Here is a 72,089-nt window from a genome sequence, read left to right on the forward strand (position 1 = left end):
CTATTTTTTAAAAGATTTTTAGGACACCACCTTGACCGTGCCAGCGACTTGCACCGTGAAGTTATCCTCTAGCTCGCTTACATTCTGGGTGCACAAGAGTTGAAGGCAAACATATTAAAGCAATGTGGGGAACCCCCACAGCAGAGCCCTGACCTCTCCTGAATCAGAGGACCCAGAAAGGTCAGAGGTAGGAATAGAGGTAGTCATTAGAGGTGTTTTGGAGGTCATTATTATGTGTGCTGTATGATCATTGCATGTTGACCCGTTTAGAGTTATTAAATGCGCCAGTTCTCTCACATGCTTCTGGTCTTACATGTGATTGGGGACTCGTCTGTCACTGCTTGAGAAGAGGCGCAGAATAGAACATGGACGCTGTAGCTTAGCCCCAGTGATACATTAGGAAAGCTTGGTGGGTCTTTGTGGGCCTTCCCGCTCTCCTCTTCCTCTTCATATTTTCCTGTCCTATACCTGCTGGTATTTTACTTCATATTAACCCCAGAGAACAGGTGTTTGGCCTCCACACACAGCCTGAAGAAACCCAAACTTTGGAAGAACACCCTGACTTCAGAGCCCATGAACCTGAGAACAAGAGGTTTGTAAAAGGAAGATGGGGTTGGTGGGTGCTCCCCAGGAAAGATCGCCTGCGATAAGATAACACCTCGAACGTCGTTAAACCACCATGCCCTGTGATGGGTGACTATGTCCCTGTTGGAAGATGATGGCATCTCCTTGGATGGTGGGTGGGATTCCCTGCTAGACCTGGAGAGAGCAAGACAAGGGAAGGCACAAAGATGAGTCTTTCTCTGGCCAGCAGGGGGCATCCACTCCCTTCAAGAAGGTGGGCAAAGCCCTGATGAGTGACTTTCCACCAACATTGGGGTACCTCCTTTAGGAGTGTGGTGGTAGCCCCCTTGAACTAGCAACTCGAGTCTAGGTATTGGAAATCCTAGACCTGTTTGCTGCAGCAGGAAAACCCCTTTGTAGAAGGAGAGTGGAACTGTGGAAAGTAGACCGAATGTAGACCACTCTTGGTCTAGCCCCATGAGTCTTGATTCTCCAGCTGCCTAATCCCAAGATCCACTTCAGGAGCTAGTACTGAATCCACACAGTACTAAGCCAACTATGAGACCACATGGCACATGCTAAAGGGGCACGGAGCAATGTCCTTATTATACTGAATCAGGTATTGTAGGAATGCTTTGTCGAATGTTTGTATGGCATGGTGTGGCTTCTGGGCTGTACTGGGACATGGCTTGAGTTACTGTTATATGACCCTGACAGTCATGGAATATTCAAGCAAAATGGGTGGTCGCTGTTAAGCCTCCATGAAGTATATGGCCCTACTGTGATCTGTCAGCAAACCCTCATGCTTTGCTGATTGTGTATTTGCCTGCAGTGGATGGTTTGATATTTCATTAGGAATTCGCTCTACGGATGGTGCATGAATGGAGTACTAGGATGTCTGTGTGTGACCTTATGAATGGTGCACTAGGACGTCTATCTGTGACCTTATGACTGGTGCACTAGGATGTCTGTGACCTTATGAATGGTGCACTAGGACGTCGTCTGTGACCTTATGGATGGTGCAATAGGATGTCTGTCTGTGACCTTATGGATGGTGCAATAGGATGTCTGTCTGTGACCTTATGAACGGTGCACTGGGCTGTCTGTCTGTGACCTTATGAATGGGGCACAAGGATGTCTGTGACCTTATGAATGGTGCACTAGGACGTCTGTCTGTGACCTTATGAATGGTGCACTGGGATGTCTGTCTGTGACCTTATGAATGGGGCACTAGGATGTCTGTGACCTTAAGATTGGTGCACTAGGACGTCTGTCTATGACCTTATGGATGGTGCACTAGGATGTCTGTCTGTGACCTTATGGTTGGTGCACTAGGACGTCTGTCTGTGACCTTATGAATGGTGCACTGGGATGTCTGTCTGTGACCTTATGAATGGTGCATTAGGACGTCTGTCTGTGACCTTATGGATGGTGCACTGGGATGTCTGTCTGTGACCTTATGAATAGTGCACTAGGACGTCTGTCTGTGACCTTATGAATGGTGCACTAGGATGTCTGTCTGTGACCTTATGGATGGTGCACTGGGACGTCTGTCTGTGACCTTATGAATGGTGCACTAGGATGTATGTCTGTGACCTTATGAATGGTGCACTGGGATGTCTGTCTGTGACCCAGGGAGCTTGAAAACCTTGACTTGTATCACATGTCTCCAGGCCTGCTTAGGCAGACATATATGACTACCTTTCCCACAATGCATCTTCAGCGCTCTCCTTCTCCTACAGTCATTCTTAGACACTCTTCTAGTTTGACTACAATTACCAGAATTTACATTAAGTAGATGTAGAGTGAACTTGCAGCCTTACTGCCATCAAAGGACCAGAATGGGGGGTTCATGCCTTGCACTGGGCACGAGTACATTGGATTTTGACATCATTTCACCACCATTTGCACGTGCACTTTATAATGATTCCAGGATGAGCACCTTGAGGGCGTCCGAGTTCACAGAAAGCTGGAGTGGCCATAACTCCGCCCCCTGCCCGGTCTGCAGGACTAGTGGTGAGGCAGTAATGCATTCTATGCTTTTTTGTGTTGCCCTAAAATGTTGAGGGTAAAATATGTGTTAACATTACTTAAAGCTGCTCACATTCACTGCACTGAGGAAGCCATGGCTTATTGCAAATCTACCAGCAATTTCAATGTTGTTCATTCTGTAGCCAAGTATATACACAGTGCATGGATTAGGAGGACCACCTGCCTGCTAATGTGGGCGCCGTCCCTATGCTCTAAGCAAATAAGTGCGGTCCATATGAAGTGCATGCTTTGATGTTGTAAATGAGCACAATGGCACTTTTGATATCTTCTAGGAGTGGTCTGAAGGTGGCCAATACGTGATGGTGTCCAGTGCAAGTTATTAGCACTTTTATTTTGGAGCGGAGTAAAGAGGGTGGGACCTGGGTGGATGATCGTGCACAGGGTGTTTTAGTGAATGCAGATATTGTCATCGTGCAATCATGTGTGTAGATCGATTCATTGACAGTTTGTGAAAGAATGACTTCAAGCCTATGGAGAAGTGATGGCTAATCGTGTTATCTTATACATTCCTATGTCATTTCTTGATGTTTTTATTTGTGCTGAAGACTTAAGTGGAATAAAGGCGAATGAAACGAATCGCCAGAATTCTGTATCTGATCTTTGCTTCTCTCGCAGTCTTTTTGGGGTGCATAGGTTATTGATATGGTACCTCATTGGACGGCTGCGTCATGTGACTTGGATGAGACCCAGGGGAGTTGATATGTGGCTGTGCCTTGCTGCCATCTTTGTGGTCTCCCATGAGCCTCCTGCTGGCCCTAAGGAGCACCCACCATCCATGTCCCCAAACCATCCCAGTATATCCTGGGCCCCCAATACACAGAGGTGTTGACACAGCCTGATTGGACGCCTGCATCACGTGACCAGGCCTCGCCCCTGAATGATTGTGTTCTACAGAGTGGAGCTAGTGTAAGGATAACACCTGTTGGCCTAGCTCACACTTCTGACCCCTAATCAACATGTCTTCTATCTCTTGGCTGGTTCTGGATTCCCCCATTCTCTCCTACCACCACCTGGTCTGGTTTGGGTTCCCACTCCCCCTGTCCTCCTTTCCTCCCATGGGCTGGATTTGTGTCCTTACTTCACACATCCTCACATGATGTTTTCCTCGGCTTTCATACTTTAGTCTAATATCCAGGCAAGTTTACCTCCACCTCACTCCCATAACCACACTTAACATGATTAAGCCCTCAGCAATGTTTTTCCTATTATCATGTTTTGTCAAATGTATTTTTGTCCAAAAATACAAACTATATTGTCTATATTTTCCAACATTTAGCATCAGGTGCATCTTGTGTACTCGTACCTCCAGGAGTCCTCGGCCACTTGGCCCAGTCTTCCTGCATCCTCTGGCTGCCTCTTGGGTTTGCTCATAGACTTCCATTGCCGGTGGCTTCTCGGGACACATGGATCATCTTTCCAGCTCTCACAGGCCCTCTAATGCATCTCGTGGTGGCGTCACCAGTGCGCGTTGCTCCTCCTGGAATCTTTGCCGTCTTCCTGCTCTGACCTCCAGGAAAAACAGGTCAACGTCCCTTTTCCGCCTTCAGATATGTCCCATTGGGAATTCCTGCTAGCATAGGACATGATGTTTCCGGAAGCGTCTCCCCAATTTGACTCCTAACTCCACAGAGCTGGCCTTACACAGTCACTAGAGGGCACGCGGTGGGGTCAAATTAGGCTATGGAGTTGGTGCTTTCAGTCAGTCGTCTTACTGAAGCAAAGGCATCTTGGCATGAGTTTGAATGTACATAATTATGGCCTAGAAAGGTCAAGTGATGAAGGAGACCAATGGATGCAAAATCCAGAATCATTGAGAAATTTAATTCCCAAGAACAAGTCCAAGTGCGACCGCTTGGTTTGCAGATGTCGACTTTCAGACCCACATTTTATCGGGATTGCATTGAATGCTATCATTGAAAGAATTAATTCCATTTTTTGAATACTTGCCTGTTTTTGTATCTTATTTATGCAAACTAATGTCTTCTCTTTATATCTTTGATATTGACATCGGGAATTCAGACACCAAGCATTCTCTTCAGCGTGGGGGTCTTTAATTCGCTTCATAATTCAGGGGCCGGGGAGAGCAATGTAAGAAGTAGATGAGAGAGATTTGGAAGATGTGGACTGGCTGCGAAAGGGTGCCACTAGTTATGTCCTGCTCACTGGCTGTCATCTCCCGTCTTTAAACATTGCTGGAATTACCAAAAACCTTCAGGATCCAAAATGGATACATTTTGTAAGTTGATCAGAGAAGAAGAAGATTCAGTTGATCCTTTTGCAAGAAACCTGGGCCATAGAGATGGTTGCCATGCAGCGATATCAAGTTTTACAGGTCCTGGCCAGATAATGGCCCCAGGGACAGACCAAGTGGGGTCTCCTCGGTCTACTGGAGACTGCACTAGATTGGAAGGGGATTGTCTGACCAACTGTTTGTACTGGTGAAGACCATTCAATCCTTTTATTTAATCTTTAAAACAGACCATCTGAAGCTAATGGGTTGGTCATTGTAGAAAAGACACAAGGGCCCTCATTAGGACCCAGGCGTTAAGGGGTTTACGGCGGCGTAATTAGCGCCTTTCCCCATTCCCATTATGCCCTATGGGGCAAAAATGGGAATAGGGAAGGGTAAAATGGGAAATGGGGATTTACCGCCCCACTCACCTTGGAATGGGGCGGTAAATCCGCCAACCACCATGGCGTAAACATAGTTTACGCCATGGTGGTAAGGGTACGACCCAGGCAGTAACTTACCGCCTGGGTCGTAATGAGGGCCAAGAACTGATAAACTCATGGAGGGGATCCAATCATATGAATGCCTATAAAACTGAGACAAGCGACTCAAATCTGCAAACGGAAACCATAAGGGAATTGGAGGGATTGTGGGAAGAGCAGAATAGTGCCAGGGATATCCCCGCCCTGGTAGAAGCACCCCCAAAGTGCTATTGATACAGCCTGTACTTTATATAACCTGGAACTCACGGCCAGTAATGGCAGGTTTGTAGAAGATCAACCCGCTAAGGTAACCTTTACTGGGCACAATGGTAGCACACTCGTTGAGTATATCATGGTTTTGGCAAAGGATTGGGGGAGCGAGGGTAAGCAAGTTTAGGATCCATGAAAGAACCGAACATGATCAGAAACCCCCAAGTGTTTTCTTTAGTCCTAATAGGGCCACCCATTTATCAGCACAAGCATAAATAATGCTGGCAATTATAGCTCTTTAAGGTCCTGCCCGTAAATTGGTGAAATGGATTACAGGGTTGAACCGGGCACGGAACCAGTTATATATGAAGCAATTCTGGAACATCTTGCAGCGATCTGTTCAGACATGATCTCCAATATAGAGCTAACGGTTGAATTTGACAAGTTGATGGAGAAGCTAGTGCCTCGTTTGACCTGGCAGGGTCCAGAGCCAAAAGGTACACGATGAATAAACCTGGCTGGTATGATAGTGCCTGCGGGGAGGCAAAAGGTAAAATGGTGCAATGTCTGGCTTTAGCTGGGGCCGTGGACAAGACACGGCTCTGATTATATAGATCTGGTTATAAGTGCTTAATTGCAAGGAAAAAGAAAGACTTTACTGAAGACACATGAAGAAGGGGATTAAGCCTCTTATTTTGGTAATTCGTAGCAGGCGAGAATTCGAATGGGGATTTAACCCTCCAATGTTGAATCTCGGCAGACACTTGGTGGCAGCACTTCATTGTGGGAAAAAACCAGAATGTTTTGCTGGAGTTATGCTCAGAACGAAATGTTGGGGAAGAGTCGCCCCCTTGTTTAACACAGAGGAAGTGCGGGGGGGCTATTGGGACACAAAAGTGCGGAAAAGCATCCTTTCCAGATAGGATCCCCTTTAACCTTCACAAAGATGAGTCAAAGGTCTGTGTCAATTCTTTAACGCAGTGACTAGACTGGGGATTGTGACTGCCTCCTGGCTAAATGCAATTGTACCTATATACAAAAAGGGGGCAGGGACACCCCAATACATTATCAGCCCATTTTGCTTTTAGATAGTGTGGGGAAAACCTTTGCGAAAACCATCTTGTTTCATTTACAGACCTGGGTTGATGAATTTGATATTATTAACAACCTCCAGGCAGGGTTTCAAAAACAAAAGAGCACCATCGATCAAAGATTTCGGCTATTCCTGTTGCTCCAGAAGCACAGCGTGCTGTTCAAGATGAAGTTCTGAGCTGTGTTTGTAGATCCTAGGATAGCCTTTGACAGTGTCTCACAGGAATCCCTGTGACGGGTTTTGAGGGATAGGGGAGTTCCTTAATTTCTGCCATACAGTGGCTGTAGACTGAGAAGAGGGCAGTTGTGCTATTTGGCTTAGCTGGAGAGCTAGCCGCTCCTTTTGATGTGGTTAAGGGCTAAGGCAAGGATGCATTCTTGACCCCTTACTTTTTAATATATTCATCAAAGTAATAATTAAGGCAGAGGAGTAGGGATTCCTCCAAGATGGCTGAGGATAACTATCCCTCTTTATTTCACGCTGATGATTCTGTGCTTTTATCTACTACCCCTCAAGGCTTAAAGCCAGTTCTCAATGTGTTTGTAAAGAACTGCAATTAACCACAGAAAAAACAAAGACTCTGCTCTTTAGGCCACAGTTCTCGAAGTATAGTCCATTTAACATCTACCTGGATAAATGCAAATTAAAACAGACTTTATGTTATGACTATTTAGGAATTAGATTCCATGAGAACTGCACATGGTCCTCACAGGAGGGGAAACACATTCCCTTGTCAAATAATATGGGAGAGGTGCACTCTCTCCAGTAGTTGAATTATACCAGAAGCAGGCAATACCAGCCTCTGTTTTTGGTGCAGGTTACAGTAGTTCACAGTTGTAAAGACTGGAGGGGGGTGTCTGTACTTCCGCTCTCTATATGGTAGAGGAGAGGCACAGAAGACCCCAGCCAAGATTCTCTAGTACGGTAGCAATGGACGAGCAATCAAGGCCTAGCTTCTCAGGAGGTGATGCAGGCTGGTTCTTAAGTACAGTGCAGTCCCCAAGCCCCCACAAAGGAATGTCCACACACTGCATTGGTTAAAACACAGTCTTTATATAATTAATAGTCAAAGGTATGTACACTATCCCAATAACACACTTTGTACTCAGAAATCAACAATGGTAAATATATACAATTCTAAAGTGGTACCAGCAATATTATCAGATCTCATTAAAGTGCATAAACTATACTGTTAGAATGTCACACAGATCAATAACAAGGAAACCAGCAATAGAGATAGGAAGGAAAGCAAGATGGTTGACACAATTGGCAGAATACTGGCCCCCGTACCACTAGACACAGTTCTGTGTGGAGATCCCCCCATCTGGGCAACCTGTAAAATAAATATATAGCACAAGCCCTGTCCATATATTGCTCAATAGTCTTGTTCTCTCCTATAATGTTTTTACTCCCCCAATGTACCTGGTGGAGTAGAGTTCTTCGAAGATGCGTCGACGGATCCTTCTTGAGTGACTCCCTTTCAAGCAGTAGTCATGGATCGTCGAGAGGCATCGAAGAAAGTGAACTTGGCGTCGACGGTGCCGATGAGAAGTTCGAGGGTGCCGAAACCAAGGTATCGATCCAGGCGGTGCTCGTCGGTGACGTCCTGTGAGGATGAGGTGTGCGGGGCACCTTGGCGTTTGATAGTTCTGGACCGCAAAGAGTTTCAGAAGAACTGTGGCCCAGCAAGGGCGTCGAGTCGTCGAAGTCTTTGTGCCCTTCAGGTGGCGGGAAGCCCACCGGTGGATTCTCCTCGGCGAGTCGGCGGCCTTGACTCTCTCCGGCAGGATCAAGCGGTCGTCGGTGCGGACAGGGAGTCCTTCGAATCAAATGTTCTTAGGCAAAGGAGCAGGTGGCTCCAGTCGTCGGCAGCACGGCATCGAGTGGTCCCCTCTTCTGGGGCAACACAACTTCGACGTGCCTCCAGCGGTTACACAAACCTGCGAATCCTGGTCGACAGCAATGGACTTCGTCAGCGGCGAAGTCCGGGTGCTTCACTTCGTTCTCCTCATCGGTCCCCGTCTCCGGTCGGCAGCCTTTCAAGGGTCTGACTCCCAGGGAGCTTTGGCGAAGGTCAGCGGTGCTCGATGGTCCCTCGGAGCACGGGAAGAGGGCGCCTTACCAGGTCCTCTCTCGGATCAGTCTTCGACGAATTCGGAAGCTTTCAGATCCGGTCAAAGCAAATGCAACAGCAAGTCTTCTTCTTCCAGCTGGGCGTCGAGGATCAGCAGTTCCAGTTACTCTTCAAGTGTAGACACAGCTTCTGAACAATTTCCAGTAGTGAGAGGTCCAAAGATGTACTATCCTGTCTCTCATCCACACTGCTGGGTCACACTCAGCAGCCAATCATACAGAAGGGCATTCATGCAGTCAGTCAGCCAATCAGGCATACAGTGCATTCAGGCCATCCTCCTCCCTCTCAGACACTCACAACAAGGAATGTGGATTGGGACAAGTACCCAGCCATTCAACCCTACACACTGCATTCAGGCCAGTTTCGGGCAGGGCTGTCTCAGTCTGTGTCTCTCATACCAGAAACCAGGCAGCCACAACAAGATGTGCATATTGGTCACACACTCCATTCACCCAGGTCCCACCCACAGGGTGTACCCACAACATACAGTCACTGGGAAGGCTCCAGCCAGTCTGGACTGGACTTCACAACAACACCATATATGGAACTTCCACCCAACGGTCAATCAGGGGGAAGGGCCAGAGTCAGGGCTTCCCAGGACTTTAGGAAAACAAGGTAACAGGCAATAGAAAGCAAGAGTCCACAGGGGCCATCTTGTTTTCTATCAGGAATCAACTGATTTCAATGGCAGGGCCGGGGTATCCCAAAATGGAGGATACTCAGGGCACCCGTCGAATTCAGCATGGAGCTGCCACCAGCCCATACCCTGGTCTGTGGGCCACCCACCAGTGTCCAAAAACATACACTAGAGGCACAGGGTTGCACCCCCACCCATGGGTGCCATAAGGGTATCCCATGGGTCTGTACGCCAAACCAAAAGCAGTAAGAGCTGCACTGCCAGGAGTCCCACATGGACTCCTCGGCAGAAAACAATAAAGAACACAATGAAAAAGGACTACAGGACAAGGACAGGGAGGCCCTGTCCCTCCAATGCATTTCCAGCATCACAACAGTCTCTTCGCAAAATTAAAAATATGTTTTTTTTTAAATGTGCTAATGTTACCTCAAAGTTCACCTGCTGCATTATTACATTAGGAATATGATATCAGCTCGGTAGGTGACTTAGTTGCTTTAAAGACAGTTTTTTCACTGGCTTAGACTGTGGAGTACGGACAGCCCTGATAAATATCGAGATGCATTAAAACAGTTATTAAGCCTGGAGGGGGGAAAGGCATACCCTGTGTTGCACATGTTAAGGGGCAACTCATTGGGCTCAAAGAGCCTGCGTTATGGGAAACCCCTGACAAGACTACCCTATCTGCCTTATCCAGGGTCAAGTAAGCAGCAATTGTAGGGAAAATAGAAAAGACGATGGAGACTGCTATACGCCTTATTTTGGGCCCAGGCTATCTTGGGGGTAAGATAGATTGTGGTTTTGAATGTTACCTTGATTATATACACCTGCCATTTGAGAGATCTTTGTATTCCCAGTTTAGGATGGGGACACCACCTTTGGCTTGTTTTACGAAACCTTGGGGCCAGAGGGGGGGGGGGTAGGGTCAGGCATATGCCCTCTTTGCGATTTGGACTCAGAAACTGTCACTCATTTCTTGTTTATCTGTGTAAAATTGAAAGACTTGAGAAACCAATACCATACCCGCAACTGACTCCGACGTAATGACCTTTGAAATCTGAGACTATGTGCCTCTCCACTCTCACTTGCATAATGTACATAACGTATTTAATGTAGTTACTGTTTATAATATGTGACCATCTATCCTTACATATAAAGAATGTATATAATGTAATTACTGTATATAACACATGTCAACCTGTAATCTGTAACCTGTAACCAAGCGCTAAGTATTCTTGCTATTCTGTGCGCCCAGCTACCTAAGGGTTTTCTGGCGCCCTATAAATAAACAAACAAACAAGCAAACAATACCTAAGACTGTTACTTAGGGAGGCTGGTCTACAATCTACCACTGAAGCATTGACATTTTGTAGAGATTCAACTGGGCAGCATATGGTACTTGCAGCAGCGCGTTATGCCCATAGGGCCTGGGTACTTAGAAAGAAAATATTGGTGAAGATGAAGGAGGTTGGAAGTAAACCAGACCCTTTATAGTAAGTTGCTTGAGCAGTGTGCTGGTGGTTTTTTTTGTTCTATTTTTTTAGGCTTTCTTTTTATTTGTATGTCTTGAGAATGGACATGATTTTGTATGGGTATTTTAATGTATTTGTTACTTTATGGTTTTATACTGAATAAAGATTTAAACGAAAAAAACAATACTGAATCATGTTGTTATTCAATACTTTGTACTTTGATGCATAATATTCAGAATAAAGTTCTTTGACTGACGAGAAAAAAAGTACGAGTAGGATTGTGAAGTGGGATTAGTTGAATTTCCACTTTTCTCCTGGTTTATGGTGAGCTGTGATGCTCGATAGACCACCAGACGCCCCTCAAAGTATTACGAGGTGCAGCTTGATTGATTCAAAGCTCTAAAATGGCATCGCTTAAGGTCAAGCTATTTGGAATGTATTTGTATTTGGCTTTTTTATGAGCGCACAATAACCAAAGACGTCTCAGTCCCATGTTCCCGCCCTGGTGCCCTCTGGGCGCGTGGAAACACAGTTTACTTGATGTATAAACGCCTTTCAAATGCACAATAAATAAATGCAAGTTAAGGTTTTAACTAGAATTCTCTTATTGGCTGGGAGCCAGTGTAAGGACTTAGGCCCAGGCACGCGGCAGCTGCAGGGTGTGGGACATGTTGCAAACGTGGCATAGGATGAAAAAATACTGTAACCACAGTCCAGCCTGGATAAGACCACTGCAGTAATGACCAGGATTCAGCGAGTAGCCGAAAATAGGGTGCAAGATATTTCAGTCTTGATAGGAGGTAGGAAGCAGGCTTTTACCACTTTGTACATCTGAGTTTGAGTGGAAGAGTCTAAACCTGACTCAAATCAGATTCCCAGATTCCTTGTGGACTTGGAAGAAATGGGACAGTCCTGCATATGCTCTAGCATGGATAGTTCTCATTTCTGTTTTTAGTATTTATCTTTACTGTGCCTAATTATCCTGCAAACTTCAGCTTGAAAACTACACCTGGTGGCGATATGCCAAAACCCAAACTTTGGTGTTGGTAGAGCCCCAGTGTGGTATTATATTGTGATCCCCAATCCACTTCTGTTGGCTGCCCTGGCAGATATCCAATGTGGAAAAAGGGGTAGCCCCACATAACAGAGAGATTATGTCAGATCTCTCCACGGATTGCTGTACTGGACCAGCACATATCAACACATATGCACATTTGGCCATCCAAATGTTTTTTGTCACAAGATAAACAGTTGTGCACCATGGTGTTGAACCACTCGTTATCTGTTGTGGATTCATTTCTCACCATTCAGGTCAGACCTACCCAATCATGTGAAGGTGGGGAGATCACACACATTAAAGAAGACTTTGAATTTGCAGGCAGGTAGAATGTCCAAAGGTCCTTGGGTTTCACATTCCTCACGGCATGTGATGAATTTGGCAGAGAGTAATCTGGGACACCGCCTTTGCTGGTTACTGAGAACAGTGAGAAAGACCTGCAGTTGGCTAGTATGAGATCAGTGGAGGTGAGATACACCGGCCATCCTTTTGGATATGCGGTAGACCCTGCAGGCATCAACCAGATGTGAGTAGGACCTTCTTCCTGAAATCTTTGGGTAATTTGGGGAGTGATGTCGATTATGTCTTCTATAGTGGCAGGCGACAGATGAACTTGTACCAAAGCATCTTGCAGCTCATGCCAGTGATTTGGGTCTCTTCAGACTAATGTTCAATGGGGGCCTGTTTCTGAAAATGATCGATGCACTTGACCAAATCCTGCTTAGCCAGTTTCAGTGTCAGCATCTGCAGCCCTCTGGACTGGCTAGTATAATAACGCTTGAACCTCTTCCTAAGGCAGAGCTAAACTCTGCTCAATTGCAAAGGACTCGACTACCCGACTTTAAGGAAGGAGTACCCCATGTTATTCCGTCTGCTGACCAAATGTTTGTGTGATAAAGATGGCCTTGCATTGGACACTCAAGAAGTGTATGGACTTCCCAAGAAATGCAATAAACATTGGGCTTGGAAATTAGTATATTGACTCTGGGTATCAAGGAACTGCTCAGTTGGAGTGGTATTATAGGCTGGGTTTGGGGTGACAGGATGAGGGGTACTATCCAGAGCAGGGGTAGTTTGTGCAGCTGCAGCACCACCTGTGACAAGGCTGGGTAACTACTCTTGTCACACAGAGTAGTGTGGTTCAAAGGATGGCTTTATTCGGTATTTGATCAAGGAAGAAATTGGACCAAACACCTAAATATCATAAGGAACCATATACAAATAAGAAAGAGATTCCCAAAGCAAGCAGTGTCAGGAAGAGGACAGCACAAAGTGGTTCCTTTCTCCAAAAGTCTTTCACAACTCTAGGAGGTGCCTCCAAATATAATCTATGCTTAATGAGTCCTTGACCCTTCAGGGACACCATAGTACACAAATGAATGCCCGACAAAGTGGCCGACAGAAGGGTTTAAATCCTAATCTTAACAAGTCCTCAGCCACTTTTCTATCTCAAAGCTAAGGCACAAATGTTCCAAACCTTGACAAACAAAAGGGTTCACGTATCCTATTTTAAAATATCCAGCCCTAGTGTAAAACAACCAAAACAGAAAGGGTCTCTTGGAAATGTTCTTTTCATGTGACTCACATTCAGGACCATTTTTTGTTCTTCCTGATTTCTTGATGCAGGTTCAAGAACTCGCCATAGTTGTCAGGCACACATCTCAGGCTTTGCTCCATCCTCCATCTTATAGCATTAGTCTTAGGTTTTTCCTAGAATTTCGTTTTGCTCACCATTCACACGAGGTCTCGTGCAGAACCTGAGTTTGTCACCATTCACTTTAGGACTATCACACAACTTGAGCGTACCAGGATTCCCTTCAGGTTTCTCTCAGACCTTGGATTTATCAGGGTTCATTTCAGGTCTCTCACAGACCTTAGTTTATCTTGATTCACTGAGGGTTTCTCTCAGACCTTGGATTGATCAGGAATCACACCAGGTCTCTCCCAGACTTTTGTTGACCAGGATTCACTTCAGGTCTCAACCAGACCATGGATTTACCAGGATTCACTTCAGGTTTCTCCCAGACCTTGGATTTATCAGGATTCACATCAGGTCTCCCCAGACTTTGGTTAACCTGGATTCACACCAGGTCTCTCTCAGACCTTGGATTTGTCAGGATTCAAATCAGGTCTCCCCCAGACCTTGGATTGATCAGGAATCACACAAGGTCTCTCTCAGACTTTGGTTAACCTGGATTCACTTCAGGTCTCCCTCAGACATTGGTTTATCAGGATTCACATCAGGTCTCCCTCAGACTTTGGTTGACTTGGATTCACACCAGGTCTCTCCCAGACCTTGGATTTATCAGGATTCACACCAGGACCCTCCCAGACCTTGGATTTATCGGGATTCACACCAGGTCTCCCCCAGACTTTAGTTGACCAGGATTCACATTGGTGGCAACAGGTATGTCTCCCCCTTCATTCAGGGTCTTTTTTAGACAGCTGATATTATTTTCTGCGTTGAGTTTTTAGGTGTCCGAAGGCATACAGGCTTCCCTATGATTTCTTTGGTTGAGAACCCTCATCCCAGGTCATCCTTTCATTCAGGTTCCCCTTGTGTTAGTATGATATTATATATGATATTATAAGTCATTTATAACACCTCTATATAAGCGTTTCTAGGTGTAACAAGACAATACAAGGTAGGGAAGAGAGAGGGAGGACAAGACAAACGACCTTACTAAGCCTTGTGTAATGCAGATTTTCCAAGTCTGACAGCGCAAAGTGCTGGGGAAGGGAGAGGGGAAGTGCCAGGGAGAGGAAAGGGGAAGTGCAACCAGGGCAGCGCGGCAGTTGGTAAGTGCAAGGAGTTAGGGGACTGTAGAGGTTACAGTTACAACCCCTAAATGCGCAGTAGGCCCAGAGGCAGTACAGGGAGGACTGATCATGGAGGAGCCAGGTACCCAGTGAGACTTTGAGGGTAGCCAAGCAAACAGCACAGCTTACAGGTAGGTCAGCAGGGGAGGGAGAGAGAGAAAAGGAAGGTCTTGAGCTGCTTCCATAACTTCTGGTGGTCTGGCTCAAGTTTGAAAGGGGTAAAGTAGGTTCTCAGAACTACTTATTTCCAGAACAGCTGATGTGAGGTCCTCAACCATGCACTACCTCGTCCCAGGTGGTGGTATTCCAGTGAATCCAGGGATCCACTGTAATCTCACTGGCTTCCCCTCAGTCTTCCACCTCTCCCCCCTTTATCTCAACTCATTGTATTGTCACTAATGTACAGTCCTTCAGGCCTGTTAGCCTCTGTTTCCGCCAGTAGGGCTTGTCTTGGGAAGGTTGCCCAGAGCAAAGCCAGTGGCTAAGATTAATCCATTACCTTCCACGGACCACAATTTATGGTTATAGTTTGACTGAAAGGGGAGCTTGCCAGGAGGTGTGAAAAGACAGTGACCTAATGCAGTCAGAACAAGAGTGACATGAACCCCAGGAGTGGGTGCAGGAAGATGGAGTAGTGCACAACAAAAAGATGAATTGAGGAATAACGGGACTAAGAGGCGGCCAGGCAGAAGGGCTTGCTGCAGGGAAGAAGGGCAGCAGGAGAGGAGTGGGCAGGATCACCACATGGCAGAATGGGGAGATGAAACCAGCAGAGTAGAGTAGATGGCGGCCAAGAGGATGGGTCGTGGGGACAGACCTAAGCTAGGATGCCAATCTGCAAGGACTGGAGGAGCAGACAACAAGCCCTTGAGTAGGAATGTGAGGGAACCTGGCTTACATCGATGATGGGAATAAACTCACCAGAACTGCAGCGTTGGGCAACCCCTTGCCCGCTGGGGTCTGTAAAGGGAATGCTGGAGCCTCACAGGCCCTCCAGAAAATGTTAGACCACAGGAATTTCTAAGGTTGTGTTCCCTTTTACACTGATGGATGTTTTGTTCCCATTGGGTTGTTGAATCATGTGTTCCCTTCTTTGTTAGAAGACATTTTGTTTAATTTGTTTTGCTAGAAGATGTTTAGTTCTCTGTTCTGCTAGCAGATGTGTTGTTTTTTATTTTGGTTAGAAGATATTACATTTCCTGTCAATGTTTTGTTCATTTTTTGCTGCATGGTATGTTGTTCCCTTTTTTCTTAACATATTGTTTCCTTTCTTTATTACATGATGTGTTGCTCTCTTTTATGCTACCAAAGAGTCATTCTTGTTTTGGTGTGAAGATCCTAAGTTTCCTTCTCTACTAGTGAGGAATTAATTATTTATTTTTGCCAGACAGTGATATGTTCTTATTTTTGCTGGAGGATGTTTTGTTTCCTTTCTTTGCTAGATGATTTGTGCTCTCTTTCCTGCTGGCAGATGTGTTGTTCCCATTTTGGTTACATCATAGGTTTGATTTTTCTGCTAAAGATTACTTTATTTTTTTGATAGATTATGTTTTTTCTTATTTTTTCCCGAGCTTGTTTCGTTTCAAGTATTTCCTAAAAGATATTAGGCCTCATTAGGAGTTTGGAGTTAGCCATGCTGTTTTTAGCAGCATGGCTACCCCCAAACCGGTTACCAGGTCCCAAAAAGAGGGAATTACCGGGCCATGCCAACTTTAGCGGGTCTGGTAATTCCCATTCTCAGGACCCGGACCCGGTACATCCCCATTCCCATTTGAGCCCTCATAGGGCTCGATGGGAATGAGGAGGATGCTAACAACGGGCCCGTTAATGACAGGCCCGTTGTAAGAATCCTGGACTGCTAGCGGGTCCCGCTCTGCACGTCTGGTCTGGCCAGCCATCCAGAGCAGGACCCGCTGCAGACCTTGGAATGTGGCGGCCCGGAATGAACGTGCCGATGCCTTACCGGCACCGTTCATTCAGCAGCCGCCAGCCTCGTAATGAGACCCATTGTGTTTGGTTTCCGGCTACTGAATGTGTTGTTCCTATTTTGATTAGAAGACGTTAAGTGTGATTTTCTGCCAGGGAAGATACTGTGCCTCATTACGAGTCCGCTTTGCTGGAATGCAGTGATTCCGTGTCGACGGCGGCTCCGCTTCCGCGACCGCAAGGTTGCGGAAAGAAGGGCCGATTACGGCAGGTGGGTCGCACGCAACACACCGAGGCGGAAACGTAGTCACCGCCGTAACGTAAACACCTACGCGTGCGGATTTAGCGCCACAGAAAACGGTACTAGAACCGTGTCCGCCCCCGCTGAGATGGAAACACTGGAAGTGGAAACACCATGACTGCGGGGAAAAAAACAGAAACAGAGAGGCGGCCATTTTATAAAGCACAATCCACTGCCATCCTCAGACACCACAGGTCAGATCATCTCCCTGAGACTGACAAACCATCCAACACCATCATGGCATCCAGGATACCAGCACGCAGAGAGAGAAAGCAGCGCTTCAGTGAGGCTGAGCTCACAGTACTGGTGGAGCACATTGTTGAGCATGCTGAAATGCTCTTTAGTGCAGATCAGCGGCGCGCTACTCAGCAACGCCGCAAGGAGGTGTGGGCAGAGGCAGCACACAAGTGCACAGTGGTTGGTATGACCACACACTCAGTGAAGGAGTGCCACAAGAGGTGGGATGACCTCAGGCTACGGGGTGCGCAACCTCATCACAGCACACCGCCAGCACTGGTACTGGTGGAGGCCCTGCATCCCCTCTGAAGCTGCAATCGTGGGAGGAGCGCTGCAGCAGTGTCATGCACCTCAAAGGCATCCACGGCATAGGAGAGGCAGAGGCAGGAGTGAGCCCACCAGCAGATCCTGGTAAGTGCACAGAGTACAAAGCCATACGTGTGATTGGGAGTGACCCAATGGACCCACTTCCAATGCTGCCCCCCCAAACAGAGCAGGAGTGACCCAATGGACCCACTCCCAATGCTGCCCCCCAAACAGGGCAGGAGTGACCCAATGGACCCACTTCCAATGCTGTCCCCCCAAACAGGACAGCAGTGACCCAATGGACCCACTCCCAATGCTGCCCCCCCAAACAGGGCAGGAGTGACCCAATGGACCCAATCCCAATGCTGCCCCCCCTCAAACAGGGCAGGAGTGACCCAATGGACCCAATCCCAATGCTGCCCCCCTCAAACAGGGCAAGAGTGACCCAATGGACCCACTTCCAATGCTGCCCCCCCAAACAGGGCAGGAGTGGCCCAATGGACCCACTGACTGGCCAAACGACGAGTATCACATCCCCAAAGCACAATCCCTCGAAATTCACACAGTGCGTGCCTGACTGGAAGCAGAGACAAACACCTGTGTGTATCAATAGTCAAAAGTGTTGAATTGCAAGTGGACGTGGATTGTGATGTTTGATGCATGTGATGGACACATTACGTAACACCACACAACTAACCGCATGCCCTCTGTATCCCCACAGTCGTGACAAGTGACAGCGACGACGGACAAGAGGCTACACAGCGGCCACCTGCAGGCACACAAAGCAGCACTCATGTCCAGGAGGATGATGCAAGCTGCTCTGGCACAGAGGCACCAGCTGCAGCAGGCACGCCGGCAACATCAGGCACACCAGCTGCAGCAGGCACACCGGCAACATCAGGCACACCGGCTGCAGCAGGCACACCAGCAGACAACACCATCCCCATGCAGCCACCCACCCTGGCCCCGGATGATGATTCGCAACCCATCTGCACAGCTGAGGAGGCTGCATCAAGTGATGGGAGTGCCCCGGCCATGCAGGCCGAAGCAGTACAACAGGGTGAGGGGGACAACATGGATGGCCTGTGACCCATCCATGGCCTACAGTTCAGCCCCCCAGAACTGCACAGCCCCATGCGCTCCCCAACTCCATCCATGGGTGAGCTCTGTACACGATTGCAGCACATCGAGCAACAACAGGCCACCCTGACACAGCTGGTGGAAAGACAGCTGGAGGAGGACAGACTGCAGCGTGAGGAGGCCATGCAACAGCAGGAGGAGGCCAGGCTGCAGCAGGAGGAGGCCAGGCTGCAGCGGGAGGAGGCCAGGCTGCAGCGGGAGAGCAATGCCACGTCGGTGCGTCAGCTCACCAGGTCGATTGGACGATTTGCGGCCACAATTCTCACCCTGGCACGCCTTGTCAGGGAAGGGAACAGTGTGCAGTCCAGCATTGCAGAGTTAATGTTGGTAGCCCAGCAGGCGTTTCATGGACGCTTGCCCATAGTTACACCGACAGTCACCTCAGCCAGCACCACCCCATCCAGCTCTGCCACTGGCAGCCCACGGAGGCGTTCAAGTCGGTTGACTGGATCCACCAGCAAGGACACACCTGCGCACAAGCACCCCCACAAATAGTGGCATGTGGGGATGCCAGTCAACATGACATTTGGTGACACCATGGGTGTTGGAGGGGTGGGAACTTTTGGGTGGTGGGGGTGGTGGGGGTTGCCCATTAGGTGGTTAGTTGTTAGGGGCCTGGTTGGGGGTGGAAATGTTTGGGTGGTTTGGGTGGTGGGTGGGCATGGGTGTACAGCTTCCCTACCCAATGCACTTTCTTCCCTGTTTAATTGATAATACAAAACCTTTGAAAACTACCATAATGAGTGGACATCTGTTATTTCATCAGCAGACAAAAATCATTTATTCACTGGCATTGTCATATCCATGCTTTGCTGTCAATGTGCAGTCTCTCAAAAGTAAATTCGAATGAGTGCATCCCGTGCTTGTTGGCCATCTTGCGCACCCCTGGGAGGTTGTGCTGCCATCCCATCCCCATCTCCATCCCCATCTTCATCTTCTGCGTCTGGGGGCAGTGGAATGTTCCTGCGCAAGCACAGATTGTGCAGCATGGCACACACAAGCACAATTTTACCCGTCTTCACTGGGTTGTAGAGCAGTGATCCTCCAGATCTGCTCAAGCGGCAGAACCTGGCCTTCAGTAGGCCAAATGTCCTCTCAATCATGCCACGTGTGCGGACGTGTGCCCTATTGTACGCCTCCTCATGCCTGTTCCTTGGCCTCCGTACAGGTGTCATCAGCCATGGCATGAGTGCATATCCAGCATCACCTACATGGGATGTAGATGTGGGGGACATGTCAGTGTTTGTGGTTCATCTCACGATCTGATGCAATGCAATATTGTGTCATCATATATTCATCCATATGGGCCTAGCCGTGGTCGGAAGGGCGGGTGATTGCCATCCATGGGTAATTTTTGTAGATGGCGGCATTTGGACATTGCACTATTACTTGCTGTGCATATGAAGTGGACCTTATACACGATAGTGGTTGGTAAGTAAGGCACTGTGCAATGACAAGCACACATGGGGGAGTCAATCCATGGCCTGTGATGATTTGGCTGTTGCAGGATGTCTCATGTGCAGCCGTCATGTGCTTTGGGGGGGAAGTGGTCCTAAGTGTGGGTGTCTGATTGAGTGGGTCAACTTGTATGGCCTTGGGGTAGCATTGGTCGTATGTCCCATTTGGCAGGGTGAGTACTGTGGCAACCGGTCATGTGGAGATATGTGATGTGTGGGTTATGCTGACCGTCCATTACATGGGCCAGGGGGTGATGCATGTGCAGTTGTAGCAGCCCACTCACACAGGTCATTTGCCTGGGCACTCAACACACTTCCACAGGGCCTATGCATTGGCAGTTGTACTCACCCAATAGCCATGTGCTTTGTCCGGCGTAGCGTTCCATGTAGCGTGGCAATGTGGAATTCCGCAGGACCATTGAGTCATGTGTTGACCCCGGAAAACGTGCGCCGCAATGTGTAATCAGCAGTCCGGCATCACATACCATCTGTACATTCAGTGAGTGGTACTGTTTCCTATTGCTGTACACCATCTCCATTGCACGTGGTACTGTCAGCTCTATGTGGGTGCAGTCTAATGCACCTATGCAATTTGGCATGGCTGCAATGGCATGGAATGCCAACTTGGTTGCAATGACCTCTGCAAGTGTACGGGGTAGGGCGATGTGTTCCGACACATGGCGCAGCAGAGCATCAAGTACCTGTCCCAATATTTTTGAAAATCAGGGATGTGAGAGCCCGTGCAGCTCACCAACTGTTTGCTGATAAGTTCTGGTGCCTAGAAAATGCAGTACTGACACCACCTTTAGGAGGGGGGGGTTGCGGTCGAGATGGCAATGTGGCGGCTGATGTTGTCCTCAATAATGGCGGTGATGTACATGATTGTTGGACGGTCCAGCCGGTATAATGTGTGGATCTGTCCTGGGGTCAGGTTCCAGGGTGAGGTCTGATGCGGGGTATTGCAGGCTGCCTTCGGGGTTGTGCTGGCTGCGCATGGGTGCAGGGTTTGCTAACTGACGCCTGCGCCTCTTCCGCCTCCGCCTCATCCTCCTCTGCACCATTGCTACCACCATGTGCACTGCTGCCTGTAGGTTCAATAGTCCCAGTCTCAATGCTGCTGCTGCCTGCATAGTTGTGTTTGGAGTTGGCCTGGGTGTGGGTGTGGCCCTTTTCTAGCCTCCCAGTGACCTGCTGGGTCCGGCTGGCCTCATTTGGGGCACCTGTGGCTGGATTCACCTCACCTGGTACTGTTTAACGTCATGTTCACGGTGGCATTGATACCGCCTCCGTGGCCACGGTTTTACCACCATATTTGTGGCGGTGTTTCCATGTCTGTGGTACTCGTGATGACCATGGTGTTTCGTGTTGCCGGTAACTGGGTGGTTTCGCCGCCGTCGCATTCTACGGATCCCTTAACTCCGCGGCGGCGGTTCGTGGTGGTGGATTTTCCGGGTCCGTGGGTTGTGATTGCACGGTCACGGAAACAACGGCGGTATGGTTTTACCGGTGGGGTTAAGTTCGGGTCGGCGGAATCGTAATGAGGCCCATTGTGTTTAATGATGTTTTGTTTGCTTTTCTGCCAGTGGATGTGTGGTTCTCATTTTGGTTACAAGTTATGAAGTTTTTATTTTTGATATTTACTATTTGGATCATTTTTGCTGGATGGTGTTTTGCTCACCATTGTTTTGAAGAATGTTTGGTTTCCTTTTTCACTCGTGTGTGTTTTGCTTTGTATCTTTGCCTGGGGACCGTGATGGCAGAAACCTGTGCAGTTCCCTCTGGGACCACTGCAAAAAGTTTAAGACTACAGGAGTTAGCAGTAAACCCAATTGGTAGCAGTCTGCACCACCCAGATTTACCTGGTAGCTGTGGCTGAGCAGTCAGACTTCCCTCAAGAAGAGTTAGGCCGTATTTGGAGTATACAGGATAGGGCAATTTACACAGTAGAAGAAGCAGACACGGATCAGAGCTTGGGTGTAAAGATATATAATTATTTATTTAAAAACACATCTATGAAAAACACACTGGCACTAAAATGGCAAACAACTTCAATTACAATTACTATAAGTATATATCAATCCCCTAACAATATTTCGACAAGTCTAGGTTCAAAGGCACCACTTATTTGCAGACAAAGGTGAGTGCTTAACCTAGATGGCACTCTAGTATTCGTTAGAAAGGGAGAGAAAAAGGCAGGGTATGAAACCAACTCAGTACCAACATTTTTACGAAGCAAATGCAAGGCAAGCAAGGCAGGGTCTACTGTAGATCACAAAGTTCAGAGGCCAGGCCCACTCGGAGAGAGGCAAGGTGGTATGTCCCAAAAATATCACAGTGGAAATGCACTTCAAGTCTTTGTAGCAAAATGTCACAGAAAGGTTGGACCAGATTTAGAACAAAGGTTAAGAAGGTCTGGAGGCGACCCAGTGGAAAGGTAAGGATTTAAGACACCTCACGCTAACCGTCACAAGGGAAGCCAGGCGGACACAGTACCTTGAAAGTGAAGAGACAGCTCCGGCAGGGGCAGTTGTTCCTGGTGGTGGATGCAAGTCGGGGCTTTGCCAGAAGAAGAGATGATCTTGTCGTAGAGGAAAGTTGAAGATCGTTGCACCACCAGGGAAGAGACCAGCCGCGGAGTGCTCAATCACAAGGCACCACCTTTTGGTCGCGGTACAGTGGTTAGTTGCTATCCGGTTGCTGGGGTGCTCAGCACGGGCAATTCGACCACTAGACGTCCTGGAAGCGAAGAAAAAGCAAGGGACTGGTTGTTCCCACCAGTCAGGGGAAGAAGACTCTCCAGCAGGGAGATCTCCTCTGTCGTTGGGAAGTGGTGAGTCGGTTCAGCAGGGCTCCACCGGAGGTGTCGTCGTTGCAGGTCGGCTCAGCTTTACCCTCGTCAGATTCTTAGGTCCTGTGGCGACTTCTGAAGTTCCAGTCCCCAAAGCCGTGCTTTTATGCAGAAAACCCCCATTCATTCAGCCTAGCTGTCAATCAAACATGCTAAGTGGTGAGCGGGGCGGCTCACCACTTGGGCCACTCACACCAGAGTGCGACTTCAGTTGGCAAGGCAACTCAGTCCAGGGTGCCTAAACCCCCTCCTACACCCCCTGTGGTACCCGACAGAATGGCACCACTCTGGAGGGCCTCTGTGCAGAAGCCCGCCAAAAGTGGAACAAAGGGCTCAACCTTTGGTTTGGAGTTTAGATCCCTCAAAAAGCATGATGGTACCCCTTCGGCTACCTGGGTGAGTGAAGGGTTGAAGAACTTAGAGGGATGGATTAAGGGTTACAAAGTGAACACTTATGAGGGCATGAAGAATCTTTTCATGTTGGAGTCTATTTATGATGCCTGTTCTCCTGAGCTCAGACAGCACTTGGCTGATTCAAAGGAATTGAATTCCAGGAAGCTAGCTAAGGCTGCTGACTTGTGGGTTGCCAACAGGGCTACTCATAAGGATTCTGGGGCAACTCAGAAAAAGGATGAGGGAAAACAGCCTAAAAAAGACTCAAAAGAGAATTCTAATGACTCAAATTCCAAAGAGGGCCCCAAACAAAACCATAAGGGTAAGCCACAAGGAAAACTGCAGCAGATTAGTGTACCTTCTGGTGCCAAACCAGAGGGAGGCCAGAACAAGCCACCATTCTAGAAAGCATTCGGGAAATGCTTTGTTTGTGGCTCTACTGACCATGTGAAAGGAGATCCCAGATGCAAGGGTAAACCTTCAGGGGTCTAGCTTGTCTCCTTAGCCTTCGTTCCAGATGAGGAAGTCCAAATGGCAAGTGGAAACTTTGTACTGCTGGCTGATGAACCCATTGGAGTCTCAGCCACTGTTTCTTTAGTGTCTCTGGGTTTGTGGGAACAATAGAATTTAGATGTCTATAATTCCATCCCAGATAATACTAAAGAGTATTGTAAGGACAGTGTCCAGGTGAATGGCCAGGAAACTCCTGCCATTAGGGACACTGGAGCCAGCATAACTGTGGTGGATAAATCTTTTTTTCAGGCTGAGGATGTTGCTAAGGAACCGAAATGCCTCACCAAGTTAACTGGAGGGCCTGTGCAGATGTGTCCCCAGTTACCAGTTCTCATCCAGTGTAATGACATGACTGTGAAGATACCTGTCAGCATACAAAATGAGGTACCAGGACGAGTGCTGTTGGGTAACGATTTAAAAACTCTCGGAGTTGTGTCTCATACCCCCAGACCTCCTAGTAAACGGTTACAGGAGCTAACCAGACCTGCAAGGGAGAGAACCATGAGAAGTACTCCCCAGGAGATGATGAAGAAGGATATCACTCCTGCTCCACTGGAATTGTCAGCTGCTGTCTCAAAGAAATCAGAAGCGAAAGGGAAACCTAAAACTTCTATAGCGAAACCAGCAGCCAGCACTTCAGTGCAGCCAACAAGGACTTCCCCTCGGTTGTCCACAGTTACACCCGTAACTCCCCCTCCAGCTGAGGCTGAGAGGGTGGTATAACCCTGTGTGGCAGAATTAGACTCTGAAGAAGAGCTAATGGAAGGCCAGGAACTCATTGGAGATCTGGATCCTGTTGACCATCCTGATTTGCAGTCCTTACTGGCAGAAGGTGGACCCAACAGGGCAGACTTCAGTAAGGGACAGAGGGAATGTCCAACTCTGGAAGGTCTTCGCCACCAGGCAGAAGATCAGGCTGAAGGGCAAGAGCCTGGGAAATACTGGTTGCACTGGGAAGATGGCCTCTTCTACAGTGAACCGACCGAGTCTGAACCTGGAGACTACAAACGACTTGTAGTACCCCAAGAGAACAGACAACAGTTCTTGCAGATAGCCCACGAGATTCCTTTGGCTGGTCACTTGAGTTTCAAGAAGACCAAGGAAAGGCTCTCTCTCTACTTTTATTGGCCAAAGACGGGGGCCAAAGTAGAAAAACACTGCAGGAGCTGCCACACCTGCCAGACCTCTGGTAAGGTTGGCTCCAAGAATGTGGCACCTTTAATGCTTCTCCCAGTTGTGGGAGTCCCATTTGAGAGAGTAGGGATAGACATTGTTGGTCCCCTTGATCCTCCAACCTCCTCAGGCAACAGGTTTATACTTGTTGTAGTAGACCATGCTACTAGGTATCCTGAGGCAATTCCTATGAGGACTGTTACAGCTCCGGCTGTGGCTAAGGCCCTCCTTGGTATTTTTACCAGGGTCAGGTTTCCTAAGGAAGTAATCTCTGACAGGGGGTCAAACTTTATGTCCCACTACATGAAAGCCATGTGGAAAACCTGTGGAGTTACTTACAAGTTCCCAACAGCTTACCACCCACAAACCAATGGATTGGTAGAAAGGTTCAACGGAACCATGAAGAGCATGATAGATGCTTTAGAGGAACCCCTTAAACGGAAGTGGGACCTTCTACTGCCATGCCTTCTCTTTGCTTATAGAGAAGTCCCTCAGGAGGGAGTAGGTTATTCTCCCTTTGAGCTTCTCTATGGTCATCCCGTCAGAGGTCCATTGGCCCTGATTAAGGAGGGGTTGGAGAGTGCTCCTTCCCCCAAGCCAGTCAGAGTGACTGACTACGTGATAGGTCTCTGAAGGAGAATGTCGCACATGATGACAGAAGCAAGTAATAACTTGAAAGCTGGACAAACATTGGTCAAGCACTGGCACGATCAAAAGGCTAACATGGTTGCGTTCACTCAAGACCAGCCAGTTCTCGTTATGATCCCAACAAGGGAGAGGGCCTTGCAAGACAAATGGATGGGACCCTTCCGGGTTGTGGGTAAACTTGGAGAGGTCAACTATCTGGTGGACTTGGGCAATCCCAAGGAGGCTCCGACTGTCTTGCACACCAACAGATTCAAAGCGTATGTCTCGAGACCTGACTTATGAGCGTTGCTTCTAGCATCATCAGAGGAAGAAGAAGAGAGTGAAGCTCTTCCGGATCTCCTCAGAGGCTTACCTTTAGACGAAAAGATTGAAGGAGTAAATCTCTCTTCAAAACTGACAACTGAGCAACAAGAAGAGTGCACATTTATGTTGAATCAGTTTGCCTCTCTGTTCTCACTTTCACCAGGCTTGAGCCCCTGGGGCCAGCATGACATACTCACTGGTGACTGTCTGCCAGTCAAAAGCAGAGGATACAGAATGTCAGAAAATATAAGAACCCACATCAAAGGTGAAGTCAGCAAGATGCTTGATCTCGGGGTAATGGTCTAGCCCAGTTGTGTTAGTACCAAAGGCAGGATCTAAAGAAGATTCTGTGTGGACTATAGAGCTCTTAATGCAGTCACCAAGACTGATGCTCACCCTTTGCCAAGAACAGATGAGTTGGTGGATAGACTTTGTTCAGCCAAGTTCCTCAGCACATTTGACTTGACGTCAGGCTATTGGCAAATAGCCCTGACAGACCATGCCAAGGAGAAAACTGAATTTTCTACCCCAGCTGGCTTATACCAGTTTAAGGTAATGCCTTTTGGATTAAAAAATGCACCTGCTACATTTCAACGGATGGTAAACCAGGTTCTGAATGGGATGGAGAACTTGGGCATGGCATACTTGGATGACATAGCAGTGTTCAGCAATTCCTGGGAAGAACATATAACCCACCTAAGAGATGTTTTGCAGGCTCTTAGACGAGCCAATCTGACCATAAAGGCGAGTCAATGCCAAATTGGACAGAGTAAGGTAGTCTATCTTGGACATGAGGTAGGAGGTGAAGAAATAAGCCCTTTGCTCAGTAAGATTGAAGCTGTGCAAAATTGGACGACACCTACTACTCAGACCCAGGTGAGAGCCTTCTTAGGTCTCACTGGGTATTACAGGAATTTCATTGAGAACTATGGGACCATAGCTTCTCCTCTGAATGTCATCTCCTCTCCAAAATTTCCTAAAAAGGTTAGATGGAACGAGGAGTGCAATCAGGCTTTTGAAAACCTGAAAAAGGCTCTTTGCCAAGCCCCAGTACTCAGAGCTCCTGATTACCACCAAACTTTCATTGTGCAGACAGATGCTTCAAATGTAGGAATAGGTGCAGTACTCAATCAACTGGATGGGAAAGGTAAGGAGCACCCCGTTTGCTTCATCAGCCGCAAGCTGAAGGATCCTGAAACAAGGTGGGCAACAATCGAAAGAGAGTGTTTTGCTATCGTGTGGGCTCTGAAGAAGTTTAGGCTGTACTTGTATGGTTCTACTTTTGTCATTCAGACTGACCACCAACCCTTGAGATGGTTAATGCAAATGAAAGGGGAAAACCCAAAACTATTGAGATGGTCGATCTACCTGCAAGGGTTTGATTTCACCATTGAGCGCAGGTCAGGGTGTCACCACCAAAATGCTGATGGTCTCTCTAGGATGTATGTCATCGACTAGAGGTATGAGATTCATCCAGGAGTGGATTAAATCCTCCTGTCCCTTAGTCTGGGGGGGCGAGTGTTAGGGAGAATTCTCTGTTTAGGCTGAATTTCCTAACCTAGTGAGTCCCCCAGCAGCTTTACTGGATTTCTGGAGTTTTTTTTTTCATCCTGCCAAGAGTGAGACTCTTTTCCTCCCACTCTTGGACATGATTGTGGTTGATTTCTTTGAATGTCAATGTGTTCCATGGGGTCTTTTACTCCATAGGGCATCATGTGTTTTGCTATGTGTGTTACACCGCACCCTCCGTGCCGTAGCACTGGGGTGTCCTAGAGGATCCCCACCATAGACTCCATACCCTGGGACTGACTACTGTCTCCCATGGCATGTAAAGTCACCATTGGCTTTACTAGACCTAAATTTACTAACAGAACTAGAACAAACCATCCTATTGTGGACGTACTGGTAGGGGTAATTCGATTACCCCTGGGTCTGTTGTTCGAGGGGGCACTGTCCCGTCCCCCTCGTCGAGTTTTGGCTGGTGGCAATGGATACTACTTTTCATATTCGACCGCGAATATATTGCTATTGGATTCTTCCCATTGTTCGAGGCTAATACTTTTTCACGTTAGTCTCTAACATACCGCCGGTTTACTTGTCTTAAATAAATCCACCGGTTGGCATTTTCTGCCAGAACTCGGTTTTTAAAATGGCGTATGTGTTCACCTCTGTAACTCCGAACCAAAGGTTGAGCCCTTTGTCCCACTTTTGGCGGGCTTCTGCACAGAAGTCCTCCAGAGTGGTGCTATTCTGTCTGGGTACCACAGGGGGTGTAGGAGGGGGTTTAGGCACCCTAGACTGAGTTGCTTTGCCAACTCAAGTCGCACTCTGGTGTGATTGGCAGAGTGGTGAGCCGCCCCGCTCACCACTTAGCATGTTTGATTGACAGCTAGGCTGAATGAATGGGGGTTTTCTGCATAAAAGCAGGGCTTTTGGGACTGGAACTTCAGAAGTCGCCACAGGACCTAAGAATCCGACGAGGGTAAAGCTGAGCCGACCTGCAACGACGACACCTCCAGTGGAGCCCTGCTAAACCGACTCACCACTTCCCAACGACAGAGATCTCCCTGCTGGAGAGTCTTCTTCCCCTGACTGGTGGGAACAACCAGTTTTCTTCGCTTCCAGGACGTCTAGTGGTCGAATTACCCGTGCTGAGCACCCCAGCAACCAGATAGCAACTAACCACTGTACCGCGACCAAAAGGTGGTGCCTTGTGATTGAGCACTCCGCGGCTGGTCTCTTTCCTGGTGGTGCAATGATCTTCAACTTTCCTCGACGACGAGATCATCTCATCTTCTGGCAAAGCCCCGACTTGCATCCACCACCAGGAACAACTGTCCCCGCCTGAGCTGCCTCTTCACTCTCAAGGTACTGTGTCCGCCTGGCTTCCCTTATAACGGTTAGCGTGAGGTGTCTTAAATCCTTACCTTTCCATTGGGTCGCCTCCACACCTTCTTAAACTTTTGTTCTAAACTGGTCCAACCTTTCTGTGACATTTTGCTTCAAAGACTTGTAGTGCATTTCCACTGTGGTACTTTTGGGACATACCGCCTTGCCTCTCTCCGAGTGGGCCTGGCCTCTGAACTTTGTGATTTACAGTAGACCCTGCCTTGCTTGCCTTGCATTTGTTTCGTAAAAGTGTTGGTACTGAGTTGGTTTCATACCCTGCCTTTTTCTCTCCCTTTCTAACGAATACTAGAGTGCCATCTAGGTTAAGCACTCACCTGTGTCTGCAAATAAGTGGTGCTGTTGAACCTAGACTTGTCGAAATATTGTTATGGGATTGATATATACTTATAGTAACTGTGATTGAAGTTGTTTGTCATATTAGTGCCAGTGTGTTTTCCATAGATGTGTTTTTAAATAAATAATTATATATCTTTACACCCAAGCTCTGATCCATGTCTGCTTGTTCTACTGTGTAAATTGCCCTATCTTGTATACTCTAAATACTGCCTAACTCGTCTTGAGAGAAGTCTGACTGCTCAGCCACAGCTACCAGGTAAATCTGGGTGGTGCAGACTGCTACCAATTGAGTTTACTGCTAACTCCTGTAGACTTAAACTTTTTGCAGTGGTCGCAGAGGGAACTGCACAGGTTTCTGCCTAACATACGCCATTTTAAAAAGCGAGTTCTGGCAGAAAATACCAACCTGTGAATTCATTTTAATTTAATAAACCGGCGGTATGACCGAGGCTACATAGAAAAAGTATAAGCCTCGAACAATGGGAAAATCCCATAGGGATATATTCGCGGTCGAATATAAAAAGTAGTATCCACTGCCACCAGCCAAAACTCGACAAGGGGGGACCGGACAGTGCCCCCTCGAACAACAGACCCAGGGGTAATCGAATTACCCCTACCAGTACGTCCACAATAGGATGGTTTGTACTGGTTCTGTTAGTAAATTTAGGTCTAGTAAAGCCAATGGTGACTTTACATGCCCTGGGAGACAGTAGTCAGCCCCAGAGTATGGAGTCTCTGGTGGGGGTCACCTAGGATACCCCAGTGTTACGGCATGGAGGGTGCTGTGTAACACACATAGAAAAACACATGAGGCCCTATGGAGTAAAAGACCCCATAGCCCATAGAACACATTAACATTCAAAGAAATACCACAAATCATGTCCAAGAGTGGGAGGAAAAGAGTCTCACTCTTGGCAGGATGAAAAAACAAACTCCAGAAATCTAGCAAAGCTGCTGGAGGACTCACTAGGTTAGGAAATTCAGCCTAAACAGAGAATTCTCCCTAACACTCGCCCGCCCCCAGACTAAGGGACAGGAGGATTTAATCCACTCCTGGATGAATCTCATACCGCTAGTCGATGACATACATCCTAGAGAGACCATCAGCATTTTGGTGGTGACACCCTAACCTGTGCTCAATGGTGAAATCAAACCCTTGCAGGCAGATTGACCATCTCAGTAGTTTTGGGTTTTACCCTTTCATTTGCATTAACCATCTCAAGGGTTGGTGGTCAGTCTGAATGACAAAAGTAGAACCATACAAGTATGGCCTAAACTTCTTCAGAGCCCACACAATAGCAAAGCACTCTCTTTCGATTGTTGCCCTCCTTGTTTCAGGATCCTTCAGCTTGCGGCTGATGAAGCAAACGGGGTGCTCCCTACCTTTCCCATCCAGTTGACTGAGTACTGCACCTATTCCTACATTTGAAGCATCTGTCTGCACAATGAAAGTTTGGTGGTAATCAGGAGCTCTGAGTAGTGGGGCTTGGCAAAGAGCCCTTTTCAGGTTTTCAAAGGCCTGATTGCACTCCTCATTCCATCTAAACTTCTTAGGGAATTTTGGAGAGGAGATGACATTCAGAGGAGAAGCTATGGTCCCATAGTTCTCAATGAAATTCCTAAAATACCCGGTGAGGCCTAAGAAGGCTCTCACCTGGGTCTGAGTAGTAGTTGTCCAATTTTGCACAGCTTCAATCTTACTGAGCAAAGGCCTTATTTCTCCACCTCCTACCTCATGTCCAAGATAGACTACCTTACTCTGTCCAATTTGGCATTTACTCGCCTTTATGGTCAGATTGGCTTGTCCAAGAGCCTGCAATACATACCTTAGGTGGTCTACATGTTCTTCCCAGGAATTGCTGAACACTGCTATGTCATCCAAGTATGCCATGCAGAAGTCCTCCATCCCATTCAGAACCTGGTTTACCTTCCGTTGAAATGTAGCAGGTGCATTTTTCAATCCAAAAGGCATTACCTTAAACTGGTATAAGCCAGCGGGGGTAGAAAATGCAGTTTTCTCCTTGGCATGGTCTGTCACGGCTATTTGCCAATAGCCTGACATCAAGTCAAATGTGCTGAGGAACTTGTCTGAACCAAGTCTATCCACCAACTCATCTGTTCTTGGCAAAGGGTGGGCATCAGTCTTGGTGACTGCATTAAGAGCTCTATAGTCCACACAGAATCTAAGTTCTTTAGATCCTGCATTTGGTACTAACACAACTGGGCTAGACCATGGACTAGTAGAGGGCTCTATTACCCCGAGATCAAGCATCTTGCTGACCTCACCTTTGATGTGGGTTCGTACGTTTTCTGACATGCGGTATCCTCTGCTTTTGACAGGCAGACAGTCACCAGTGAGTATGTCGTGCTGGCCCCAAGGGGTCAAGCCTGGTGAAAGCGAGAACAGAGAGGCAAACTGATTCAACATAGATTTGTACTCTTCTTGTTGCTCAGGTGTCAGATTTGAAGAGAGATTTACTCCTTCAATCTTTTCGTCTAAAGGTAAGCCTCTGAGGAGATCAGGAAGAGCTTCACTCTCTTCTTCTTCCTCTGATGATGCTAGAAGCAACGCTCCTACCTCAGGTCTCGAGACATACGCTTTGAGTCTGTTGGTGTGGAAGACTGTTGGAGCCTCCTTGGGATTGCCCAAGTCCACCAGATAGTTGACCTCTCCAAGTTTACCCACAACTCTGAAGGGTCCCATCCATTTGTCTTGCAAGGCCCTCTGCCTTGTTGGGATCATAACGAGAACTAGGTGGTCTTGAGTGAACTCAACCATGTTAGCCTTTTGATCATGCATGTCCAGCTTTCAAGTTATCACTTGCTTCTGCCATCATGTGTGACATTCTCTTCTGGAGACCTATCACATAGTCAGTCACTCTGACTGGCTTGGGGGAAGGAGCACTCTCCAACCCCTCCTTAACCAGGGCCAATGGACCTCTGACGGGATGACCATAGAGAAGCTCAAAGGGAGAATAACCTACTCCCTCCTGAGGGACTTCTCTATTAGCAAAGAGAAGGCATGGCAGTAGAAGATCCCACTTTCGTTTAAGGGAGTCCATTAAAGCACCTATCATGCTCTTCATGGTTCGGTTGAACCTTTCGACCAACCCATTGGTTTGTGGGTGGTAAGCTGTTGAGAACTTGTAAGTAACTCCACAGGTTTTCCACATGGCTTTCATGTAGAGGGACATAAAGTTTGACCCCCTGTCAGAGATTACTTCCTTAGGAAACCCAACCCTGGTAGAAATACCAAGGAGGGCCTTAGCCACAGCCGGAGCTGTAACAGTCCTCATAGGAATGGCCTCAGGATACCTAGTAGCATGGTCTACTACAACAAGTATAAACCTGTTGCCTGAGGAGGTTGGAGGATCAAGGGGACCAACAATGTCAAGCCTACTCTCTCAAATGGGACTCCCACAATGGGGAGAGGCACTAAAGGTGCCACATTCTTGGAGCCAACCTTACCAGAGGTCTGGCAGGTGTGGCAGCTCCTGCAGTTTTTCTACTTCGGCCCCCATCTTTGGCCAATAAAAGTAGAGAGAGAGCCTTTCCTTAGTCTTCTTGAAACTCAAGTGACCAGCCAAAGGAATCTCGTGGGCTAACTGCAAGAACTGTTGTCTGTTCTCTTGGGGTACTACAAGTCATTGGTAGTCTCCAGGTTCAGACTCTGTCAGTTCACTGTAGAAGATGCAATCTTCCCAGTGCAACCTGTATTTCCCAGGCTCTTGCCCTTCAGCCTGAGCTTCTGCCTGGTGGCGAAGACCTTCCAGAGTTGGACATTCTCTCTGTCCCTTACTGAAGTCTGCCCTATTGGGTCCACCTTCTGCCAGTAAAGACTACAGCTCAGGATGGTCAACAGGATCCAGATCTCCAATGAGTTCCTGGCCTTCCATTAGCTTTTCCTCAGAGTCTAATTCTACCACACAGGGTGGTACCACACAGGGTGGTACCACCCTCTCAGCCTCAGCTGGAGAGGGAGGTACTGGTGTAACTTTGGACAACCGAGGGGAAGTCCTTGTTGGCTGAACTGAAGTGCTGGCTGCTGGTTTCTGTTTAGAAGTTTTAGGTTTCCCTTTCGCTTCTGATTTCCTTGAGACAGCAGCTGCCAAATCCAGTGGAGCAGGAGTGATATCCTTCTTCATCATCTCCTCGGGAGTACCTCTCATGGTTCTCTCCCTTGCAGGTCTGGTTAGCTCCTGTAACCGTTTACTAGGAGGTCTGGGGGTATGAGACACAACTCCAAGAGTTTTTAAATCGTTACCCAACAGAACTCGTCCTGGTACCTCACTTTGTATGCTGACAGGTATCTTCACAGTCATGTCATTACACTGGATGAGAACTGGTAATTGGGGAAGCATCTGCACAGGCCCTCCAGCTAACTTGGTGAGGCATTTGGGTGCCTTAGCAACATCCTCAGCCTGAAAAAAAGATTTATCCACCACAGTTATGCTGGCCTCAGTGTCTCTAATGGCAGGAGTCTCTTGACCATTCACCTGGACACTGTCCTTATAATACTCTTTAGTATTATCTGGGATAGAATTATAGACATCTAAATTCTGTTGTTCCCACAAACCCAGAGACACTAAAGAAACACTGGCTGAGACTCCAATGGGTTCATCAGCCAGCAGTAGAAAGTTTCCACTTGCCATTTGGACTTCCTCCTCTGGAGCGAAGGCTAAGGAGACAAGCTGGACCCCTGAAGGTTTACCCTTACATCTGGGATCTCCTTTCACATGGTCAGTATTGCCACAAACAAAGCATTTACCAAATGCTTTCTGGAATGGTGGCTTGTTCTGGCCTCCCTCTGGTTTGGCACCAGAAGGTACGCTATTCTTCTGTGGTTTTCCTTGTGGCTTACCCTTCTGGTTTTGTTTGGGGCCCTCTTTGGAATTTGAGTTATTAGAATTCTCTTTTGAGTCTTTTTTAGGCTGTTTTCCCTCATCCTTTTTCTGAGTTCCCCAGAATCCTTATTGGTAGCCCTGTTGGCAACCCACAAGTCAGCAGCCTTAGCTAGCTTCCTGGAATCCAATTCCTTTGAATCAGCCAAGTGCTGTCTGAGCTCAGCAGAACAGGCATCATAAATAGACTCCAACATAAAAAGATTCTTCATACCCTCATAAGTGTTAACCTTGTAACCCTTAATCCATCCCTCTATGTTTTTCAACCCTTCACTCTCCCAGGTAGCCCAAGGGGTACCATCATGCTTTTTGAGGGTTCTAAACCTCTTAAGATACTGGGAAGGGGTCTTCCCAAATCTAGCTATCAGAGCTAGTTTCACACTTTCATACTCTTTCCTATCCTCCTCCCCCAACTCCATTACCACATCAGTTGCAACAGGGGGGAGCCTAGAGAACAACCAGGTAAGTAGCTCATTACCTGTGATGTTCTGGAGCCCATGATTATACTCAAACAAACTCAGCCAATCCAACACATCCAACTTTGGTTCATACATACCAATTAATTCCTTAGGCATCCAGGGTCTTTTGGGACTGGAACTTCTAGAGGAGCCAGAGACAGAAGCAGCTTCAACAGACAACATTTTCATTTCTAACTCATGCTTGAGCTCCATTTTGCTGAGCCTAAGAATTTGTTGCATTTCTTGGTGTTTCTGTTCAGTTTGAGCAGTAATCCTTCTGAATTCCAAGTCTATTTTCATTTTTTCTAGTTCAAGGACTTGAGGACTAAGTGTGTCACCTGCTATAGGCCCAGTAGGTACAGCTGGTAAGGCAGACAGAGGGGTAGGGGAGACAGTTTCATTAGCCTCTCCTTCCTCTTCAGCCTCTTCATCACTATCATCAGAACTTTGATTTAGATCAACACCATTACTGTTATCTACATTTGCTGGAGAAGTTGGTTCCTCTGAACCAGTACCCAGACTTTGGTTTTCCAGCAATCTTGCTATCAGTTCTATTTTCTTGCCTCTTACAGAAAGATTCTCTTGTCTACAGAGAGCTCTCAAACTCTCATTATTTTCACCTGACAATGATTCTTGACTGTAAACTTCCATAGTAGACATGTTTTTAGAAAGTTGCTTTTTAGTGCTAAGCTTTGTGGTTAGTTATCGTTAAGTGTTGAAAAACACTCGAAACTTTATACTCAATACGAATCCCCACCCTGACACCAGTGTTAGGCAGAAACCTGTGCAGTTCCCTCTGGGACCACTGCAATAGGTTTACGACTACAGGAGTTAGCAGTAAACCCAATTGGTAGCAGTCTGCACCACCCAGATTTATCTGGTAGCTGTGGCTGAGCAGTCAGACTTCTCTCAAGACGAGTTAGGCAGTATATGGAGTATACAAGATAGGGCAATTTACACAGTAGAACAAGCAGACACTGATCAGAGCTTGGGTGTAAAGATATATAATTATTTATTTAAAAACACATCTATGGAAAACACACTGGCACTAATATGGCAAACAACTTCAATCACAGTTATTATAAGTATATATCAATCCCGTAACAATATTTCGACAAGTCTAGGTTCCACGGCACCACTTATTTGCAGACAGAGGTGAATGCTTAACCTAGATGACACTCTAGTATTCGTTAGAAAGGGAGAGAAAAAGGCAGAGTATGAAACCAACTCAGTACCAACACTTTTTTTACGAAGCAAATGCAAGGCAAGCAAGGCAGGGTCTACTGTAGATCACAAAGTTCAGAGGCCAGGCCCACTCGGAGAGAGGCAAGGTGGTATGTCCCAAAAACATAACAGTGGAAATGCACTTCAAGTCTTTGTAGCAAAATGTCACAGAAAGGTTGGACCAGTTTTAGAACAAAAGTTAAGAAGGTCTGGAGGCGACCCAGTGGAAAGGTAAGGATTTAAGACACCTCACGCTAACCGTCACAAGGGAAGCCAGGCGGACACAGTACCTTGAAAGTGAAGAGACAGCTCCGGCAGGGGCAGTTGTTCCTGGTGGTGGATGCAAGTCGGGGCTTTGCCAGATGAAGAGATGATCTCGTCGTAGAGAAAAGTTGAAGATCGTTGCACCACCAGGGAAGAGACCAGCCGCGGAGTGCTCAGTCACAAGGCAGCACCTTTTGGTCGCGGTACAGTGGTTAGTGGCTATCCGGTTGCTGGGGTGCTCAGCACGGGCAATTCGACCACTAGACGTCTTGGAAGCGAAGAAAAAGCAAGGGACTGGTTATTCCCACCAGTCAAAGGGAAGAAGACTCTCCAGCAGGGAGATCTCCTCTGTCGTTGGAAAGTGGTGAGTCGGTTCAGCAGGGCTCCACCGGTGGTGTCGTTGTTGCAGGTTGGCTCAGCTTCTCCCTCATCAGATTCTTAGGTCCTGTGGTGACTTCTGAAGTTCCAGTCCCCAAAGCCCTGCTTTTATGCAGAAAACCCCCATTCATTCAGCCTAGCTGTCAATCAAACATGCTAAGTGGTGAGCGGGGCGGCTCACCACTTGGGCCAATCACACCAGAGTGCGACTTGAGTTGGCAAGGCAACTCAGTCCAGGGTGCCTAAACCCCCTCCCACACCCCCTGTGGTACCCAGACAGAATGGCACCACTCTGGAGGGCTTCTGTGCAGAAGCCCGCCAAAAGTGGAACACAGGGCTCAACCTTTGGTTTGGAGTTACGGAGGCGAACACATACGCCATTTTAAAAACCGAGTTCTGGCAGAAAATACCAACCGGTGAATTCATTTTAATTTAATAAACCGGCGGTATGACCGAGGCTACATAGAAAGAGTTTTAGCCTCGAACAATGGGAAAATCCCATAGGGATATATTTGCGGTCGAATATAAAAAGTCGTATCCACTGCCACCAGCCAAAACTCGACGAGGGGGGACCGGACAGTGCCCCCTCCAACAACATACACAGGGGTAATCGAATTAGCCCTACCAGTACGTCCACAATAGGATGGTTTGTACTGGTTCTGTTAGTAAATTTAGGTCTAGTAAAGCCAATGGTGACTTTACATGCCCGGGGAGACAGTAGTCAGTCCCAGGGTATGGAGTCTATGGTGGGGGTCACCTAGGATACCCCAGTGTTACGGCACGGAAGGTGCTGTGTAACACACATAGAAAAACACATGAGACCCTATGGAGTAAAAGACCCCATAGCCCATAGAACACATTAACATTGAAAGAAATACCACAAATCATGTCCAAGAGAAGGAGGAAAAGAGTCTCACTCTTGGCAGGATGAAAAAACAAACTCCAGAAATCCAGCAAAGCTGCTGGGGGACTCACTAGGGTAGGAAATCCAGCCTAAACAGAGAATTCTCCCTAACAGGACATTTGTCTCATTTGTTTGTGCGAGGTTGTTTCGGACATTTTTCTGTAATTTTCAAGCTGTTCAGTATTAATGAAACTTTTCACCTCTATGATACCTTTGGCCTCGACTACAGTTCATTAATGTGCCCAAACTTGGGTGAAACACATCAGTGGCTATTGTGAAATATTTGTTTTAGCTCATATAAAAAGCCACATGACTTAACCATGACTTTGACCAATGACATCATTTAGATCCTTTGATGGAATTCCTTAAGTTGAAAAATAAGTGTCTGGAGTAAGAAGCATCATCATTGGCTTGGGCTCAGGCTCCACCAGTGCCCTGAACCTGCAGGGAATTATTTGGTTAACTTCCTGCAGGGTGTTTGTGAGTAAGCAGACAGCTGTTGGGAAGGCTCTGTGTGTGGAGCACGTGACAGAATAGGCCCATCGTCCATGTCACTTACTTTTCATTACCTTGGAATAGATTTGGGAGACGTTTGTAAGTGACAGCAGTGACTCACTTTTCATCAATGTTGGCGATTCCTTTGTATTAGGACTCTCCTCACCTGCGTTCCCCTGGATTGCGTCATGTGTACTCTACACCCGGTATGTGCCAAACCCAGATGACTCTATTCTTTCCTTGCAAACTATAATGAGGCTTTAATTTGGGCTTGATTCCTGGAATTGAATTGTTCAGGAGTAGCTGCCCATTGACTTTAATCTTCTATAAATACTCATACGGTGCGTGAAAGAGGACAACGCAGCGCAACTTGTCTGGGTTCACGCAGTCCGGGGAGTGGATCCTTGAATTTGAGCATTGGTTTGCTGTGAGGACCGTGGGCGACCATGGAGCGAGGACACAGGATGCTGGGGATGGCGCAGAGGATCAGCCTCATCGGTGTGGTTTTGTGGATCTGCTTGGCAGGTAAGCCCTTTTAGGCTTCACTAGGGCACGGCTGCCCACTTGAGCGGGAGATTACTTGAGCAAAGAGGGCGAGTGCCCTAAGGCACCCCCACATCTTCTGCTTGAGGTTTGATTCAGAGTAAATAGCTCCAGGGTGTGAGGGCATGATTAATTCTGTGTATGTGAGAATTTATCCAAAAAAAAGTTTCTGTATCTAGGACCCCTGTTGTCTACACTGAGGGTCTGACCTGTCCCACTACATGATCCAGCAATCCCAGAGTGCACAGAAAAATGTAACACATGAGTAACTTCTCCATCGCCATGCTCAGCATTAGACAATGCATGGACCCCTCTAAAACGACCCCCCCTCGCAATAATACCGTCATTACTCAAAAAACAAGCACGGCCCCACTCAGGACCACGCTGGATGTCACTAAAACCAAAGTCATAACAGGAGGAAACTCTAACTGCTGACTTATTCAAACAGGTCGGGTGCTACTCTTTCCCATTCCTCTGAATAGGGAATGCTTCACTCATCAATGCATCCTTCAAGAAGCCCAGAAAATACCCACCCTAGGCCCGGATTACCTCGCCGACTATGGGCGGATCACTAGACTTCCGTTTATTGAAAAATCATCGAGAAAGCGCTGGTGATCCAACACCTACATCCAATCACCCAACAAGGTCTGCTCCATGCCAACCAATCGGGTTTCAGAACAGGAGGTAGGATGGAAACCGCGACCATCCAGGCCATAAACGATGCTCTCCACTTCATGGACAAAGGAGACCCCGCCTCCTGGTCCTCTGTGACCTCTCTGCTGCGTTCGACACAGTCGGCCATGAGTCACTGAAGAGCCTTACCACTCACAGAATGGGGTTCCAGCACAGTAGCCACCCGGTGTACCTCCTCCCTCTCAGGGAGGTATACCCAGAAGTACAGATGGGCACCTCCAGGCTGGACCATTGCTCCTCCCAAAAGGTTCAACCTTCGCCCAGTGATTTTCAATCTCTATCTGGAGCCACAGGGGTCACTTCCTGGGGACCCACACATCTCAGCTCACTAACCCAATGGAACACTAGGTCCTTTGCATGAGGGCAGCCTCAGCACTCATGCAGTATTGGAAGGCATTCAAGACCCAGCTCTTGAGGGACCACCAAGGGAACACGGAGGACCCTCAGATCCTCCTTCGGAGAAAAGCACCACCGGGGCCAGTGCCTCCCAGACCCACAGCTGAAGTGTGTGCCCTGTGGGGCCAGTTTCCATGTGTGTTGCAATCCTCACCCGCCATTGTACAGCACCCAGTACAAGCCCAATTGCACATGCAGGGCAGAAAGAAAAGAGAAGGAAGGTGAAAAGAAGTGACAAGGAGAGATAATGGAGCAGGGATAGAGAGTGAAAGGGTGAAGCACAGAGAACATGCAAGCGAGAAGAAGGGAGTAAGGCAGAGAAGAGAAAAGGATTGCATCTGGAGGATGGAAGAATAAAGAGGGAAAAAGTGGAAGGAGGAGGAATGGGCTCAGGATGGAGAGACAGTGAGCAAAGCATTTGCAGGAAAATGGAGCACAGGAGTAGTATGGAGAGATGAGGGCCTCCTGCAAGAAAGAGGCAAAGAGGAGGAAGGGTGCTGACAATAAGATGGGGTCAGAAGGATACCCAGAGGGCTGCTGGCTACTCAACTACTTGTACACACAGGACTCCCCCTTTGGAGAAGGGCCGCCGCCCCCCTCCCAACCCTTTCTTCCTACTACGCTATAGTAGCTGGCAAGATAGCTCAGTGGGTTAACCCGTTCATGATGCCAAGAGAACTACTGAGTGTGCAGTGTGTGCTGAGGGAGGTGAGACTCTCTGCTCAATGCAGTGATGTGCAGTGACTGACCCGGAACAAGTCTTTGGGGGGTGGGCATCTGAGCGTCTTGCTCTTTGCTCCTGGTTCAAGCATGTACAGCGTCTTCCCAAGGGACTCTGGGTAAATGACACCCCAGTGACTAATGCCAGCAGGATGTGTAGACCTGCATCGCTCAATGCCCGGTGTGCCCACGAGTCCTGAGGGAGACTCACATCTGTGTCATGGTGGCAGCTCTCTCCATTATGGATCAGGCTGCCACTGCACCTAAGCCCTCTCTCCCCCTCTGGACTAGGTTCTGTTTAGGGGGACACTGTTATTCTCCCGATCGTAGGCAGTCCAGGGAGTTCCTAAAAATCTCCTGTGGAGTAGCAACCCCATTCCCACCCCAAGATGAAGAGGGCCTTTACATAAACGGAAACCCTCCTTGTTCTCTCCTCTGATAGCCTCTGCTCCCACTGCCTCATCTCTTTCCACTGTCCACTGTTAGTCCCGCCTTCTCTGCTCTTAGGGCCGGTGTGTTGTTTCCGCTTCCCTAACCCTTCAGGAAGACCTTCTATTGGCCCCACTGATCTGCTGCCCCCTGCAGGGTCACTTCAAGCCTTATAATCAAGCATTGCTTTTTTATTTACCAAACCCCCTTTAAGAGTTGCCCTCTCGCCTTACTGAGGTTGCAACCTCTGCTCTACTTTATCTGCGATCGATTATGAGTCCTTATTCTTCTCACATATCTGCATGCCCTCCCTGACTCTCCACTGTCCAGAATACCTCCATCTGCAGCCAGGATGTCTGTGCCTCAGGTATACATGCTGTCCCTTCAGCCCCCCTGATTCCCCCTAGTCCTGTGTACAGCCACACTCTGCTTCCATCTTAGGTCCACTCTCCACGCCTCTGGCTCCTATCCTCTGCACTGGCCTTCATGCAGGTGCCCACTTACCTCCTGGAGCACCTACCATTTCATGGGTTCTCTTTACCTTTCCTAGTCTTTCATACTTTTCTTTAGTTCTCTATCCATTGTGGTTCACGATTGCTTTGAACGCTTTCAATCACTAGTGCTAGCAGAGATTGCAGTAAATAAATTAATAAAGAGGTGTTTCTCTTGCACAGGGGATCTGCTTCTGTATCCCGAATCCTGCACGAGGATCGTGATTACCAACTGGGACACTTCCCAGGACCTTCACTGATCCTCGGTTTTTCTTTCTGCAGGTTCTCACATCTCCAATGCGCAGACAACCACTGCTGCCACCACTGCTGCCAGCACTGCTGCCACTACTGCTGCCACCACTGTTGCCACCACTGCTGCAACTACTGCAGCAACAACAGCTGCCACCACTGCTGCAACTACTGCAGCAACAACAGCCACCACCACTGTTGCCACCACTGCTGCCACCACTGCAGCAACAACAGCCGCCAACACTGCTGCCACCACTGCTGCCACTACTGCTGCCACCACTGCTGCAACTACTGCAGCAACAACAGCTTCCACCACTGCTGCCACTACTGCTGCCACCACTGCTGCCACCACTACTGCAACTACTGCAGCAACAACAGCCTCCACCACTGTTGCCACCACTGCTGCCACCACTGCAGCAACAACAGCCGCCACCACTGCTGCCACTACTGCTGCCACTACTGCTGCCACTACTGCTGCCACCACTGCTGCAACTACTGCTGCAACAACAGCCGCCACCACTGCTGCCACTACTGCTGCCACCACTGCTACAACTACTGCAGCAACAACAGCCGCCACCACTGCTGCCACCACTGCTGCCACCACTGGAGCAACAACAGCCACCACCACTGCTGCCACTACTGCTGCCACCACTGCTGCCACCACTGCTGCAACTACTGCAGCAACACCAGCCACCACCACTGCTGCCACCACAGCTGCCACTACTGCTGCCAGCACTGCTGCCACCACTGCAGCAACAACAGCTGCCACCACTGCTGCCACCACAGCAGCCACCACTGCTGCAACTACTGCAGCAACAACAGTCGACACCACTGCTGCCACTACTGCTGCCCCCACTGCATCAACAACAGCCGCCACCACTGCAGCCACCACTGCTGCCACTACTGCTGCAACTACTGCAGCAACAACAGTCGCCACCACTGCTGCCACTACTGCTGCCAACACTGCTGCCACCACTGCAGCACCAACAGCTGCCACCACTGCTACCACCACTACTGCAACTACTGCAGAAACAACAGTTGCCACCACTGCTGCCACCACTGCTGCCACTACTGCTGCCACCACTGCTGCAACTACTGCAGCAACAACAGCTGCCACCACTGCTGCGACTACTGCTGCCACCACTGCTGCCACCACTGCAGCAGCAACAGCCGCCACCACTGCTGCCACCACTGCTGCCACCACTGCTGCAACTACTGCAGCAACAACAGTCGCTACCACTGCTGCCAACACTGCAGAAACAACAGCCGCCACCACTGCAGCCACCACTGCTGCCACTACTGCTGCCACCACTGCGGCCACCACTGCTGCAACTACTGCAGCAACAACAGCTGCCACCACTGCTGCCACCACTGCTGCAACTACTGCAGCAACAACAGCCACCACCACTGCTGCCACCACTGCAGCAACAACAGCTGCCACCACTGCTGCCACCACTGCTGCCACTACTGCTGCCAGCACTGCTGCCACCACTGCAACAACAACAGCTGCCACCACTGCTGCCACCACAGTGGCCACCACTGCTGCAACTACTGCAGCAACAACAGTCGCCACCACTGCTGCCACTACTGCTGCCACCACTGCAGCAACAACAGTCGCCACCACTGCTGCCACCACTGCTACCACCACTACTGCAACTACTGCAGAAACAACAGTTGCCACCACTGCTGCCACCACTGCTGCCACCACTGGAGCAACAACAGCCACCACCACTGCTGCCACTACTGCTGCCACCACTGCTGCCACCACTGCTGCAACTACTGCAGCAACAACAGCCACCACCACTGCTGCCACCACAGCTGCCACTACTGCTGCCAGCACTGCTGCCACCACTGCAGCAACAACAGCTGCCACCACTGCTGCCACCACAGCAGCCACCACTGCTGCAACTGCTGCAGCAACAACAGTCGCCACCACTGCTGCCACTACTGCTGCCCCCACTGCATCAACAACAGCCGCCACCACTGCAGCCACCACTGCTGCCACTACTGCTGCAACTACTGCAGCAACAACAGTCGCCACCACTGCTGCCACTACTGCTGCCAACACTGCTGCCACCACTGCAGCACCAACAGCTGCCACCACTGCTACCACCACTACTGCAACTACTGCAGAAACAACAGTTGCCACCACTGCTGCCACTACTGCTGCCACCACTGCCGCAACTACTGCAGCAACAACAGCTGCCACCACTGCTGCCACTACTGCTGCCACCACTGCTGCCACCACTGCAGCAGCAACAGCCGCCACCACTGCTGCCACCACTGCTGCCACCACTGCTGCAACTACTGCAGCAACAACAGTCGCTACCACTGCTGCCAACACTGCAGAAACAACAGCCGCCACCACTGCAGCCACCACTGCTGCCACTACTGCTGCCACCACTGCGGCCACCACTGCTGCAACTACTGCAGCAACAACAGCTGCCACCACTGCCTCCACCACTGCTGCAACTACTGCAGCAACAACAGCCACCACCACTGCTGCCACCACTGCTGCCACCACTGCAGCAACAAAAGCTGCCACCACTGCTGCCACCACTGCTGCCACTACTGCTGCCAGCACTGCTGCCACCACTGCAACAACAACAGCTGCCACCACTGCTGCCACCACAGCGGCCACCACTGCTGCAACTACTGCAGCAACAACAGTCGCCACCACTGCTGCCACTACTGCTGCCACCACTGCATCAACAACAGCCACCACCACTGCAGCCACCACTGCTGCCACTACTGCTGCAACTACTGCAGCAACAACAGTCACCACCACTGCTGCCACCACTGCTACCACCACTACTGCCACTACTGCAGAAACAACAGTTGCCACCACTGCTGCCACCACTGCTGCCACTACTGCTGCCACCACTGCTGCAACTACTGCAGCAACAACAGCTGCCACCACTGCTGCCACTACTGCTGCCACCACTGCTGCCACCACTGCAGCAACAACAGCCACCACCACTGCTGCCACCACTGCTGCCACCACTGCTGCAACTACTGCAGCAACAACAGTCGCTACCACTGCTGCCAATACTGCAGCAACAACAGCCGCCACCACTGCAGCCACCACTTCTGCCACTACTGCTGCCACCACTGCGGCCACCACTGCTGCAACTACTGCAGCAACAACAGCTGCCACCACTGCTGCCACCACTGCTGCAACTACTGCAGCAACAACAGCCACCACCACTGCTGCCACCACTGCAGCAACAACAGCTGCCACCACTGCTGCCACCACTGCTGCCACTACTGCTGCCACTACTGCTGCCACCACTGCTGCCACCACTACAGCAACAACAGCAACCACCACTGCTGCCACCACTGCTGCCACTACTGCCACTACCACTGCGGCAACAACTGCAGCAACAACAGCCGCCACAACTGCTGCCACCACTGCTGCCACCACTGCTGCCACTACTGCTGCCACCACTGCAGCAACAACAACCACCACCACTGCTGCCACCACTGCTGCCACCACTGCTGCAACTACTGCAGCAACAACAGTCGCCACCACTGCTGCCACCACTGCTACCACCACTACTGCAACTACTGCAGAAACAACAGTTGCCACCACTGCTGCCACCACTGCTGCCACCACTGGAGCAACAACAGCCACCACCACTGCTGCCACTACTGCTGCCACCACTGCTGCCACCACTGCTGCAACTACTGCAGCAACAACAGCCACCACCACTGCTGCCACCACAGCTGCCACTACTGCTGCCAGCACTGCTGCCACCACTGCAGCAACAACAGCTGCCACCACTGCTGCCACCACAGCAGCCACCACTGCTGCAACTGCTGCAGCAACAACAGTCGCCACCACTGCTGCCACTACTGCTGCCCCCACTGCATCAACAACAGCCACCACCACTGCAGCCACCACTGCTGCCACTACTGCTGCAACTACTGCAGCAACAACAGTCGCCACCACTGCTGCCACTACTGCTGCCAACACTGCTGCCACCACTGCAGCACCAACAGCTGCCACCACTGCTACCACCACTACTGCAACTACTGCAGAAACAACAGTTGCCACCACTGCTGCCACCACTGCTGCCACTACTGCTGCCACCACTGCTGCAACTACTGCAGCAACAACAGCTGCCACCACTGCTGCCACTACTGCTGCCACCACTGCAGCAGCAACAGCCGCCACCACTGCTGCCACCACTGCTGCCACCACTGCTGCAACTACTGCAGCAACAACAGTCGCTACCACTGCTGCCAACACTGCAGAAACAACAGCCGCCACCACTGCAGCCACCACTGCTGCCACTACTGCTGCCACCACTGCGGCCACCACTGCTGCAACTACTGCAGCAACAACAGCTGCCACCACTGCTGCCACCACTGCTGCAACTACTGCAGCAACAACAGCCACCACCACTGCTGCCACCACTGCTGCCACCACTGCAGCAACAACAGCTGCCACCACTGCTGCCACCACTGCTGCCACTACTGCTGCCAGCACTGCTGCCACCACTGCAACAACAACAGCTGCCACCACTGCTGCCACCACAGCGGCCACCACTGCTGCAACTACTGGAGCAACAACAGTCGCCACCACTGCTGCCACTACTGCTGCCACCACTGCATCAACAACAGCCACCACCACTGCAGCCACCACTGCTGCCACTACTGCTGCAACTACTGCAGCAACAGCAGTCGCCACCACTGCTGCCACCACTGCTACCACCACTACTGCAACTACTGCAGAAACAACAGTTGCCACCACTGCTGCCACCACTGCTGCCACTACTGCTGCCACCACTGCTGCAACTACTGCAGCAACAACAGCTGCCACCACTGCTGCCACTACTGCTGCCACCACTGCTGCCACCACTGCAGCAACAACAGCCACCACCACTGCTGCCACCACTGCTGCCACCACTGCTGCAACTACTGCAGCAACAACAGTCGCTACCACTGCTGCCAATACTGCAGCAACAGCAGCCGCCACCATTGCAGCCACCACTTCTGCCACTACTGCTGCCACCACTGCGGCCACCACTACTGCAACTACTGCAGCAACAACAGCTGCCACCACTGCTGCCAACACTGCTGCAACTACTGCAGCAACAACAGTCACCACCACTGCTGCCACCACTGCAGCAACAACAGCTGCCACCACTGCTGCCACCACTGCTGCCACTACTGCTGCCACTACTGCTGCCACCACTGCTGCCACCACTACAGCAACAACAGCAACCACCACTGCTGCCACCACTGCTGCCACTACTGCCACTACCACTGCGGCAACAACTGCAGCAACAACAGCCGCCACAACTGCTGCCACCACTGCTGCCACCACTGCTGCCACTACTGCTGCCACCACTGCAGCAACAACAACCACCACCACTGCTGCCACCACTGCTGCCACCACTGCTGCAACTACTGCAGCAACAACAGTCGCCACCACTGCTGCCACCACTGCTACCACCACTACTGCAACTACTGCAGAAACAACAGTTGCCACCACTGCTGCCACCACTGCTGCCACCACTGGAGCAACAACAGCCACCACCACTGCTGCCACTACTGCTGCCACCACTGCTGCCACCACTGCTGCAACTACTGCAGCAACAACAGCCACCACCACTGCTGCCACCACAGCTGCCACTACTGCTGCCAGCACTGCTGCCACCACTGCAGCAACAACAGCTGCCACCACTGCTGCCACCACAGCAGCCACCACTGCTGCAACTGCTGCAGCAACAACAGTCGCCACCACTGCTGCCACTACTGCTGCCCCCACTGCATCAACAACAGCCGCCACCACTGCAGCCACCACTGCTGCCACTACTGCTGCAACTACTGCAGCAACAACAGTCGCCACCACTGCTGCCACTACTGCTGCCAACACTGCTGCCACCACTGCAGCACCAACAGCTGCCACCACTGCTACCACCACTACTGCAACTACTGCAGAAACAACAGTTGCCACCACTGCTGCCACCACTGCTGCCACCACTGCTGCAACTACTGCAGCAACAACAGCTGCCACCACTGCTGCCACTACTGCTGCCACCACTGCTGCCACCACTGCAGCAGCAACAGCCGCCACCACTGCTGCCACCACTGCTGCCACCACTGCTGCAACTACTGCAGCAACAACAGTCGCTACCACTGCTGCCAACACTGCAGAAACAACAGCCGCCACCACTGCAGCCACCACTGCTGCCACTACTGCTGCCACCACTGTGGCCACCACTGCTGCAACTACTGCAGCAACAACAGCTGCCACCACTGCTGCCACCACTGCTGCAACTACTGCAGCAACAACAGCCACCACCACTGCTGCCACCACTGCTGCCACCACTGCAGCAACAACAGCTGCCACCACTGCTGCCACCACTGCTGCCACCACTGCAACAACAACAGCTGCCACCACTGCTGCCACCACAGCGGCCACCACTGCTGCAACTACTGCAGCAACAACAGTCGCCACCACTGCTGCCACCACTGCTACCACCACTACTGCAACTACTGCAGAAACAACAGTTGCCACCACTGCTGCCACCACTGCTGCCACTACTGCTGCCACCACTGCTGCAACTACTGCAGCAACAACAGCTGCCACCACTGCTGCCACTACTGCTGCCACCACTGCTGCCACCACTGCAGCAACAACAGCCACCACCACTGCTGCCACCACTGCTGCCACCACTGCTGCCACCACTGCTGCAGCAACAACAGCCGCCACCACTGCAGCCACCACTTCTGCCACTACTGCTGCCACCACTGCAGCCACCACTGCTGCAACTACTGCAGCAACAACAGCTGCCACCACTGCTGCCACCACTGCTGCCACCACATCTGCCACCACTGCTGCCACCACTGCTGCCACCACTGCAGCAACAACAGCTGCCACCATTGCTGCAACCACTGCTGCCACCACTGCGGCCACCACTGCTGCAACTACTGCAGCAACAACAGTCACCACCACTGCTCCCACTCCTGCTGCCACCACTGCGGCCACCACTACAGCAACAACAGCCGCCACCACTGCTGACACCACTGCTGCCACCACTGCTGCCACTACTGCTGCCACCACTGCTGCCACCACTGCTGCAACTGCTGCAGCAACAACAGCCGCCACCACATCTGCCACTACTGCTGCCACCACTGCAGCAACAACAGCTGCCACCACTGCTGCCACCACTGCTGCAACTACTGCAGCAACAACAGTCACCACCACTGCTCCCACTCCTGCTGCTACCACTGCGGCCACCACTACAGCAACAACAGCAGCCACCACTGCTGCCACTACTGCTGCAACTACTGCAGCAACAACAGTCGCCACCACTGCTGCCACTACTGCTGCCACCACTGCTGCCACCACTGCAGCAACAACAGTCACTACCACTGCTGCCAACACTGCAGCAACAACAGCCACCACCACTGCAGCCACCACTGCTGCCACTACTGCTGCCACCACTGCGGCCACCACTGCTGCAACTACTGCAGCAACAACATCTGCCACCACTGCTGCCACCACTGCTGCAACTACTGCAGCAACAACAGCCACCACCACTGCTGCCACCACTGCTGCCACCACTGCAGCAACAACATCCGCCACCACTGCTGGCACCACTGCTGCCACTACTGCTGCCACTACTGCTGCCACCACTGCTGCCACTACTGCAACAACAGCTCCCACCACTACTGCCACCACTGCTGCGACCACTGCTGCCACCACTGCAGCAACAACAGCTCCCACCACTGCTGCCACCACTGTTACCACCACTGCTGCCACTACTGCAAAAACTGCTCCCACCACTACTGCCACCACTACAACAGCAACGACAGCTCCCACCCCTACTACTACAGCAACAACAGCTCCCACCACTACTGTCACCACTACTACAGCAACAACAGCTCCCACCAGTACTGCCACCACTATTACAGCAACAACAGCTCCCACCACTACTGCCACCACTACTACAGCAACAACAGCTTCCACGACTTCTGCCACCACAACCACAGCATCAACAGCCACCACCACTGCTGCCACAACTACTGCTACTACTACAGCAACAACAGCTCCCACCACTGCTGCCACCACTACTACAGCAACAACAGCTCCCACAACTGCTGCCACAACTATTGCTACTACTGCAGCAACAACATCTCCCACCACTACTACCACCACTACTACTGCAACAACAGCTCCCACCACTACTGCCACCACTACTACAGCAACAATGGCTCCCAGCACTACTGCCACAACCACAGCAACAACAGCTCCCACCACAACTGCCACCACTACTACAGCAATAACAGCTCCCACCACTACTACCACCACTACTACAGCAACAACTGCTCCCACCACTACTGCTACAACAACAACAGCTCCCTCCACTACTGCCACCACTACTACAGCAACAACAGCTCCCACCACTACTGCCACCACTACTACAGCAACAACAGCTCCCACCGCTACTGATACCACTACTACACCAACAACAGCTCCCTCCACTACTGCCACCACTACTACAGCAACAACATCTCCCACCAGTACTGCCACCACTATTACAGCAACAACAGCTCCCACGACTACTGCCACCACTACTACAGCAACAATGGCTCTCACCACTACTGCCAAAACCACAGCAACAACAGCACCCACCACTACTGCCACCACTACTACAGCAACAACGGCTCCCACGACTACTGCCACAAACACAGCAACAACAGCTCCCTCAACTACTGCCACCACTACTACAGAAACAACAGCTCCCACCACTAGTACCACCACTACTACAGCAACAACAGCTCCCACCACTACTGCCACCACTGCTACTACTACAACAACAACAGCTCCCGCCACTACTGCCACCACTACAACAGCAACAACAGCTCCCAGCACTACTACAACAACAACTGTTCCCACCACTACTGCTACTACAACAGGAACAACAGCTCCCACCACTACTGCCACAACCACAGCAACAACAGTTTCCACCACGACTGCAACCACTACTACAGCAACAACAGCTCCCACCACTACTGCCACCAGTACTACAGCAATAACAGCTCCCACCACTACTGCCACCACTACAACAGCAACGACAGCTCCCACCACTACTACTACAGCAACAACAGCTCCCACCACTACTGCCACTATGGTAACTACTACTACAGAAACAACTTCTCCCACCACTACTGCTACTACAACAGGAACAACAGCTCCCACCACCACTGCCACAACCACAGCAACAACAGCTCCCACCGCAACTGCCACCACTACTACTGCAACAACTGCTCCCACCACTACTGCTACTACAACAGGAATAGCAGCTCCCACCAGTACTGCCACCACCACAGCAACAACAGCTCCCACCACGACTGCCACCACTACTGCAGCAACAACAGCTGCCACCACTACTGCCACTACTACTACAGCAAAAACAGCTCCCACCACTACTGCCACAACCACAGGAACAAAAGCACCCACCAATTCTGCCACAACTGTAACTACTACTACAGCAATAACAGCTCCCACCACTATTGTCACAACCACAGCAGCAACAGCCCCCACCAATCCTGCCACTACTGTAACTACTACTACAGCAACAACTGCTCCCACCACTACTGCCACAACCACAGCAACAACAGCTCCCAACACTACAACCACTACTATAACTACTACTACAGTAACAACAGCTCCCACCACTGCTGCCACAACCACAGGAACAACAACTCCCACCACTTTTGCCACTACTGCCACCACTACTACAGCAACAACAGCTCCCACCACTACTGCCACAACCACAGCAACAACAGTTCCCACCACTACTGCCACTACTGCCACCACGACTACAGCAACAACAGCTCCCACCACTACTGCCACCACTGCTGCTTCTACTACAGTAACAACAGCTCCCACCAGTACTGCCACCACTGCCACCACTACTACAGCAACAACAGTTCCCACCACTACTGCCACAACCACAGCAACAACAGCTCCCACCACTACTTCTGCCACTGCCACCAATACTACAGCAACAACAACTCCCACCACTACTGCCACCACTGCTGCTACTACAACAGCAACAACAGCTCCAGCCACTACTGCCACAACCATAGCAACAACTGCTCCCACCACTACTGCAACTACTACTACAGCAACAACTGCTCCCACCACTACTGCCACAACCACAGCAACAACAGCTCCCACCAATCCTGCCACTACTGTAACTACTACTACAGCAACAACTGATCCCACCACTACTGCCACAACCACAGCAACAACAGCTCCCAACACTACAACCACTACTATAACTACTACTACAGTAACAACAGCTCCCACCACTACTGCCACAACCACAGGAACAACTACTCCCACCACTTCTGCCACTACTGCCACCACTACTAAAGCAGCAACAGCTCCCACCACTACTGCCACAACCACAGCAACAACAGTTCCCACCACTACTGCCACTACTGCCACCACGACTACAGCAACAACAGCTCCCACCACTACTGCCACCACTGCTGCTTCTACTACAGTAACAACAGCTCCCAGCAGTACTGCCACCACTGCCACCACTACTACAGCAACAACAGCTCCCACCACTACTGCCACAACCACAGCAACAACAGCTCCCACCACTACTTCCGCCACTGCCACCAATACTACAGCAACAACAACTCCCACCACTACTGCCACCACTGCTGCTACTACAACAGCAACAACAGCTCCCACCACTACTGCCACAAACACAGCAACAACAGCTCCAACCACTACTGCAACTACTACTACAGCAACAACTGCTCCCACCACTACTGCAACAACCACAGCAACAACAGCAACAACCACTACTGTAACCATTACTACAGCAACAACTGCTCCCACCACTACTGCCACCACTACTACAACCAGCTCAGACAAAACTACGACCGGTGGTAAGTATGCTTGCTACAGCAGGCCAGGATGCAAACCTTAAATACCTCTTACCACATTGTGAGTTCTGTCTGGAGGTGGAGTGTAAGTGCCTGCAAAGTGTGTGTGCTGGGAGCTCTTTGGGGAATGCAGGAGTCAGTCTCTATGTGGCATTGTGTCCCAGGGTGGGTGGGAGTCACTCACAGGATAGGGCCGACCCTGAGTGCAGTCTCTGTGTCTAATCCTGTGTGGCACGCTTTGAGTAGAGAAGATTTACTTCAGGGGGTATGCCCTCAAGTACACAGGTGGCTGAGACAGGGACACTCACGTGTCGTCCACCCCAGTGACTTTCTCTTGCCCAGGAATAAGCACCTGCTTATTTTCTGAAGCATGGATGCATTGCCATGTTTACTGTGTGTTGCTATTACACACTGAGCAGTATTTCTATGATGCAGTGTTGGTCTCGTGTGTGATAGGGTGATGGCATAAGTTGGGTGAGTGATTCCCTACATTGCCTCAATGTAGGAAAGGGTGTGTGCTTCTCATCTGACAATAATCACCATGGTTTCAATATTACTGTCTTTTTAACATGCCAGAACTTTTCAGATAGACTACATTAAACTACATATGGATGTGTATTGCTACATATAGCAGTGGGGCTGACAGCATGGCCACCTGTGCCCAGAATGGGCCCAGCCCCACCCAGCAGCAGCCTTACGCTGCTCCACCCAGGGGAGGCACCTTACTTCCGCTGCCGGGTTCAGTTTTAAGTGTTGTTTGGGTTCATACCCTTTCTTAAGACTTTTTATCTCATAATTTGAAGCAATAACCCTTGCACGCGGCACACAGCCCACATGAGCCACCGTATGCCACTTCCGTCTTCCTAGGCGCCTCTTGGCTCCCAGCATGCCACTCAGACACGGCACAGAGGTGCCAATCGGATGCCAGCTGGAAGTTCCGAGCAGCCTTTGCAGCTCATTGGCAGATTGTGTGGGCATGAGACACCAAGGGTAGCCCTCTGGGCCAGGTGCAGGGAATGCTGGGAAGGGGCGGACAATCAGAGGTGCATGGAAGGGACTAAGATGTGAAATGGGGGGAGACTAGACAGACCCTTTAAACAAAAAAGGAATCAGATGCTCCGTGTTCCAGGGTTTCATACTCCGTGCACAGAAGAAAAAACTCTAATGGAACCTTATACCTGAGTACCATGAGTATCTGCCCCAGTGTGAAATACTAACAGTCTATTCCTTTCATTCACAGTGTCTGGAGTACTTGCTGCAGGGCAGGACATGCCCGTCGGGGCAATAATTGGCATCAGCTTGCTGGCCGCCCTTTGTGCAATTTTCCTCCTTTTGGCAGTCCTTGCGGTAAGAAGGGGGAACCTAACTCATCTTTCTCTGTGTACATTTTTGCCCTCATTGACCATAAAGACCTATACAGGAAGGCAAGAGAGAAGACCGCATTTCTGGGATGCATGGGGGTGGTAACGAGTCTAGCAGCAGACCTCTGGCAGGCGGTGTCATCGAGACAAGCAGCTCACAGATTTAGGAGTACTAGAAAAAGACAACTTCATGCATGAAGGGGAAGGGTCTCCAAAGGGTTTAATCCTGTATGTGTTATCACAAGCTTCCCAGTGTGTCTGGCTACCCAGCATGCACCTCTCCTCAGCCCACCTTTCTAAAAATGATGTCGTCAAAGGGCTGGTCTGCACAGGAGCGGCCTCTCCTTGCCACTCCTGGCATTAGTGTGGAAGGAGTCTCAGCCTCGGAAAAGAGGTGCCCATTACCTTGGCACTGGGCTATTTCTCTTCCTTCTCCCTCAGATCCAGATGCCCCCCCTCAGGAAGAGCTTCGTGCTGAGGTAGCCCCCACTTGTTTGAGGTTGCCCAGACCACAGCAAACGCCACCATTTTAGGTTATCAGACATAGGCTAACGGTGCAAGCCACTGAAAACATGTCTGATTCTTTCCAGCTCCTCCTGGAAGAGATGTCAACAGTGGCAGGCATAATTAGTGGCCCCTGTGCACCGCTGCTTGATCAAAAGAGAGTGCTAGAGTGCAGCCAAAGGAGGACTTGGGTGGGAGCTGGGGAAAGCACCTCAGAGCTCATCCCAAGATGGACGCAACTAGCAGCTTAACCAGGGAACTGTGTGGGAACCGTGGCACAGAATGGCCCTCTGTCCTGAACAGCAAAAAAAAAACTAGGGGGTCCTAGAGGCGGCAGAAGGCAGAAGGCTAGAGAGACACTCAGGAACTGTCATGCATGGTTGAGAGGTGCCTGAAGCACAGAGAGACTGCTGAAGGGAAGCTCAGGATCTCTCACGCATGGTTGAGAGATGCCTAAAGAGCAGAGAGACTGCTGGAGGGAAGATCAGGAACTCTCATGCATGGTTGAGAGGTGCCTGAAGTGCAAAGAGACTGCTGGAGAGAAGCTCAGGAACTCTCAAGCATGGTTGAGAGATGCCTAAAGAGCAGAGAGACTACTGGATGGAAGCTCAGGAACTCTCATGCATGGTTGAGAGGTGCCTGAAGTGCAGAGAGGCTGCAGGAGGGAAGCTCAGGAGCTCTCACACAAGGTTGAGAAGTGCCTAAAGAGCAGAGAGACTGCTGCAGGGAAGTTCAGGAACTCTCACACATGGTTGAGAGGTGCCTGAAGCACAGAGATACTGCTGAAAGGAAGTTCAGGAACTTTCACGCATGCTTGAGGGGTGCCTGAAGAGCAGAGAGACTGCAGGAGGGAATCTCAGGAACTCTCACGCATGGTTGAGAGGTGCCTGAAGCACAGAGAGACTGCTGGAGGGAAGCAGGGGAACTCTCATGCATGGTTGAGAGGTGTCTGAAGCGCAGAGAGACTGCTGGAGGGAAGCTCAGGAACTCTCATGCATGGTTGAGAGGTGCCTGAAGTGCACAGAGACTGCCGGAGGGAAGCTCAGGAACTCTCATGCCAGGTTGAGAGGTTCCTGAAGCGCAGAGAGACTGCTGGAGGAAAGTTCAGGCACTCTCATGCATGGCTGAGAGGTGCCTGAAGAGCGGAGAGACTGCTCGATGGAAGCTCAGGAACTCTCATGCATGGTTGAGAGGTGCCTGAAGTGCAGAGAAACTGCAGGAGGGAAGCTCAGGAACTATCACGCATGGTTGAGAGGTGCCTGAATCACAGCGAGACTGCTGGAGGGAAGTTCAGGAACTCTCACGCATGGTTGTGAGGTGCCTGAAGCACAGAGAGACTGCTGGAGGAAAGTTCAGGCACCCTCATGCATGGCTGAGAGGTGCCTGAAGAGCGGAGAGACTGCTGGAGGGAAGCTCAGGAACTCTCACGCATGGTTGAGGGGTGCCTGAAGAGCAGAGAGACTGTTGGGGGGAAGCTCAGGAACTCTCATGCATGGTTGAGAGGTGCCTGAAGAGCTGAGAAACCGCTAAAGGGAAGTTCAGGAACTCTTATGCATGGTTGCGAGGTGCCTGAAGAGTAGAGCGACTGCTGGAGGGAAGCTCATGAACTCTCATGCATGGTTGAGAGGTACCTGAATACCAGAGAGACTGCTGGAGAGAAGCTCAGGAATTCTCACGCATGGTTGAGAGGTGCCTGAAGTGCAGAGAGACTGCTGGAGGGAAGCTGGGGAACTCTCATGTATGGCTGAGAGGTGCCTTTAGAGCAGAGAGACTGCTGGAGGGAAGCTCTGGAACTCACGCATGACTGAGAGGTGCCTGAAGAGCAGTAAGACTGCTGGAGGGAAGCTGAGGGACTCTCACGCATGGTTGAGAGGTGCATGAAGCACAAAGAGACTGCTAGAGATACGCTCAGGAACTCTCATGCATGGTTGAGAGGCACCTGTACCTGAATTGCAGAGAGACAACTGGTGGGAAGCTCAGGAACTCTCATGAGAGGTACCTGAAGCGAAGAGGGACTGCTGTCGGGGGAGGGAAGCTCAGGAACCCTTACACATGGTTGAGAGGTGCCTGAAGCACACAGGGACTGCTGGAGGGGATGCTCAGGAACTCTCACGCATGGTTGAGAGGTGCCCGAAGCGCAGAGAGACTGCGATGCTGGAGTCTCAGGCACTGTCGCACATGGTAGAGAGACTGTTGGAGCCCAGGCAGTCTCTCACATGGTAGGGAGACTGCTGGATCCCTGGGTACTCTCACACATGGTATAGGGACTGCTGAAGTCTCGAGCACTCTCACACATGTTAGAGAGACTGCTGGAGCCCGAGTGGTCTCTCACATGGTCGGGAGTTGCCCATATGGGCAAAGCTTCGCTTGAGAGTAGTGACATGTGTAGCATCTACGCGATTTAGGAGAGAGGTGCCCAGTTCAGACCCACAGAGACATGATATGTACATAGCACGGGTTGGTATCTTTGGTTTTGTGCTTATCTGTATTTTTGTATTTTGTTTGCCCAGGCTTTCAGTTTCTTCAGAGGAGGAAGGTTTTTAAACCAGTACAACTTCAACAACCAACGCACCCAAAATGTGACCGCCCAGCTGACGAATTGCAGGAGCCTGAACAGACAACAAGATTGCGAGGACAGATTCTAGCTCAATGCTGCAGGTGACTAGTGCAGGTTGCACCCCCCTGTTACCCTCTCAGAACTTACTGCCCTAGAGGCTGCGAGGCACAGAGCAGACCTGGGCAGGAAATCTGCTCTCCTGCCTCCTCTCTTCCTCCATCACTGCTCTGAGCAGTGCTGTCCAAACAGACTGAGCAAGAATGGAGCTTGGTGAAATGCTGCTCCTCACCGCTAGGTGGCAATCATGTACGAAGAAACAACAGTGTGAGCAAGAAGACTCTTCTGTCTTATGAAGGAACTCCATACCTTGACAATAAGTGCTCTGGTTTGTCATTTTTAGGTCTGGCACCTGGGACTATAAAGCTTTAGCTCTCCACCAGAGTCCTTGCATCAATGTATGTAGGCTCCAATCAGCGGCTCCGTGATGCATGTCCCAGTAGATCACAGGGATTTCTCTGTTATGGGGTTGGCCATGTTGTAGAAGGTGGGGGGCTACTGTGCAAACTTGTGCCACATGTATATTTATCCGTCTTATTTATTGCAAATGGCAGAGTCTGTGCAGACCTGGCACCCGGACACCTTAATGCGGTCATCATTTCATTTGTTAAAAGCTCTTGAAAACACGTATTAAATACAATATCTGTCCATTTTATTTTTGACATCTGGATTTTAAAATGTGTGGGCATTTGTTTCATACATTTTTGTTGTATAATTATCAGTAACTACTTTTTTGCGACATTGTCTTACGCTACCGCCTCATCCTAAACAGAAATGGATGATTTCTGAATAAAGAGACAGCAAGAACACAAGTATAAGGCGCTTTAATCGCGTTTCATTTTAAACGAAGACATATATAAGTCTGCCCTTTATTTTGAGCATGTGCCAATTAAATGGATTGAATAAGAAAGGGGCTATAGGCAGAACTATAATAATTCTTTTTTTTTAAATATACATTTCTATCCCTCATTGGATTGATTTGTGTTAACATAGTACAAGACTGTACATAAGGATGAAATGCTGTGGTGTTCGCCCAATGAACATTCCCCCACGGAAAGCAGAGGGAATTGAAGGCCATTGACCCACTGGACTAAAATATCGGTAAATGGTGGAAAACACAAATAAAATGGGGCTACTCTTTTGATACACTTTCTTTCTGGAAATACAAACATAGTTAAAAGATGTGTTTGCACCTTATGAAAACACTTTATCCAAAGGCTTAACCACGTGGGACTCCATTTCCCCTGATTTAGTGTCAGATCTCAAGCCCCCACACCATCCTCGTTTCGATTTAGATTTGATTACTTCCCAATAGTAAATTGGGTGACCCCCTAAACTATAATTGTTTGATGTCTTAACCTCACTAGCATACAATCTCTGCCTCTGCTATTTGATAAACCCCCAACCCTTTATACCTCAAGTAACTCCACCCATTCCATAAAAAGACGACTCCAAAGGCACTGGAGCTTATACATGAGTTCTGTGGATATTTATTTATTTTTGAATTCTGTCGTCTCTTGTGATTCAGGCACAAACAGCTGAACCAAAAAAAGGGGTACAGGCTTTCCAACTAAACAATTGGAGCAATCAACCAAGAGAAGTTTGTAAAAACGTGGTGTTTTTTAAGGTTCAAACGTGAAAATAAACTTCAACCAGAGCAGTAATTGCGGAAAGACATGAACAAACGATACAGGATATGTTGCTCCTGTTAAGTAACTGTGTATTGTGTCTTACACAAAAGCAATAACACACACATCTAACATCAGTTCTCCAAATGAAGACAGAGAACCCCAAACCTACATGTTTCTATTCTCCAGTAATTCACAGAACCTTCTCATATTTAGGGTGTTAGGAATATAATGACACAGTGACTCAAACAGCTCCTGATTCTGTGGGACAGGGTGTGTATATGGTCTCTTCCTTGCATCTGGTGTCAGTCCAGCTGGCACCAAAGTCCCATCAGCTCCCAGAATCCTCTCACACTGAGCACAGGGCAGTTACCAGGCTGGCATTTTCTTTCCCCAGCCCATCCTCTCTGTTACAGTTGTTTCCTCTCATAGTGCTTTCCCTGCCCCCTCACACCCAGCTCTTCATCTTCATTACCCCCCAGGCCCCAGCTGGCGGTAGTGGAAGGAGTCAATTCAGTTTTCTATTTCATAAGTGGCTCTTTTTAGTTTGTCTCAAATATCCAACCCAAAGAGAACAGATTAAAGTAAATTTATAAATAACTGGAAAATTATATAAATATAAGCCTTACACAGATAGGAAATAAGGATTTTTAAAAAGAAAATATGCAATCTGATTTTCAAAACTTTAAACTTTTTAAAATGTTTATCACCCTAGACTTTTTAAAGTACTTTGATCATTGTACAAGTGGTAATTTGTCATGTCAATAATTGATCAAAACGTATAAATATATTTCTTCACTGGGGAATAATATTTATTTTGGTCATGGAAAATGCAACATACATGCCCACGACACTGAGGTAATTAAAAACAGAAAGCCTTTGAGGGTGGAATGTGAGGAGGAAAGTCGGCCTCGCTGTTCTCTGCAGTCAGGCACCTTGATTTACAACAGGGACTTGTTTCCAATGGGGGACTGATTGCCACTTTCGGGGACCACCCCCCCTCCATGTCTGCCTAAGTGTCGGTCACTCCGGACAGTATATTATGCATTGGATAATTTCAATCTCTGACATTCCTTTTAGTTATTTATTTTTTATTTTTTGTTGGGTTCCTTTTATAAAAAAAATATTTACATTTCGTACAAGAATACACCCATCAAATTTAGAATCAACAAAAGTGAAACACAATAAATCATCCAATATTACATCACAAAAACTATACACAAGCACGGTAAAATATGTACATTGTCAGAAACCCCAGTCCTCCCACCAAAAACATAACACATGATGAGACTAGTACACTCCGAAAACCTCCCCCAGATTTTATCATAAAGATTCATTCTCCTGCCCCTCCTGAAAATGGTCTTTTCCATGTCTGCAAGTTTATTCATTTCGTCAACCCATTCATCAGTAGACGGAGCAACCTTGGATTTCCACGCACGTAAGATCGATTTCTTGCCAACTACAGCACTTCTAAAAAGCCATTTCTTTTGTGAAATAGTCAGATCATCCAGCAAGTCATCCCCACCTAAGATCATTGTTATAAAATCAAAATCAATGCTCTTGCCAAGCACTCTCACACAAATCTTACAAACTTCCGTCCAAACATCACGCACTCTAGTACAGCTCCATAGCATATATTCCAGGGAACCAACCTGATGCACACAGCTCCAACAGCCATCAGAATCTTAGAGACCTCGCTTCTTCAAACGCTCAGGGCTCCAGTGTACTCGGTTTAAAATCTTAATCTGCCTGAATCTTTCACCCAGATTAAGTGAGCAAAGCATTGCCTTCTTGCACATACTCAGCCAAGCCGCAGAAGTAATATTGAGGGCCAATCTTCTACCCCATTCCTCCCGCAAATTGTCATTCTCCTTGTAATTCGCGACAATCTGCTTGTAGATTCTGCTGGCCAGTACTCCTTCTCCCTGTTTAGGTTTAGCCAAAAAAAGGTCCATATCCAAGTCATTGGCCAATCAACCTCTCCAACAGCCTTTTTCAAACGCCTGTATTCCACATTCGAAAAACCTGAAACGTCCCATTTCGCTTTTACCTCATCTGCTGGAAGCCACTTTCCCTCTCTTCCAAGGTCACTGATCCACCTCACCACTCCAAGAAACCACTCAGGCCAGAACAGTGTCTTTCCGTTGTCTCTTATCTTAGCATTAAACCAAATGGAGGCATTCAGCGATTTCAGAGCATCAACTCCAAGTAGTTCAAGCAAGTTTTTCAAAGATTCCCGTAAAAATTCCATAGTAGGGAGTTTCTTGCCTCCCAAATTCATCTTTGTAGTCAGGATCGCTTTCGGGCTCAGTGGACCAGCAAAACCCGCCTCCGCGATTGTCCATTCATCAGGATCGTCATTTAGAAATGTGACAAATGACTGAGCTGAGAACGCCAAATGATATGCGGGAAAATTAGGGACCCCAAGCCCACCTTTATCTACTGGTAATTAGAGCTTCCAGAGTTTGAGTCTGCGAGGTTTGCGATCACAAATAAAGTTCTGCATCAATCTGTCCAATTCCTTCCAATAGTGCAGGCTCATCTTCACAGGTAGCATGCCAAGTACATCATTCACTTTTGGAGCTGAGGTCTTCTTGAGGGCATTAACCTTTCCCCATAGTGATAGGTTTAATAAAGCCTGCATCTCCAAATCCATCTTGAAGTCCCTACAAAGTTCCTTTAAGTTTTCATCCACCATGTCATCAACCAAAGGGGTCAACCAGATGCCCAGGTAGCGTTATTCGTTTCGCATACCATCTAAAACCCAGGGCCGTGAGCAAAGATTTATTACACATATAAGTTAAAGGCATAACTTCATATTTTATTCAGTGTGTTCTATATCCAGATACTTCAGTAAATTCGAACAAAAGCTGCATCAAACTGGGTAAGGATTTCCCCAAATCTTGCAGGACTAACAACAGATCATCAGTGTAGAACCATACCCTTTGTTCAACTCCCCAGCAATTCACTCCACTCAATCCAGGTTCGCACCTGAGTGCAATAGCCAAAGGCTCTATCGCGATAATGAATAAGAGCGATGAAAGAAGGCAACCCTGTCTGGTACCCCTCTCTAATCGGAAAGACTCTGATCTTAATCCATTTGTTTTGACATCCACCGTCGTGTTTGCATATAACAAAGCAATCCATGAGATATAACTCTCGCTTATGTTCATTTCGCGCAAAACAAAGCACAAGTACTCCCAATTTACCCAGTCGAAGGCCTTTTTAGCATCTAGGTAAAGAACTGTAATATCTTCATTATAATCCATGGCCTGATACATTGTTTGAATCAAACTATGTATATTGCCAGAGGTCCGTCTGCCCTTTATAAATCCAGACTGATTTTCATGGATCAGTGAAGGAAGTCATTTTTCAAGTCTCGTGGCCAGGACCTTGGACAAAACTTTGTTGTCGGTATTAATTAGGCTAATAGGGAGGCAGCTTGAAGTCAGGTCACCATCTTTCCATTTTTTGAGAAACACAGAGATTGTAGCGTGATTAGTAGTTTTAGGCAGTAAACCGTCCCTCTGCAAAGTCACAAACATATCTTTCAACAACCCCAGGCCAGATTTCGGAAGTATTCTGAAAAATTCGACCGGGAGACCATCCGGACCCGGAGACCTACCCACGTTCAATTTGTGATTCGCGTGCCTCAGATCATCAACCGTCAGGGCTTTTTCAAGAAATAAATGATCTGTATTAGAAATCTTTGGAATTTTCAGGTTCTGAAAAAAGTCTTTCCCCGGGCCGGATTTGCCCGGTTCATTGCAGTATAAATTCATATAATACTGTCTAAAAATGCCATTAATCTATTTTGGATTAAATAAGGTCAAGCCATTAGGATCCGAAATCGAAGTTATTGCCCCATCAGGATTCCTTTTCCTAAGCCGATACGCAAGCCACCTGTCACATTGTTCACCCTTTTCAAAATACGTGCACCGTGAATGATATAGATTACTCTATACCCTCTCAGAAAGGATAGCACTCATTTCTTTGTTTGGTCTTTGTAACTCCTTTATTTTTTCAGCATTCGTTTGGTCCAACATCAAGTCTCCCAAAAGATCTCGAATTTTTAGGTCTAATTCAGGTCTAGCGTTCTCGTTCTTTTTCTGTTTCCCACTGGATAAGCTTAGTAATACACCTCGCATGGTGCATTTAAATGCCTCCCAAATCATCATTGAACTCAATTCATCTGAACGGTTCTCGTCCACAAAGTGCTTTGCTTCAAAAACAATTTTTTCAAGAATGTCCAATTCATATAAAATTGATGTGTTCATATTCCAAGTAAAAGACCTACACAAATCAAATTTCATTTTCATGTGCATGATCAGTTATTAATATATTTCTGATTCTGCATGATCAATAGTTCTCAGTCATCTTCCAACCAGTGAGCAACATATCCAGTCTAGAGTAAGTTTTGTGGGCAACTAAAAAGAAGCCATATTCTCTCATCCTAGGATGTTGCATTCTCCAATTATCCTTCAAATTATGCTCCTCAACGAGAGCCTGGAGAGATAACTGATGATTATCAACTGTCCTAAACAATCTATACCTACTCCTATCCAAAGTGGGGTCCATGACTGTATAGAAATCGCCACCCAGTAGAATGTTTTGAGAATTCAAATCCTGACTTATCTGAGCCACTTGTCTGAAAAACAATCCGTCATCAATGAACGGAGCATAGATATTGCAAATAATCATAATTTCCCCTTGAATTTTCACCAATAAGGCAACTATCCTCCCATCTTTATCTGCACATTCTTTCAGAACCTTCAAAAGTGATTTCTTACGGATAAGGATTGCAACCCCCTGAAATCTTGAGGTAAACGAAAATCCATGAGCTTACCCAATCAAATTTTTTTCCAAGGTTTTAATTTTATCTCTCAATAAGTGAGTCTCGAAGATGCACTAGTCTCAGAACCAAACAGATTGTACAAAAAACCCACCCTGTTAAAGAAATGTTGGAGCCTAGAAGTGCTTTCAACCTGAGAAAAGAAATCAATATTTAACAAGACTTATGTCCTAGGCACCTCTCCCAATCCCTGCAGAACTCAAAACAATATAAAGATAAACTGAATCCCGATAAGTTCTCCTTAAAAACTCCTAGCCGGTTCTGAACTATTGCTAAATCCCCAACACAAGATAATTAGATTCAAATGAGGATGCTCCTACAATGGCCAAATAACGCCCTTCACAACAGACTCCAAATGAATACATGTGGAGGAAGACCTATTCAACACCTGTATATATTGAAGTGTTTCATTGACAGTCGCAAATCTAATTGTTAGCACACAGAACAAAGTATACCAACTCAAAAGAAGCCAAAAATGCTGTCTGCCCCATCATCTGAACAACTACTTCAGAGAGGACAGAAGAAAGCAACCCACTGAAAGCACAACCAATGCCATTCCTGCCCTCGGAGTTAGAACAACGCCTCATAATAACAACTAGCCCGATCGTAACACCATCCATTTAGAAGAATCACCAAAATACAGTGAGAAATAAAAGAGTACTGACCGACTTAACCATCACATGTTGAAAGTTGTCATAGTAGCAATTTGGAAGTCCCCAATCTACTCACACAAACCCAAAGGAAGCTTTTATTTGAGTCAATATCAAGTTCTGGAAATCTACAACCTGTTAGGCAAACCAAAGTGCGACAGAATACAATGCACTATATTTTGAAACAAATGAAACCCAATGTCCACTATCAGGAGATCCCTTATGTTAGGACTTAAAACAGCATAAACCTCAATTGTAATCTGGCATTGTTTACACATTTTATTGTTATGAATACAATAGGAATCCAGGAATACCAAACAAAACAATCACCAAAAAAAAATAATTTTAGAATGACGAGAGGTAGTTGTGGTGTATGATATAACCTCTAAATCAAATTGCGTATTCATAAAAACAAATAGATTAAGTAATAATACATTTTTCAGGTAAAGTAATCCATTGCATAAATCACAAATAGCATAAGTTCCACATGATGTGTTGTGGTAATTGTAAACAGACAAATGAAATGTCATAGAGAAATGCCATTTGGACGTCACAAAAGAATGATAAGCTTTCAATGACCAACAAAGGTTGAGGGTCCAAAAATGAGGGTCCGGGAAAAACGTAAGATGTCAAAGCATACCTACCGTAGGGCTACTCTAAACCCACTTGCTGCAAATAAACATATTGTACTGAACGGTGAACAGATATAACAAGACCTCAAAGAAAATGTAAACTTGAGTATCCAAAAAAGTTGAAACAAACCTCCCCATACCTGCGTTACTTGAAATCACCCACCCCACGGTATTATAGGCCCCTTGACCTATCCCAACCCACTAGTTCATCCCTCAGGAGTTCCCCCCATCATCCCAATCTTAAAACTAAAAAATAGGTGGCGGGGTCGGGGGAGAAACTGCACCAGAACCCGCTACACCTCGCCAGAGTTCCGAAGTGTGCGGGTCCTGAGTGCAGCACATTGAGGACACATATGAAGGTGGCAACATTAACAAAGATTGCAAAGATTAACAAAGATTAAGACATATCGGCTGGGAAGGGCGGAGGCTTAGAGCCTGGCCAAATTCCGCCGTCGCAATTGGAAAGGTTTCCTGAACCTCACAACACTGCCCACCATCACACCATGCATTCTTCTCGTGCTCTTGTGCTTTTCTCCCACAGCCTGATCCCTTACCCAATCGGGATATGAATCACAGCGCACAGACCTTCCCCATATCAATTGAAACAGTGAGATTTCACTCAATATATGTGGGGTGTCCCAATGCTCCATCAGCATTTCACCCACATCCTTTTTCCAATCCAACCCATTTGCCCTGGACAACTGTATGGATTCCTTGATTATACGGTTGGTTCCTTCCACCAGCCCATTAGCTCTCGGGTTGTATAATACTGTGTGGTAATTCACTATGCCATGTTGCTCTAAATATTACTTCATCTCATTGGACACTAACTGAACACCGTTGTCAGATATTATAAACTTGTGGTATCCTTACCAAACAAACTGTTTTTCTAAGTAATCAATCACTATGCCGGTTGACACGCACTCTAAAAATTCCACCTTGAACCATATCAAGGCATAGTCCACCACAACTATGGCAAACCTGTTCTCTCTACCAAGCATTGGCATAGGACCCATAAAGTCAATGACAATCTTCTCCTCTTGCGACGTTAAAGTTGCCCGCCTGAAAATTCTCAATATGCTTGTTATTAGTGTTAGTTGTTGTTTTTAAGCTCTCCCTATCAAATAGTCATTCAGTGCCCAGGCGAAGAGCTGTTCCCACGCCAATCTAAGCGATCTATCTTTTAGGGCAGGCAAGTATGGTTGGAGGTGGGGCATTGAATGTTCTATGGCCAAGAGGAATGCTGTGTAGTAGACACGTACCCTCCTTCTTATCAGGTACGTTGGCCTTTTTATTTCATATACAAATTGGTGTGACAATTCTTCTGGGTAGTTATCATCTGAGGGTACCATCTACTCCTGGGCAGTGAATTTGTTAGTTATCTACTTTCTTAGCAGTACAATAATACGCTGTATCTGCATGTGCGAGAGAAAAGAAAGAGAACATTCAAGTGTTTACATGTGTACATGTGCAAGACAATGTCCTTCAGTTCAGTTATTACTGCAGTGGGTAGGGGGTCGATGGGCAGAGGGTTTGGGGCTCAACTGGCGGAAGTCTCTTTACTCTTTGATCGTGTGACCATGGGGTGGGCGGTATGGGGGTCACCCCTTTCTTTTTCAGTAGTTGTCTCTGGGGAATCTGGGGGGTGACAGGGTATGGAGACACTTAGGCCGTTAGCTGTGGTAGAAGTCTCTTCCTCCATTGGTGACGCTGTTGTTGTTCTCCCAATGGACCTGTCGGTGACGCTGGGGCGGGTCTGGGGTTTGCAGATCTTTACGTCGTGTAGGTGATTCCAGGCACGTTTGTCCTGTAGTTTTACTGCTCTCGTTGATACCTCTTCTACTAGGTGGGGGCCAGCGAAGCGTGGGCTGTTCCACTTTCTGTTGAAATTACGGAGTAGTACGTGGTCACCTTTAGCAACTTTGCACAGTCTTTCCTTTTCCAATTCTTTATCCGCGTCTTCTTGTTGATCGCTGTTAGACCCGCCCCGCGTGCGCTCGAGCTGTTGAGACACAAACACTACACTAGTAATCAAAGAAGACACATATTGGTAAATTTCATCACCCAGAACAGTTGCAGTACTTTCGTGGTCAGTGAATGCTCTTGATGTTGGCGTCAGAGGAAGGCGCATTTGACGTCCAGTAACCACCTCGTGAGGGGTGAGGTGGTGGTCGGAACCTGGTCTATTTCTTAGCTCAAATAGGGCTAGCGGAAGGCAATGCAGCCAACTCTTGCTTGTTGTTTGCTGTATTTTTGCAATTGCCTCCTTTAGTAGGCCATTCAGGCGTTCGCATAATCCGTTAGCCTGCGGGTGGTATGCACATGCAAATTTATGCTTGATGTTCAGTAAGGATGTGATGTGCTGGAACATTTAGTTTGCGAAATGCGGGCCATTATCTGACCGCAGTACCTCGCACACTCCCCACCTTGGGAAGACCTCCCTCACTAGGAATTTAGCTGCTCTGAATGCATCTGGGTGTGAACAGGGCCCTGCTTCAATCCACCTCGAGAATGGGCATACTACCACAATCATATACCTATTTCCTTGACATACGTTGATCATATCAACATAGTCAATATGGAGATGTCGGAAGGGTCCCTCTGGCCGGGGTATAGTACCTTTTATCACCTTCAGAGTGTGACCGGCCGTAAACTGTTGACATGTGAGACAATTGCTGATAAAATTTGACACATGAGAATTTAGCTCGGGGCAGAACCAGTCTTCCCTAATTCGTGCTGCAATTACTTCCTTGCCTGTATGGGTTGGGTGGTGTAGTTGGCTCAGGGTGGTGTTCAATAGTGCCAGTGGCATTACAATCTTTCCAGTGTTACCCTGGCACCATAGTGCGTCAGTTGGTGACATTGTGCATCCTCTCTTTACCCATATTTCTTTTTCTGCCATTGGTGCAGCCGCTTGTAGCTCCATTATCTGTGTGGCTGGGAGATGGGTGTACCCTTCTCTTATAAACATCTCCTTAGCCATTCCCCTCCCTCTCCCTCTCTCTGACTCTGGGCCACTTCTATTGGATTTCCTGGATATAATCAACAGGATCTTCATTCTCACGCATCTTGCGTGAGGTAATTGCTCCTATGTCTGATGTATCTGGGTACTGTACCCTCAGTGCCTGCCATAATGCATGTCTGCAGTTTGCGAATGGTGCCCCATCGTGCGATGTGTTTGTTATTGTGACCCCAGTGAATCCCGCTCTCTTCCAAATGTCATCCGCTGCATCCCCTAATATAGATATTAGAAGGCCCTTTACATCCCCTACTGCCAGTTTCTGTCCTGCAGTGTGTTTTTCCATTTCATATATCCATTTACCCGCACCTCCACTTAATGATGGGAGCCTGCACTTTATATTTTCTTTGTCTGCATGCTTCCAAGGGACGTATTGAGGTCTAACCCCTCCCCTCTCCAGAAGTGGCATTACGTTGTGTTCCATTTGACCCCTTGGGTTCCACAAAATCGAGTCCCCACACCCTTCCTCTTCTTCCGTCTCTTCTACATCGTTAATTTCGTCCCTATTTCCCCTACTCATAACTCTTTCTTCTCCATCTTTTCCCCTTCTTTCATCATTTCCTGTATTTAATGTGGGCGTGTGTATTCGTCCTCCCTGCCTGCGTCTAGGGAGGTCTCTAAGCCTACCTGTATAGGGTGTCAGTTCGTTTGTGAAGGGCGCGAGTTTGGTTGTACGTAATGAGCGTGAGGTGGTTGAGCATGTAGGGTGGGATGGTGATGGTGTGGCTTCATGCGTCTGTCTTTCCGCTATTCCTTGCTCTTCCTCCTCACTTCTCTCCAGTTCATCCTTTCTCCTACAGATCCATGGTGAGTCTGTATTGGTCCAGGTGGTGTATAGTTTATCTAGGCTTTCCCTTTCACTAGTTCTTTCTTCCTTCTCCATTCCTTCTTCTTCCTCACTACAAAAGTCATTTGTAAATGGCAGCCCCCACTCTGTCTTTTTCCCCTTAATCGTTACTGTTTTTAAGTCTATTAGGTCCGGTTCTCCCTTTTCTCCTTTACCAACCACTCCCCTTTGCGCTGATGTTGTTGCTACTTCTGTGTCTCTATATACATACCTCCTTACTTCACTCTCCCCTCTCCTATCTTCCCTTTCCCCTCCATTTCTCTCCTCCATCTCTCTACCAATTTCCTCCCTTTTCCTTTTTAATTCCTCCATTACTTCACTACTCATCTTTTCCAATATCCTTTCATCCTCTTTCTTCCTTTCCCATCTTACCCTTTCCCGTTCTAATATACTCTCTATCACCCTCCCTTCTTCGTATTTCCTAGTCGTTTCTGATAGTAATCTCTTCTTCCACATTGCCATTTCCTTTTCCTTTTCCTTCTCTTCTTCTTCCTTTTTCCTCTCTCTTAGTACTGCTCTTGATACCCTTTCTGCCGCTGCTTTTACCCTTTCCGCTTCTCTCCTTTGTTCCTCAGTTCGTTCCCTTATTTTTTCCAACTCGTTCTTACCTTCTTTCCTTTCCCTCGCTCTCTCTCTTTCCTCCCTCTCGAGCTGTTTGATCAGTTCATTCTGCTCATCCCTTAATTCTGCTAGTCGTTCCTCCAAAATCTCTTCCTTTTGTCGTAACAGCTCTTCCCCTTTCATTTCACTCTCCCTGCTATTATCCTTGTCCATTTTCCTTACTACCTCCTTCTCTTCTCCTGTTAATGAACCTCGTAATTTTAATAGTGTCTGTGCAGCTACCCACTCATCATGTCCTATTTCCGCAGTTTGCTCTTCTCCAGTCCTCCCCTCCCCTGCTGTCATCTTCCTATGGGCTGCATATGGTGGCGGGCTGTATGCCGGGTTCGAGTACCCCTCAGCCGCTCTTAACTGTTCTCTTTCTATTTCTCCTAATTCTCTTAAAGGGTACAACCCCCCTCCCTCTGTTTTCACTACCTTCGCTAGGGGTATATCGTCGCTCTGTTCCTTTTTTGTTTCATTTTCTTTTGAGTTATTATTCTTTTCTCCTCCCTCTTGTCCGTTCTCCGTGTTCTTTGGGCCTTCACTCTCCTTTTCCCCATTCTCTCCTTCCTCCTTAATCTCTTTTTCTTCCGGTGTTTCCCCCACAGTGAACATTCCATTTGGTCCTGGTCGGGACCCTTGGAACATCCGCCATAAGTTAAACACCTCCACATGGTGTGTCAACTTCTTCCCCTTGTATGTATTATGCAGATGGTTTAATAGTGAATGTTGGGTATTTGAATCGAAGCTACCATTAGGCGGCCATGGTGTTGTCATTTTGTTGTCCGTCCCTTGTGTCCATTCAATGCTATACTTGATCAATTTCTCCCGATGGGGTGACAGTGTTTTGCATATGTGCTGTAGTGGGGTAGTGAGGGTGTTCCCCCACCCTCCCGATCCTGCTCCGTGTGACATAGCAGCGCTCCACTTGCTATCCTTCCCCTATTTGGTAGCTGTTATTTTACTAACACCTACAATACACAACCTTTTACCTTTACCTGGCCCCGTGAGTTTGGGGACTTGCGATAGTCCGCTAAGGAAAATTATTAAAATATAGTATTTACATTTGTATATTCTTTTCTTTCTTGTCTTCCTTTACAGAACACCCTTACGGCCCCCTGCGGCCGAGGCGCACGTAGCCCCCTACGGCTGCGTACCCCTTGTGATGTTCTTATACAGTCGTCCTATTGTCATTTGCTCCTCCTCCCTCTTCTATACTTGCCGTGGCCGGCGTTCTCCGTGAGCAGCCACGTCCCCCGTTTCGCCTTTTCCCCGATCAACTCGTTACCGTTTATCTCCGTTTCCACTCCCTTACCACAACTCTCTTCCCCACCACCCTCCGAAAGAGAGATGCCTTGTGCTCGGGATATCCTATGAAAGCCCTACTGGTGACGTCACCGATCTCTTCAAACTACTAGTAAGTTCTTAATACACTTGCACTCTACCCCCGTTAACCCCACAGCTGTCTTCCTGTCACGCCTGGAACAAGGTAATCAACAATATATAATCGGACTGCGCACGCTGCGTCGCCTCGCGTGTGATACGCCCCTCGACAGGAGGGCTTAACCAGCCAATTATCTTCCGTATTGGGCAACCAACTAGCTACCGCCTACAGGGAAACGTCATCTACCTATCAAGTTTCTTGCTCGATCAATAGGGATCCTCATCTACTCATTGATCAATAATTACCAAATCGTAGGAAACCGCACACACACACACCCGTACACGTAGTCGCGACCTAGGCCAATCAGTGTCTACGAGCGGCCGCACGTGATGTTTTCGTGCTCCGCCCACCTCTTTCGCGTAGCGTAGCCGACTGCTCTCGCACTCGTTCGGCTACCATTCATTTCATAGCCAACACTAAATTGTCAAACCTTCGCCGCGCACCTGTGCAACACCTCCCACCTCCCTTATTTAATTCCTCCCCCCTCTCTCACAATTTCACATTGCTTGTTGGGTGTGGCATACTCACCAAGTTCTCTTGATGCGGGGCCGCTCGACTGCGTGCACCCCTCCAAGCGGCTCGCCACCTCCCCTCGTCTGGACCACGTCTGGACACTCGCCAACCGCGGGCGGGATACTTCTCAACCGGCTCCCGAAGGCCAATATCCGGATTGCGCTGTCCGGTCTTCTCGCAGTTCCGCGATGGTCCTGTAGTCCTCAGAAGGGGGCAGCGGCAGAGGGGGCCGCGCCGCCGGGCCTCCTCGCAGCGGGAGCACTCGGAAAAATAAAATAAAAGCAGACCTTAAACAGATCTCAGCAGTGCCTCCAACTTGTCGGGGGGAAATTCTGCCGGGGTAGGCTGGGCCGTCCGCGGACCTCCGGGCAGGGAGGCCCCAACTCCTCCCGCGTATCACAAAAATGAGTATGAGGCACACGCAAGAAGCAAGGTGGTTCTGCTGTTTATTATACAAACGGCAGGGATGACACACACACAATCGTTGGGCTCGCAGGCCCTTTTTACCTTAGTATGACGCGCTACTTGCGTCACCTTAGAAAGTTTAGCAAAAAACCTATTTCCACTCTGGATTGGTTACTCGAGTGGTAGGGTTAGTATAGCATACATATAGAGAACGGTGTTAGTGGTTGAGGGTTAGTCAGGTGGTATACTTAGGCTGTCCCTTCAATTTGATACATGTAAATTGTTACATGAAGACCTCTGAGGATTGGTCAATGTTAATGGCGTCAGTGATAAGAGCCCCATGTTCTGATTGGTCCGCTCGCGAGCCTCCCAGTCTGGGACTATCGCTGTTCCCAGCTCGCGGTGCACCTTTAATTTGCAACAATGTTTTACTATGGGTAGGTGTAAACAATGTGAGGATTTATTCATATGTTGGGAGGTCGACTACTCCCACTGCTGCAGATGTCCAATGAGTCTTTTAATTGTATCTGCCTGTGTCTTGAAACGTGGGATTCAGGCGTCTCCTTCCTCCTGGGCTTGGCATCCTGTCAGGTTTGGCTTTGTCACGTGAGGTGGGACCGTGTTTGAGGCAGAATTCAGCACAATTAATATTGTTTTTCCCACTGTGTGCCTGGTTTATCTTGCAGGTGCGACCTTGGCGTTGGCTT

The sequence above is a fragment of the Ambystoma mexicanum genome, chromosome 13, assembly GCF_040938575.1.
Source record: "Ambystoma mexicanum isolate Mex_15411 chromosome 13, UKY_AmexF1_1, whole genome shotgun sequence".
Taxonomy (NCBI): domain Eukaryota; kingdom Metazoa; phylum Chordata; class Amphibia; order Caudata; family Ambystomatidae; genus Ambystoma; species Ambystoma mexicanum.